The sequence below is a fragment of the Callospermophilus lateralis genome, chromosome 2 (assembly GCF_048772815.1).
Source record: "Callospermophilus lateralis isolate mCalLat2 chromosome 2, mCalLat2.hap1, whole genome shotgun sequence".
In the NCBI taxonomy this organism is placed as follows: domain Eukaryota; kingdom Metazoa; phylum Chordata; class Mammalia; order Rodentia; family Sciuridae; genus Callospermophilus; species Callospermophilus lateralis.
This window is the reverse complement of record NC_135306.1, coordinates 209,991,061-210,063,149: the sequence shown is the minus strand read 5'-3', so window position 1 is coordinate 210,063,149 and position 72,089 is coordinate 209,991,061.

Below are 72,089 nucleotides of genomic sequence, written 5' to 3'. Positions count from 1 at the left end.
TCCATATCAACCCCCAACCTGGAGCTTCCACCTAGATGTTGGTTGGTGCAATTCTGTCACAGACTGTATGAAGTTCCATGGAATCATGAATTGGGACTCAGCACTCACTTTGTACTCAGGCCGGGTCTGAATTCTTCCCTTGTTCATCTCATTTACACTTTCACACAGACATGGTGTTACGGGCAAAGCTATATGACCAATGACCAAACAGACTCCATTTTATCTGAGACTCCATGTCATGTAAGAAATGCTTCTCCCATGAGAAAATTTTGCCTCTGCCATCCTGATCCTGCTTAGCACACCCTGCTTAGAAATAATTTTTTTCCTCTTCTTATATAATGTAAAATGGTTTTGATTTCCATTTTTTTGGACAGTGTATTCTGTCAGAGAAATATTGTCTAGATGTTAGTAACCATTCTTTAACTGGTACTCAAAGGGGGTCATTTGACTTTCTTCCCCTTCTGCTTATGATTTTAGATATCATGTTTTTTGTTTACCTTGAATCATAGCAAGAGCCTCTTATGATTAAAGTGGTTTTGAACTATAAAGCTGTACTCTAACCCTTGGAGGGGGTCAAAGAGTATAAACTTGCAATCTTCCCCTTAGCCTAACAGCTGGTAAATCCAGACTACCAGCTGTTGAATAAATATTCCATCTCCTGCTTAAGACAGACTCAGTGATTTATTGCAATCTTGTCATAACAATGGTCAGAGCAATATTTTAAAACCCCATATTACACAAATAAAAAGGGATTCATGGTTTCCCCTATGCTTGCTGACCCCAAACAGAGACTAATTGGGTGCCTCCCTGGATCCTTTTTGGCTCCAACTCCTTTTGGAGGTTATTCAGGACCCTCAGATGTTGAACAAGCCTCTCTTCCACCTACGTGGGCCTCTTGGTTGAAGTCAGATGGGATATCACCGAAGAACCTGGGACCTACCTGTTTGGTCAGGTGGTGCTCCATGTTCCCTATTCCTGGATCCTTCTCCTCATAGGTTCTGTTGTGCTTCAGGGTGGCGCTCTGAGATGTCAGGTGAGTCATTCCTTCCTCAGTCAGAGTTGCCTCTGTGGTGTGCTAAGGGGAAGCAATGTCCTCCAAGATCCCAAACTCCAGAGACAAGAGAGGCAACTTCACCATTTCCATCCCATGTGGATTGCCAAATGATGCAGGACAGATGAGGCTGCACACCTGAGGAATTAGCAGAAGAAAGGTTTATTGGCAACAGCTGTTCAGAGTGTGGCTATATCCTAAAATTTCCTCCACTGAACCATGAGTCTAGAAACTCTTTGAACTTTATACCCACTGGGAGGAGGGGCTTGGATTTCCACTTTTGATGAAGTCTACCTAACAGGATCTTATTTCTTTGAGTTCTTTTTTCTAACTTCTTCTTCTTCTTCTTTTTTTAGAGTAATCACAGGTTATATGGTTTACCACAAAAGCAGAAGTAACATTACAATTTTTTTTGTTTTTTTTTTTTTGTTTTGTTTTTTGCCAAACTTAGCTTTTACAAAACAGAGTAACAGGAAATAGAAAATCTAACCACATTTGGGCTTTTTTTGGCAGAAATTTATTCTGGTATTCTGTTAATAAGAACATATTTGTTGAAGGTACCTGGAGAAGCTTAATTAAGCTTCATTGGTGGAGTAGGGGGCATCACTACACTCAGGGACTTCACAGGGTTTCAATAGGTCATATTGATTTTTCCTGGGGACCATGCAGCTTCAGAGCCATTCTCAGAGTCCCCTTTGTCTTCAGGATCTTTTACATGTTCTCCATGAGGCTCAGTGCTATTCTCAGAGTGGCAGTTTTGCTCCGTGCTTTTTCCAACCTCAGTGCAAGACTCTGAAACTTCCTAAAGGAATCACTGGGTTCAGGCTCTTTTGGGCTTTTTTAATAAATCCCAGGGCCTTGCCCAGGGCCTCTGTGGAGCTAAGTGCCATTGCCAGCATCACAGTGGTGCTCGGCATCTTCCCCATAGGTTGACTGTGTGTCAGGGCCTTCCCAAGAGTCTTAGTGAGGCCTAGGGCCTACCCTACTGTTTCAGTGGCTTAAAGAACTCTGCACACTCTCTAGGGGTACTTAGATTCTTCCACAGTATCCTGGGTAAAGAATGGCCTTCACCAGTGTCTCAGTGGGGAATAATTTCTTGCCCATAGTGTCATTGAAACTCAGAAAGATTTCTATTGTCACTATGGTGCTCCAGGTCTTCTGAATTGTCAGTGGATTTCAGGGTCATCACATGATTCTTAGTGTAAGCTCAGGGCTTTCTTTAGGGTCTCAGTGTGGCTCAGTGCTTACCCCCAATGGGTTACAGGGGCTCAGGAAATCTTTCAGTTTTTTTTTTTTTCTTTTTTCTTTTTTTGTCCCTGGGTCTTCCGTGAGGCTAAAGGCCTTCAACAGCTTCTCAGTGGGGTTTAGGGACTTCTTTAGCATCTAAGTTGAGTTGTTTTAGTCATCTTTTTTGCTGGTTTAATGTAAGGACCTGAATAAAACAACTGTGTAGGAGGAAAAGATTATTTGAAGGTGCACAGTTTTAGAGGTCTCAGTGCAGAGAAGACTGGCTCCACTCCTCAGGGCTTGAGGTGAAGCAGAAAATCATGATAGAAGAGTGAAGCAGCTTACAGGATAAATAGGAAGGGGAGAGCAGAAAATCTACTCACAAGATATAAAATATATTCCATAGGCTGGGCCTGTAGCTCAGTGGCAGAGTGCTTGCCTTGCACACATGAGGTACTGAGTTCGACCCTTAGCACCACATAAAAATAATTAAAATAAAGACATGCTGTCAATCTACATCTACAAAAATAAAATATATCCCCCAAAGAAATGCCCCCAATGTCCTACCTCTCCAGTCACACCCTACCAGCCTTCAGTTATCACTCAGTTAATTCCTTATTGAATTAATGCTCTTAGGACCCAATCATTTCTTCTCTGAAACTTTTTGCATTGTCTCCCATGTGAGATTTTGGGAGACACCACATATCCTAAACATAACATTCCACACCTGGCCCCCAAAAGCTCACAACCATCTCAAAATGCAAAGTACATTTTGTCCATTCCCAAGAGTCTCCATGGTCTCAACAGTTTCCAAGACTGCTCAGAGTTCATGTCCAAAGTCTTCTCTGAGGCTCAATGCAATCTTTCATTGTGAGCTTCTATAAAATTAAAAGCAATTTACTATTATCCAATATAAATGGGTACAAAGTAAACATTTCATTCACAAAATAAGGGGCATAGAAAGAAGGGATAGGATCAGAGCAAGACTAAAATCCAGCTGGTCCAACAGGTTCTCTAGTTCTGTGTCCACATCTGAAACACATGGCATCATGATGTTCTTCCCAAAGGTCTTGTGTATCCCTGCCCTCCCTGTGGCCTTGTTGCTTGTAGCCCAAGTGGTTGTCCTGTTGGCTTGATTCTGCTCAATTCCTGCAGCTTTCCAAGAATGATGTCCATATTACTGGCATTTCTTAATGAGGAAGGTTTGTTTCCACTGCAGCTTCAGTTTCCTCCTCATATCTGCAGACTTTGATTTCTCAGATGCCCACAGGGACTCCAGTCCTGTTGCACTTTGTCTGGTTTCCCAGGCCTTCCTTTGAAATCATGGAAGAACCCTCCATAAATCCCTAACTCAAGCATCCTGCATTCATGCAGAACAAGAACCTCATGATTGGTCCCAAGGCCTGCCAAAATGTTGAGCAATAACCAAGCCTCTAGGGACCCTGGCTTCAGCAGCCTCTGAGTGTTTGGGTAGGGAAGCCTGTAGAAAACACTTTCTAGGCCCCCTTGGGTGAGAACATTTCCCCTCTAGTCTCTTGTTAAGAAAATTCTCACCTTTACTCCCAGGTGCTTGAGATAAGTGTAGACTGCCAGATTTTGAGAAGCCCTTAAGCCACCTTTCTTATTATCTCTGTTCAAAGTCTTTAGCATGTTTGTAGTGGTGGTAATGACTTTAACAACTGCAACATCCTTAGGCTTAGTTTTATGAACTTTCAAGTTGACTTTTTCCAAATATTTCTGCTCTGCTTTCTGGTTCTGAATATTAAAATAAATTGTGCTAAAAGGTGCCAGCAATATCTCTGTCATGATCTGAATGCTATGCTGCCTAGACATTTCTTCCACCACATAAGGAAGTCACTTCTGGGGCTAGGGTTGTAGCTCAGTGGCAGAGCATTCACCTAGCAGGTGTGAGGCTCTGGATTCAATCCTCAGCACCACATCAATAATAAATAAATAAATAAATAAATAAATAAATAAATAAATAAATAAATAAATAGTATTGTGTTCATCTACAACTAAAAAAAAAAAAAAAAGACCATCACTTCTAAAATCAGCCCCATTGAAAGTCTCAGGGCCTGGACAAAATGCAGACACTTCTCAGCCAGAACATAACAAGAATGGCTTCAACTCCAAATTCCAATAAAGTCCTCTATTTCTAAACCCTCTTGAGCCTGGTCTTCACTGATTGTGTCCTGTTGCCATTCTGGTCTTCTGAGCTCCCACCACAATCAGCCATTAATCTCTGCTTACAACAATCTAAAGCATTTTTATCTGCACTGCTACACATCTCAAAATTCCTCCCACCAATTCCAAAAAGCTCAAAATGCTTATTAAACATGAGTTTAACAAGTACTTAGTCACAGAAATTACTCCACTTCTTGGTACAATATCTGTTTTAGTCAGCTCTTTCCACTCCTGTGACTAAAATAACCCACCAGAACAATAACAGAGGAGGAAAAGTTTATTTGAGAGCTCATGGTTTCAGAAGTCTTAGTCCATAGAAGGCTGGCTCCAGACCTCAGAACTTAAGGCAAGGCAGTACATTATGGTTGTTAGGATGGCCTTAGGCCTGAGCCTAAGCAACACCATTTTAAAAATTTCTGTCTGAAACCTGCAGTTTCACCAGACACACCCACTGAGCCCTTCAGTGTGGCCACAAACAAGTTACATCCCCTCACCATGATAAACAGACTGAAGCCCCTGGCAGGCTGTCTTCATCTGATAAGAGAAAAAGTGGAGAAGATCAGGGTCACATGTTTCTGACCCAGGGTAAATGATGTCACTGAGAAATCTGGTTGCTGCTGATAAGGATTGAAAGAGGGTCAAAAGCCCCATAATTTAGTATAAATAATAGAGCAAATGAACAGGAATTCAGCCAGATGAAACAAAGATGCACTCAAGCTGGAGAGCCTGATGAGGACCTGACATCCCATCACTTGTCATCATTTCCTGAGCCTCTGCATAATCCTCACCTCTCTCAAACTCTCCCACCTCATCTGGACCTTGGTGAGAGCCACAACTTCTCCCTATGACCCCTCTCCTCACTGATCATCCACTCCATGCCAGGAAAACCCTGCCTTGGTTCCAGACCTGATCACCGTGGTCTGAGTGAGAGTACATCTGCTGGAGTTAAAGCCTAAGGCTTGAAGATAAAATGTCTGTCATTAGACTATCATGATTAAGTGTGTTTTGCAGTACTTAGAGTTAATCTAGAATTTTTTGCTGTGAATTAATTATTCTAGAATTGTTTACTGGGAATTGATTATGTCCATTGCAGTGCCTAGCATTAAGGATTGTCTTTTTCTGGATTAAAAACTTATAAAATGAAATTGTATTGAGTATTTTGAGTGAATAAAGCATTGAAAGGGGCAGAAGAGTGTGGACATTCTTATTCCTCCCCTCGACTGCATACATCACAATTTTGCCCCCTGTGACAATGGTGAAAGAGTGTGGCAGAGGGAAGAAACTCACATGGCCAATGTAAAGCAGAAGATAACTCCATTCACCAGATACAAAATATATATCAGAATGACATGACCCAAAAGTCCCAACTCCTCCAGCCACACCTCAACAGCCTTCAGTGACCATTCAGTTAATTCAAATGAGGGGACTGAATTACTGAGTATATTAAAGCTCTTAAGACACAATCATTTCTCCTCTGAACCTTCTTGTGTTGTCTCATGTGTAAAGGTTTGGAGTACACCTTACATTAAAACTATAACAAGAGTTGTGGACCTTTTCCATGGTCTCTTTGTGTCTCAGAGCTTTTTGAGATCAACAATGAAGCTCATGGCTTCCTCACATTCATTAGTGGTCTTCAGGGCCTTCCACAGAATATCCATAGTACTAAGGATACACCGAAATTCAGTGTGACTCAGAGCAATGTGTCCTGGCATTCAGGGTCTTCACAGGTATCTAATTTGGGTACAAGACTCTTCCCAGTGTATCATTGGAATTGAAAGAATTTGCAGATCTCTAAAGAGCCTCACAGCATTTCATACTGATTCAGTGGACTGTGGCACCTTGCCCAGGGCATCAGTGTGTTTCATGGTCTCCTCCATTTTCACAGTCATGCTCAGGGTGGTTTCCCCAGAGTCTTAATGTCATCTTTCTTTTCCTTGGGTATTCAGAGGTAATCTTAGACATTCCCAGCATCTCATGTGGTTCAGAATGTTCCCCCAGATTTTTAAAGAGCCAAAAGCCCTGCTTAGGGCCTCTGGGGATCTCATGGCATTACCAGGCTCTCAGTGTTTGTCAGGGCCTTTTACAGTGTCTGAGTCATATTGAGTGCTATTCCCAGGGTGTCATCTGGAATTAGGTAGTTCCTCAAACGTACTATGTTCAGGGTTTCTGCCAGGGTCTCAGAAAATCTCGGCACCTTTACTGGGTTCTCAGTAGAGTTCAGTGTTATTCCCAGGGTCACAGGGTTGCTCAGGCCAGTTCAGAATCTTTTTGAGTCTCAGGGCATTTCCCAGGGTCACAGTGGTGCACAGAAACTTCTCCAGAGTGTGAGGGGTGTCATTTTCTTTCCAGGCTCTCAGTGAAGCTATAGACTTTCTAGGTTACAATGATGCTAAGGGCCTTCCCTGGAGTCTTAGTGATCTTGAGCACTGTCTTCAGGGTATCAGAGGAGTTCAGGGTCTTTCCCAGTGCCAGTGGAACCCAGGGCCTACCCTAGAGTTTCAGGAGGACTCAATGTGTTCTCCAGAACTTTAATCTTGTTTGAGAGGTTCACATGGATTTCATGGTGCTCAGATTATTTCCCAGTGTTTAGAAAGTCTAAGGTCTCAACAAGATTCACAGAGTTGTCAAACTCATTCATGGTTGTCTCAATGGTGCTCAAAATTTTCCTCAATGTCTTTGAAAGGCTAAGAGCCATTCTTAAGTTGACAGATGTATTCACAACCTTCTCAAGATTCTTAGTGGTCTCATTGCCTTCCCGGGCTCTCATTGCAGCTCAGCACCTTCCGATGGTCACCACGTGCTCAGGGCCTTACTGAGGGTCTCAATAGTTCTCATCACATTTTCCAGGGCTCACTGAGTTTCAGAGCCATCCCCAGAGTCTCCTTTTCTTTCCTGTGTTTACAGGTTCTCTATGAGGCTCAGTGCTAGTCTCAGAGTCTCAGTGATGTTCAGTGCTTCTTCCAACCTCAGAATGAGGTTCTAGGTGTTCTCCAAGGTAACGGGTTTAGAACCATTCAGGGTTTCTCAACAAAGCCCAGAGCACTACCCAAGGTCTCTGTGAAGCTGAGTGTCATTCCCAGCACCACAGTGGTGCTCACCATCTTCCCAAGAGTTTGATTAATTGTGTCAGGGCATTCCTAAGTGTCATGGTGAGGCCTAGGGTCTACCCTCCTCTTTCAGCAGATTTAGAAACTGCACAATATATAATGGTGCTTAGACTCTTCCCCAGTATTCTGGAAACATAGTGGCTCTTACTATTGTCTCCAAGGGGAATAGTGCCTTGCCCACTGTGTTATTGTAACAGAGAAATATTTCCATTGTCACGGTTGTGCTCAGTTCCCTCCCCACTGTGTCAGTGGCATTTGGGCCACTCCATTTTTCTGAGTGTAAGCTCAGGGCTTTCTTCAAAGTTTAACTCTCACTCAGTGCTTTCCTCAATGACTTAATAGGTGCAGAGAATTCTCTAGGGGTGTTTTGTTTGTTTGTTTTGATTTCTCAGGTATAATTGGTTTTCAGATTTTCCCCAAAAACTTCTGTGTACCTAAAGCCCTGAAATAGCTTCTTAGTGGGGTTTGTGGCTTGCACAGGGCCTAAGTGCATTTGTGGACCTTTCCCAGAATATCCTTGTGTCTCAGTGCTTTTCGTACTCAACAAGGGAGCTCATGGCTCTCTTCTGTTCTTTACTGAGCCTCTGTGCCTTCCACAGTATATCAGTAGTTCTTTTAATTCTCTCCAGGATCTCAGTGAGACAGAAGGCTGTCCATAGTATTTCAAGGTGATCACATGTTTTAACAAGTGTCTAATTTAAAGGCCTTCAAAAGTGTGTCTTAGAATTCAGCCATTCACTGGTGTCTAACTGGGATTTAGGGATTTTCCCAGTGAATCACTGGAATTTAGAACTTCTCCAGGTCAGTATGAATCCCATGGCCTTTCATATGCCTTCAATGGAGTGTGATTCTTTCCTTGACCAGAATCTCAATGAGTTTTATGGTCTCCTCTATTCTCATAGTCATGTTCAGGGTGGTCTCCCAGAGTCTCAGTGTTCTCCTTCCATTCCTCAGGCATTCAGTGGATCTCTTGAACATTTCCAGAATGTCAATGTGGTCCAATATGTTCCCCAAATTTTCACAGAGCCAAAAGCATTGCCCAAATCCTCAGTGGTACTCATTACCATTACCGGACCCTTAGTTTTTCTCAGAATATTTTGCAGTGTCTCAGTCATGTTCAGTGCTATTCCCAGAGTCTCACCTCAGCTTAAGTATTTCCCCAAAGGTAGACTGGGTTCAGTGTCACTAAATCTCAGCCCCTTTTCCAGGCCCTCAGTGGAGTTCATTGCCATTCCCAGGGTCATAGTTGTTCCCAGGGCCTTCTTCACAGTCATATTGATGGCATTGCCTTTCCAAACAGTCAGTAAAGCTATAGTTTTCCTAGGTTACACTGATGACCAGGGTTTACCTCATTGTCTACCTGACACTCAGGGCCTTCTTCATGATATCAGAGAAGTTCAGGGGCTTTTGTTTTTATTTCTTTTGTTTTGTTTTGTTTTTGTCAGTGTGTCCATGACCTATTATATGGTCCAAGGAGGGCTCAAGGCCTTCCTCAGAATTTCAGTCATGTTTAGAAAACTCCACATGTTCTTCATGGTTCCCAGATTATTGCCCACTTCTTAGAAGAGGCTGATAGCCTCAATAAATGTCTCAGTGTTTTAATCACTGTTTGCTCAGTGGTGTTAAAATTTCTTCAGAGTCTTAAGAATGCTAAAGGCCTTCCTTAGGTTGACAGATGTATTCACAGCCTTCCTAGGAGTCTTTGTGGTCTCATGACTTTCATAGGGTGTAAGTGCAGATGAACACCATTCCCATGATCACCTTGTGCTCAGGTTCCTTCCTGGGGTCTTAATAGACCTCATTGCCTTTTCTATACCTCCCTGGACTTCAGAACCATCTGCAGTGTCTCCTTTTTTTCTTGATTTTATTGACTTTCCCCATAGGCTCAGTGCTATTTTCAGAATATCAGTTGATGTTCAGTGTTTCTTCCAGAATCAGAGTGACACTGAATCTTCCCAATTGAAACATTGGGTTCAGGGCCTTTCAACATTTTTTCCTGAATCCCAGGGACTTTTCCTGTGTCTCTGTGGAGCTCAGTGCCTTTCCAGCATCACTGTGGTGCTCAGGATATTTTTGGTGTTTAATTGAGTGTTAGAGCCTTCCCAAGTATCATAGTGAGGCCTGGGGCCTACCCTGATCTTTCAGTGGGTTTTAGAATGCTTCACAATATCTAGTAATGCTTAGATTTTTTCCCAGATTTCTTGGAAAATATTGGCTGTCACTAATGTCTCAATGGGGATTAGTACCTTGCCTGGTGTGTCATTGAAATTCAGGGATATTCACATTGTCATAGTGTTGCTCAGGGCCTACCCACTCTGTCAGTGGTACTCAGGGCTACTCCATGTTTCTTAGTGTAAGCTCAGGGCTTTCTCCAGAATTTCAGTCTGGCTCAGTATTCACTTCAATGGCTTATCAGACCTCAGAGTATTTTCTAGGTTTTTGTTGTTGTTGTTGTTGTTGTTGTTGTTGTTTTGAGGTCTCAGTTATGATTTGGTCTTAGATTTCCCCCCAGTTCTTCTGTGAGAGTAAAAGCCCTTAGTAGCTTGTCAGTGGGTTTTTGGGATTCCACCAACTCTAAATGTGTTTGTGAACCTTTCCCTGATCCACCCCCCTCCCTTTTTTTTTTTTTTTGCTGTTCAACAATGAAACTCAAGGCTTTTCCATATTCTTTATTGGGACTCATTACCTTCCACAGTGTATTGGTAGTTCTCAGGACTATCACCAGGATTTGGTTATGATTCAGTGTTGTCCATAGTATTTCAGGGATACTCAAATGCTTTTCATAATTTTGTGTGATTTAAAGGCCTTCAAAAATGTCTCTTGGCATTCAGGCCTTCACTGGTGTCTAATTGATGTTCAGAGCTCTTCCCAGTGTATCACCGAAATTCAGGGCTTTCCCAGGTCACTAATGAGGCTCATGGCCTCTGGTAGTGATTTAGTGAATAGTGGAGCCTTGTGCTATGGCATGTTCTAGATATATCACTGGATGAGGCTTGAAGGAAGACATGGACATTTATTCACTGGCTGGCCAAGGGCCACTGACTACATTGCCTCTGCATATCTCAACCCCTTGCAGAAAGTAGGATATCTCTTTTGTAGCCAACACCTGCAAATTTCCAATAATTCAAAACCATAGCTATATAGTAGGTGGGTCAGAATGACCCAGTTCAGTGTACAGTACACTTCCCATGAGAAATATCAACTGAAAGAGAGCATCTTACAACTGTATTTCTTGATAATACATTGTATAAGAATAAGAAAAACATCTTTTAACCACCATGGTTTGCCAAACAATGTGTGGTTCACAGGATGTGGTAGAGGCAGAAGTTTCTCATGGAGCAAATCTTTCTTATATGAATTGGAGTCTAAAGGTAGAATGGAGTTTGTTCAATGAAGACACATGTAGTTAGGTCCACAATATTCCAATTATATTTAGAAACAATCAAACCCTTGACTTACCTTTTGAATCCGGTAAGAGGTTGTAATTGCCAAACATATATAATAATTTGACTGACAAAGTAACTTATTGTAATAGCTAGGGCTTTATAAAACAGTCTGAGTAATAGACAAAACATGAGAAACATGTTTTATTCTTATATTTAGAGGGTGGCTGTGGCCTCTGAGGGCGATTTGCTCTTTTCTCTTTTTTTCTATCTTTCTTCTTCTCCTTCTTCTTCTATTTATCATTTAATTTATTTATTAGGAGACACCTTTTTGCTGTCGATATAGTCTCCTGTCTGGAATGGGTGTTGGAAACCAGTGGTCTCTTGGGGTTTGTTCTCTCCAAGGAACTTATAAGCTTCAGGTTGAACCTGTTAAGAGACTTAAGAACAGGTTGAAACAGGAATATGCTATCTTAAATAGAATGGAGGAAGGGCTCTGGAGTTCGAACATTTTAATCCTCCAGAGGTGGTCTCCAACTTTTTGGACCCAAACTGGTCTCCATTTTTTTGTGATCTGAACCAATTACCTCTCTACACTAATTGAAATTTTTATTTCATTCTCCCATATAATTCTAGGGACTCCTTGCTGCTGTGAGAAAAAGGGGGAGGATCACTCTTGTTGCCATATATATATATATGTTATAGGGGGCCTCATGGCAGTGGAAAAAGCAGTTGGAGTCCCCTATTAGAGATAGGGTGGGTCAAGGGGTCCATGGTAAAAGTCTGATTTGTGAAGAACAGGTTGTAAAGTCATCTTGAGGTGGATGTGGGAAGCCACTCCTGAGCTATTTAGTGTCTTCACTTGGCCTTGAGCCAGGGAGATTTTGGTTTGGCATTGCAAGTCATTTTGTGGCTTCTCCCACTTCATGAATTATGCAATGCAAGTGACTTCGTTCTTACCTTGGCTGAAGGAGCTACTCTTATAGCTTCAGAATTAGGTATGACCCACTGGGCCCGGACAGCCCACCTTCTACCTTAATTGGCAGAAGAACATTGTATGGAAAATCTTTGATGTTTCTCCATATATAATAAAGCAAATTTGGGCCTTCTCTTCCCAGTGTGGAAGCTTGATCTGTAAGGCCAAAGAGCCGTCCCACCCCTGCTTCTCAAAATTACTTTCTGTGTAGTGTGGTTTTTCTGCTTCCTTCTTTTCTTGGCTGTATTTCAAAGCTAAATTGCTTTATGCAAAAGAAACCCCAAATTCCACCACCTGTGCAGGATGTTGTGGGGAGCCACTCCAAATGCATGCACCTTTAAGTCCTGATACACCACAGGGATCTAAAAGATTACTGTAGTCTGGCATGGTAGTGCCATGGCTCATGACTGGGTCTTATTGTGGGCTGAATTGTAGAAAATAAGTGAATTAGAAGAAAAATCTGTGACATTATACTTTTAATATTTGGGAATATTTTGCCTTTAGAAAGAGAAAAAAATAATTTTTACAATTCTAGAGACTCTAAATACATGTAAAGAATTATTAAGACAACTAATGGGATATGTTGTTAAGTTCAGTCCTCTTCCATGGGAAAAGTGCTTCTGTGGACTTTTTTGAATTGTTTTTATGAATCTTTATATTGTAAAATATTAGATAAAGTTTTTTTGGGGGGGGTTATGAACTAGAAGTCTGTGCTTGAAGAGTGAGAAAAAGGAAAGAAGGAATTTGTGATGAGACTTGATACAAGGATTCTTTACCTGTAGAGAAGTGAATTTTATTTTTCTATTGTTTTTGTGAATACTCAGTTTATGCTGAACCTCTTTGCTACATTCTTGACCTACCACATCAGAATCAAAAGACTTTAGCCACTGTTCTATAATGGGGTCTGTAACTAGACCCACCAGCAGCAGTGCTTTTACCCCTTAAACAACCTGACCTAGGTGCCAAATGCAGACTGCCTTAAGATCTGATGGTAACACTGACATCTGCTGTTAAAATGCACATTTTAAAGTCCCATGTGTTTCAAGGAAAAATAGAAAACACAGAAGAACACCAGCTGCAGCAGAGACAAGGCAAGCTGCCTCCCACCCTAGGATCCTCCCCAGCTACAGAAAATACAAACAAATCAAAAGGAATGCAAGTGGCTAGGGAAGCTCAGGGAGCCTTTGCCCCAGACAATGAGCAGCTGGTCCCTGCTGTTTCCATCACCAAGGTAACAACAGGAAGCCTGGAAGGCCCAAACTGATTTCCTGGTCCTGCCTCCTGTATTTTCCCAGCTTCCCATTGGTCCTTTCACTGTCACTCAGACACGACTTCTGATCCCACTTTCCAGTCACTAACCTGTACTTCCTGTTTTATCCCTGCTACCAGGAGCTGCACAGAGACTGCATTTTTTAAAAATATCCAATTATAAATACTAACAAAAGACATTTTTCAGGCAAAATTTAATTCCACAGGCTTCTACATTGCATCACTGAGCCTAACTTTTTCAAAGTTTCTAAGGTAACTTACCAATTTTTTTCTTTATAGCTGTATTTTAAGAAAAATTGCAGAGATGATGTAACAATTATAAGAAATACATAAGCTTCTTTATATTTTGCTTTTAATTTTGAAGCTTATGAAGAAGCATTTGCTTGTCTTAGGAACTAAAGCTGGCAATGTCCCTGTGATAATCAAAGAATCCTTATTCTCATTCCTGAGTGTATAATTACAAGACATAAGTAAATGTATACAGAAGGATCTTAATATGTTACAGCAGAAATATAAAACAATGCACTACTAATCCAAGAAAAATTAAAATGTATCCAGATATCATAAGAACCACATAGTTGCATAAAATTAATACAATTATAAGTTATGCCCTTATTTTAAATACATATTTTTCTAGGGATTTGGATAACCTTTAGTTGTTAATTCAATAAATAATTAGCATATATTTCTAATTGATTAATTAGTATATATTTATTTGTTTTTCTTCAACAGAAACACATAATTTATATATTACTTATACATGCATTTCTCTGATGCTCTGCTTTTTAGTTACAGGTATTTGAGATAAATGTATTTTACTATAAGTTTGCTTTCAGAAAATAATACAACCATCAAGTAATCTCTCTCAAATATTTGTACAAACTCTATAAGGTAATAAACAAATATAATTAATTCTGTCTACAGAAATATCCAATGGCTCTAACTATATTTTCATTTGTGATGTTCTTCTTATCAAGGTACAATAATTTGTTAGATTCTAAGGTTTTCAAATATTGTTCCAAGGAAAAACCAGGAAGAATTCTAAAAGGAAAAGAAGATACTTCCAGAGAGAGGAAGTACACATTGGAGGTCCTAAGAGGAAGAAATGAATCATCTTTGGGTAAAACAAGGTCTTTGTATTCTGGATTTTAATGATAAAAGTATTTTCCTAAAAAGAAAAATCTGTATATTATTATGTAGATAGATGATATAGAAAGTTAAAACAATTGAAAAAAAGAGATTTATATGAACTGGACTGACTATAAAAATTTTAACTAACTCAAGAGTATTTTAGGCTATTTTTTTGATTTTACAATGCTGATGTGAGCTAAGATTTTGTCCATATTTTGACACAACAAAGACATACTAAAATGTTAAGTGTATTTTCTTTAAGGAAGGTTTTTATTGCCTAATGATTCTTATTGTTATGGCAAGGATTAATTTTAGTAAATAAATTCACATCCTTGATTAAATACTAAATATTAAACTACTGACTTAGATTCCAAATTTGACAATTATCCTTTGAGACTAAATTTGATTGATTCAAAGATACTGCTGAAATTTACAAATTAGTTTTGTTCTTTTTGCTAGATAGCTGTGAGATTTGAGAGAACATTGTTCTTCTCCAAATTAAAATCATACATTGCTTTTGAGCAATAAAAGTTGCAAACTTTGTTGGAACTCATTGGTATTATATAAGTTCTTTGATTGGACCTGTTATTTATTTTTAAAAAATGGTAAAATTTACATACCACTCCCTACACTGGGAAGTAAGTTTAATCATATTTTCTCAAAGACAATTCAGAGACACCTCTTTAAGGATAATATTCTGAGATATAGAGATATTTTGGAAACTTCTCTCAAGAAGATATTGAGAGCTCCCTATAATTTAAATTACTGATATTATGATTTATAACAGCCTTTTAAATAAAGAAAAGGGGAAAAACAGGACCCCACAAGCACACACTAGATCTTACAAATATTTTTTAAGTTTTTTCTTAAATTGTAATATTGAGAGTTTTATTGTTACTCAACATTATTCAGTAAATTAAATCAGATTTCAAAGGGGAGTTGAAATCTCTCATCATGAAAATGACTGAAAATCCTGAAATAGTAAGGTAAATCTCCCAACTGCAGAATTTAGAGACATGCAGTTTCATGAGCTTATCAGGCAAGTAAAAATTATGAAGAGATTGCTATGGACCCATTTCTCAGGTACCCCTTATTGTGCCTTGAAGTGTGGACTGGAGAGTCCACCCATGAACTAGATTAATTGTACTGACTGTAATGTTCAATTATTCCTATATGTTCATCTTATGGTAAAAAGACTGTCTGGGAGTATCTTTTGAGAAAAAGACAGCATGTAAGAAACCTAAACCAGCCAATCATGCTGGTCCTTAAAAGTTAAAACTATATTTACTTTTCTGGACAATTGTCAGAAAGATTGTTAAAATATATATATTTTTTTCTATACAGGCCAGTTATTTACATAAGATATCCACCAACATATTATTCTCCTACTCATTCTACAATGGGAGTTGACACCTTTTCTAAGTGGATAGATTGTGCAAATGTGTTGTCAGTGTGACAGAAGATATCTAAAATAGTAGTGGATATATTTTAGACTGGTCTCCCAGAACTGACAAAGCTGATTATGCAAGGATGCCATAACCCTTGGAGATTTATTGGTAATAATCTAACCCTCAGTGAGTTGGCACCCAAAAGGATGTTTTGATGTTTGACTTTTACCTTCAAAATATTTACATTACTGATAGACCTAAAAAACTCATTAAATGTGAGAATTAACTAAAAGGATGATGAATATCCTGTAGCCTGTAAGAATACAACTATTATTATTGTATCACTAGTTATTGCCAGCTAATATTTCAGAGGTATAATATGCTGAAGTTAACATTCAGGCTTTGAAACAGGTGTATGTCAATTATTCAGACCTAGCCAAGCTCCTGATCTCATGATCCTTGAACTGACAATATTAAATATTATTCCTTTCTTCTATAATTATAGTCTTTATGGCTATGTTTTAAACTTACAACATTTGAATTTTCTTAAAAATTGACTTAAATTACTTCCAAGATCCTTCATAGTCAGATAAGTTCTAATGGAAGAATTGGAACTAAGTGCTCTAACTTAGTTAATAACTAACTAAATGCTAATTTAATAACTAACTAAATGCTCTAGAAGACAATATACTGAATAATGCAAATGAGCCTTCTGCTCTATGGTTTGTGGATATGCTTAAATGCCATGCCAATTAAATACATCTGTGTTACTATGGCTAATGTAATGCTTCCCAATAGAATTGAGCAAAGATGAAAAATCTTCAGATGAGTGTTTGTCAGAGTAATAGTAATAACCTGGATCTTGCAAGTTGACTATATTATTGAAATGATATGTTTTCTACTAATTCCTTTTGTGTTTCAATAGTAGATTATGATGACCTCAAACCAAGAATCCAGCGACTAAAAATGTAATACCCCAATTGCCTTAAATATTAAGAAAGAGGGAATTTGTGGGTAGCCACTCCAAATTTAGGCATCTTTATGTATGGTGCATCTGATGCACCATGGGGGTCTGAAACATTGCTGTAGTCTGGTGCAGCAGTGCCATGACTGGTGCTCCATCTTTTCTCATAGTTGGATAATAAGGTGTGGTCCTGGGAGTAGCCCTAGGAGTAGGTGGAACCCAGAAGAGTTGAGTGTGGGGAGCCACTCTGAATGATCTGCTCCTTCCATCCTGGAGGGGGGATGCTTTGACTAGCACTACATATCATAGTGACCTGGACATTGTCCTGGTCCTGGAAGTTTGAGGGCATGTCTTAAGACATAGGCATGTCACCCCATGGCCTTTTGGGTTGAATTACACTCGCATGTCCTTTGTAACTCTGCCACCTCTAAACTTTTTTTGATGAAACTTTCTAAGAATGAGGGTCCCCCAATAAAGCCCACTCCTGAATATGCCCATTCTCTCTCACCAGCCTCTCTTGACTTTCACTTGCTCTCCCATTTGGGGAGCCTGAGGCAGATAGCAGAGAAACCATCCTGAAACTTGATTAAAGGTAAAGTGTGTGTCTGTGTTTTCTTTGGTGTCCCTGGAAATTCACATGAGTGACCTTAGGTTCAGCTGCCCACATGGGCACCAGTTGAGTTACACTAACCTGTTTCCTTGTAATCCTACCCCTTGCCTAATTTAAATGGCTTCTTCCCAATGAAAAGGTTCAGGAAGTGCTCCTCTCTCTCTTTCCACAGATGCCAAGATTGCAGGAGCCATCTTAGAATCCAAAGAAAAAGGTATTTCTCTGCCTCTGTGTGGTTATTTTGTGCAGCCCATTTCACCTGGAGTGACCTTGCATGTTTAGTTGTGTAACTCCACAGGACATAGGTGTATCTATGAAAGAAACATAAAGACATGAGTGCTGAAATGAGATTAATACAAAATAAATGTTTCATCATCTGGAACATGTCAATGAATATCATGAAGATGATAGAAATCAATAATCTCTCATGAGCTGGTGTCAGAGCTGAGAAGTTGTCCTCATAATAAGGCCTAAAAGGACAGAGAGGACAAAGCTAAATTTGGGAAAGTAAATCTTTAACCAGGTCAGAGTTATCAAGAATGTAAACACAACATTTAGTTAAGCTACTTAATGCCACCTGATTTTTGTAAAATATCTTTTTATTGGAATGATCTGTGTTTTCATTTTAAGTGTATTTGTTAGGTATTCAAGATCAAGCTGGTCAAAGTGAACTTGTTCTTATCTATCATTAAGAGTCAATTGAGTTCTCTTGGGGTCTCTGTTGGGTAACTAATGAGCAGCTGTTTAGCTCTGCTAATGCCATCCACCTAGATAAGTCAAGGACTCACTGAACATGTGGCTTCCCTTGGAAACACCAAAAATATCTCTCTCTTTCAATGACTCTCCTTTTTCACAGTATGTATACTGTTTGGATTGCTTTTTTTAAGGTCCCAGTAATCCCCCTGATTGTAGGTCATGTGATCCAGAGTTGCAAAGCTCTTAGAGAAGTTCCCTTGTTCCCTGGGTTCAAGCTGACTCAGAGGGCAAGAGCTAAATATTGGGTTTCTTGACCCCCACCCAACCTTTTTAACCTTAGTCTTTAAGCCTTGATCTTAAATATTCAGCAATCCAGTCTTAAATTAAGAGTACTGGGCTTTAACTTTAATGTTTATAACTTTACAGTCATCTTTACCCCTTTTATTTAATTGAGGCCTCTATTAGTACTGGAAGTTAGCATTATATACTATCTCTCTATAGATGATGGCCTTATATTTCAAATAAATTTAGGTTGTTATATTTGAAATTGTACTTTTGTAAAGCAGTAACATATAGCAGTTAAAGTTAAAAAGAAAAATTTAAAAATAAAATTAACAAGTTTAAAAACTCTTGAAATTAACAAGAGTAAAAAAATTAATTTGTACATAATCTTAAACCTTAGCTGAGTTATACATTATATCCTATGTTTGAGATCACAGTAATCTTTAAAATAAAATATCGATCTTTTGAATAAAATTTGAAGTGTGATGAATCTGGCCTGATTGTGTTATTTAACACAATATGACATTATCTGAAACAAGAATTAAAGAAAGGCTAAGAGAGGTTTAACCTCCTTTTTTGGAAAAAAGTGGCAAAACATTTATGTGTTTTACAAGATTAATCTTTAAGTAGATCAGTCCCTCATTATCTTTTAGAAATACATTTACATTTTTATCCCAGTGTAACAAGTAACATAAGGTTTAGATTCAGTTACAGAACATTAAATGATATAAATAAATTTGTTATCCTTATAAGTCTAAAATTACCATTAGAGTAACTTTAGTTTGGAGACCACTAGCTTGATAAAATGTTCTTTCAAAACTTTTTCTGTCAGGGTTGTGGCTGAGCAGAAGAGCACACACCCAGCATGTGTGATGGAAGCCCTGGGTTCAACTCAGCACCACATATAAATAAAATAAACATATAAAAAATAAAATAAAAATTTCACTTTAAAGTCTTCTATACCTGAAATATATGATCACATTTAATATACAAAGACGTATAACAGTGCCATAATTACATTGATGTTTACATATTAATAAAGTTTAGCTTTTCAAGAAAAATCTAGACTCTGTAATTTAGTACAATACTCTAAAATAACAATATAAACCCTGATTTTTATCACTAACTACTCTAGACAGTAAAACTTAACAGACTCAATGTTAAGAGTAAATTAATATTTGAAGAAATCCTTGTCATTTCAACATATGTAGTAAACTTTGATTTATATCAGTACATTGATAATTGACTTTATTGAAAAACCTTGAGTAGATTTAACTGATTGTGTTACTTATGTATAACTGACTTAACTGCACACAAACCCTTTAAAATTTACCCTTCATTTATATAGATATTTTATCACTTAATTATATTCATTCATTCTCTCTCTCTCTCTCGCTCTTTCTCTTATTTAGATGTATTACAACATTACTACATAAAGACTCTCTTACCCAGTGGAAGGTTTTTGCTTAGCATCTGGATGACCATCTTAAGCATCAGCTGCCATCTTAAGAAAAAGGTTTGCTTTCCTGCCCAATGGTAACTGATCATTCTTTTGTTATTCAGCCAACATCATCCTTTATAATCTAATAATGTCAAAATTAATGAAGAACATAAACACCTAATACTTTGTAATACTTTGTTTTATAGCCAGTTTATTAGCTTCCAACAACAGAAGGGCCATGGCTGCAAGGGCCCATAAGCAAGGTGGCCAGCCTTGGGTACATACGGAGTCCAGCTGATTAGATAGATAGGCTACTGGATGTTCCATGTTCCCAGCATTTGAGTCAGGCCTCCTACAGCTATTTTATACCATTCATGGACACACAGGAAGAAAGGCTTTGTGAGGTCAGGGAGTCCTAGTCCAGGTGCATTGGTGAGTGCTTCTTTAGTGTCCTCAAAGTCCTCTTGTTTTGTTGGTCCCTCCAAAGAGCAGATCCTGTTCTCCCCCTTTTGGGGCCTTCATAGAGGAGTTTTTCATAACTGAATACTTGGGTATCTATACACAGCAGAATTAAGTGGCACAAAAGATCTCTGATTTGACAGCAGGTTGAAGGAACTGGAATTGAGCAGGTAACCTGTTCCTCTTGTAGCCCAGTTGCCACTGATTTTGAGTCATACAGAAACCAAGGTTCTTTAATTTTCTTGACAGATCTGGGCTTTCTTTTTTGAAACTTTGTAACCAGCCTTACATAGGAGAGTAAGAAGCAGCTGTGTTCCTCTTTTGCTGTCTTCTCTAGTTGCTCCAGCCAGCTATGGATCATCTACATATTGGAACAATGTGCATCCACATTGTTTTTCAGGAAAGGCTTTTAAGTCAGAATCCAGCACCATCCCAAAGATGGTTGGTGACTTTTTGAAAGCTTGTGGTAACCTAGTCCAGGTCAATTGGACTTTGTTCCCATTGGATTCTCCTTATTGGAAGGCAAAGGGTGGCTGAGTCTGTGGTACAAGTTGCGTGCAGAAGAAGGCATCTTTAAGGTCCAGACATGAGAAATAGCCTGCCTCAGCTGGGGGCAGACTTAGGAGATTATGTGGATTGGGGACCACAGGATGTAAGGTGACTGTGGCTTGATTTTCTGCATGTAAATCTAGGGCTGGCCAGTAATCATCAGTTCCTGGTTCTGGACAGGCAAAAGAGGTGTAGTTCATGGTGATGGGTGAGTTCTGACAATTCCACATTGTGAAAGTGTGTTCAAATGTTTTTGAATTCCAAGTTTTGCCTTATAAGGAATGTGATGTTGTCTTAGGTAACCCATAAGGCTTCATGTTCAAATTTCATCACCACTGGGAGAAAGTTTTGTGCTAGCCCAGGTGGGTTGGCCTCTGTCCATATTCCTTATAGTTGGAAAGGGATTTGTGGTTCCTGTTGTGATGTTTCTACTAGGCTGAAGAGGTGCCATTCCTCTTACCAGGGAATTGTGAGGGTTAAAATATTTGCTTCAGGTTTTCTCAATGATACCAGTGACTGGCCTTTTGCATCAACAGTTGTCTGGGCTTGGAGCTTTCCTACCAGGTCTCAACCTATCAATTGAACTGGGCAATCTGGCATGTATAGAAATTTGTTGTCTACTTTATAACCTGCTGAATTTCAATGCTGTTGTAACAGGAAAGGATGATCTGTTTTGCTTCCTGGGGTCCCTACAATTGTGGTCTCCTTCTTTGAAAGCTGGCCCACAGGTTGGGTCACAACCAAATGGTGAACCCCAGCATCCACCATACAGTCCATAGGTTTGTCCCCTATAAGCATTTGAAGCATAGGTTTCTGGGGGCCCAAAATGATGGAGCCCAGTCAGTCTTCATCCTCATCATAATTTTCCATGGCTTCCAGTTCCACAAAAAATTTTTCATGGGATTATAGTAGTATCTGTGGCATTGAGCATCATGGGAGACACATTCTTAGGACTGCTATCAACCTTGAATGACTTGGCTTCTCTTATCCTGGTAGGGAGTAGTAAGAACCCAGTTGGCTTTCTTCAGTGTGGGGCATTCATTTTTCCAGTGTCCCTCTAGATGGCAGTGGGTGAATTGATTTAGTCTCAGCCTAGTCTCTGGGTGAGGAGGTTGGTCCAGACCATCCTTCAGCCCTGCATCTGGTTCTTATTCTAATATTTGTTTTGGCTTTGTCCTGGTGGGAATCCCTTTGGGTGACTTCTGAGTCTGTAGTAAGGGTAGCTGCAAGGAGAAATATCTTCTTCATCTTTTAGTCTGCTTCTTGCTGGGTCTCTTGGTCTTAATTGACAAACACTGTGGTGGCCACTTCAAACAGCTCACTGGCATTCTTCCTAGCAAAACCCTCTAGTGTTTTGTAATTTGGGTGACTGTTACTCTGTGCCTGTCCCACAAAGCTTGCATTGACCACCTGCTGGTTGTCTGGTGCCTCTGGATCAAAGGGAGTGATGAGTCAGAAGCTTCACAAAGTTGTTCATAGAACTGGCTGGGGCTTTCATCAGGATTTTGGAATACTTTTGATATCTTGTTCATGTTTAGGGCTCATCTTCTCCTTCTTTTAGCCTCCTGTGAGGAGTTCCTTTGATATCTCTTTTTTCTTTTGAAGGTCTTCATCTTTGCTAGGCTCCCACCCTGAGACTATGTTGGGAAACTGGGCCTGGGCATGGGCTTGGATGTTGCCTTGTGCATCTGGGGCATGTTCTTCTAGCCATTTTAAAGTGCTCAAATCACCCATTTGCTCTCCTTTGTATTGATAGAGTAAGACATAGCTGGCAGCAGTTCCCCCAGTGTTTTAGTCAAGTATTTTGCTGCTTGACTAAAGGATCTGACCCAAACAATTTTAAGGGAGAAAAGGTTTATTTGAAGGCTCACAGTTTCAGATGTCTTAGTCCATAGAAGGTGACTCTGTTGCTTGGGGCTCCAGTTGAGGCAGGATGTCATGGGGAAGAATGTGGTAGAGGAAAACAGCTCACATGTTCATCCAGAAGGAGAGAGAGAGAGAGAGAGAGAGAGAGAGAGAGAGAGAGAGAGAGACTGACTCCACTTTCCTGATACAAATATATATCTAAAGCCACCTCAATTTCTACCTTCTCCAGCCACATCCTACCACTTTAGTTATAACTCAGTTATTCATATTAGGGGATTAAATAATTAATTATGTCAAGGCTCTTAAAACCCAATTATTTCTCCTCTGAACCTTCTTGCATTATCTAACATGTGAGCTTTTGGGGGATACCTCACTTCCAAACCTTAACAAGCAGGTAGGTTAGTGGGTCTGGATAATAGATTGTATCATATGAATCATGGTCTGAGATTTCTGTGTGTAGGAGGTAGTATGATTTTTCCAATTTCAGAGATCTTTGGAGGCAAAAGCCTGATACTTGAAAATGTATTGGACCCCTCAGATAATTTCTTTCTGGTCAACATAGGCAGGTCCTCAAGTCTCAACAGGGGCATTTGGAGAGTTCTCAGCTGGGTTGTGGCTCTGGTCTTAGGATGGGGTTCCATCTTGATCTTGTTGGAGGAGGAATCTTTGGCCCTTGCGAAGTCTCTGGTCTTGAGGACCTCATAGGGGAAGGAGTAACTGGTTTTGAAGAGCCTCAATCAGCTGTTTCTGGGGATTTGGAGGCTGAGGTGACTGCCCATTGTTTCAGTGGTCTTGAAAATGTTGTATAGATTGGACATAAGGTGGTGGGTTTTCTTCTGGTTCACTGGATAAAACTGATTCTTTTTCTGTCTTTTCTTTGTCACGTTTTCTCTGCTTAGTTGCCTTTTTTGGGTCTTAGAGGATGCTACAATCTGAGCTAAACTCAATTTTGATTGTCCACCTAGACAGGCTCAACCCCTGGGGTGTTTCTAGATTATCTCTTGTGAGCAGGGTGTCCAGGGGTTTCAGCAACTATTAAAGAGACCTCAGCAATGATACTTTCAATTAAAGATCCTTCTGGTGGTCAGACCACTCCAAAGCTTGGCCATTCTAATTCACAGAGAGAACACAATTTTGCTGAGTGAATTTCTGGGGGGTAAACTTGCAGTCTTCCCCTTAGCCCATCAGCTGATAAATCTGGAGTGCCAGGTGGTGAATAAATGTTTCACCTCCTGCTTAAGATACACCCAGTGATTTATTGCAATCTTGCTATAACAATGGTCAGAGCAAAATTTCAAAACCCCCAAATTACACAAACAAAAAGGGAGTCACAGATTTCTTATGCTTGCTGACCCCAAGCAGAGACTAATTAGGTGACTCCTTGAATCCTTTTTGCTTCATCTCCTTTTGGAGGTTATTCAGGACTATCAGATGTTGAACAATCCTCTGTCCCCCCTACTTAGTCCTCTTGGGGGAGGTCAGATTGGCTACCACTGAGGGACCAGGACCTACCTTTTTGGTCGGGTGATGCTTCTCATTTCCTACTTCTGGTTCCTGTACCTCATGGGTTCTGTTGAGCTTCAGGGTGGAAGTTCTGAAATATCAGGTGAGTTGTTCCTCCTTCAGCCAAAGAGCTGCCTCTGTGGTATGCTAAGGGGAAACAATGTCCTCCAACATCTCAAGAAGCCAGACTCCAGAGATAAGAGAGGCAACTTCACCATTACCATCCCATTTTGATTGCCAAATGTTGCAGGACAGATGAGGCTGAACACCTGCAGAATTAGCATAAAGCAGGTTTATTGGCTACAGCTGGTTCAGAGTGTGGCTATATCCTAAAATTTCCTCCTCTGAACCATGAGTCTAGAAATTCTTTGAACTTTATACTCACTGGGAGGAGGGACTTAGATTTTCACTTTTGGTGGAGTCTACCTAAAAGTTTCTTTTTTGTTTGAATTCATAGAGTGCTTTTGTTTTACTTTTTTTTTTTTACTTTTGGTTTTAGATTAGTCAGAGGTTGGTTATATGGTTTACCACAGAAGCAGAAGTAACATCATAAAGTCTGTTGCCAAACTTAGCTTCTACAAGACATAGTAATCAGAAATAGGAAGTCTAATTACACTTGGGCTTTTTTTGCAGGAATTTTTTCTGATATTCTCTTAATAAGAACACATATGTTGAAGGTACCTGGAGAAGTTTAATTAAGATTCATTGGTGGAGGAGGGGGCACCACTACACTCTGGGACTTCACAGGGTTTCAATAGGTCTTATTGATTTTTCCTGGGGCCCATGGAATTTCAGAGCCATCCTCAGAGTCTTCTTTGTCTTTAGGACCTTTTACATGTTCTCCATGAGGCTCAGTGCTATTCTCAGAGTGGCAGTTTAGCCCAGCGCTTCTTCCACCCTCAGAGCAAGAATCTGAATATTCCCAAAAGAATCACTGGGTTCAGGATCTTTGGGCTTTTTCAATAAATCCCAGGGCCTTGCCCAGGGCCTCGGTGGAGCTAAGTTTCATTCCTGGCATCACAGTGGTGCTCAGCATCTTCCCCAGAGTTTGACTGTGTGTCAGGGCCTTCTCAAGAGTCTTAGTGAAGCCTAGGGCCTACCCTACTGATTCAGTAGCTTAAAGAACTCTGCACACTCTCTAGTGGTACTTAGATTCTTCCACAGTATCCTGGGTAAAGAATGGCCTTCACCAGTGTCTCAGTGGGGAATAATTTTTTGCCCAGTGTGTCATTGAAACTCAGGGAGATTTCCATCATCATTGTGGTGGTCAGGGCCTTTTGCAGTGTCAGTGGATCTCAGGGTCACCACATGTTTCTTAGTATAAGCACAAGGCTTTCTCTAGGGCCTCAGTGTGGCTCAGTGCTTACCCCAATGGCTTACAGGGGCTCAGGGAATCATTCAGGTTTGTTTTCTTTCCCCCTAGAGCTTCAGTGGAGGCTAAAGTTTTCCAACAGCTTTCAGTGGGGTTTGAGGCCTTCTCTAGGGTCTAAGTGGGGTGGTTTTAGTCAGGGTTTTTGCTGGTTTATTGTAAGAACTTAAATAGAATAACTGTGGAGAAGGAAAAGTTTATTTGAGGTCTCACAGTTTGAGAGGTCTAAGTGCATAGAAGACTGGCTCCATTTCTCAGGGCTTGAGGTGAAGCAGGAAATCATGGTGGAAGAGTGTGGCAGAGTGAAGCAGCTCACATGATGAATAGGGAGGAGAGGAAACTCCACTCACAAGATATAAAATATATACCCCAAAGCCATGCCCCCAATGTCTCACCTTTTTCAGTCACATCCTACCAGCCTTCAGTTACCACTCAGATAATCCCTATCAGGGAATGTATTTACTAGGCACTTAGGACACAATCATTTCTCCTCTGAGCCTTCTTGCATTGTCTCACACATGATCTTTTGAAGGATAGCCTACATCCTAACCATAACATTCCACACCTGGCTCCAGAAGCTCACAATCATCTCACAATGCAAAGTACATTTTGTCCATTCTCAAGAGTCTCCCTAGTCTCAACTGTTCCAAGATTGCTCAAAGTTCAAGTCCAAAGTCTTCTGTGAGGTACAATGCAATCTTTCATTGGGAATTTCTCTAAAATTAAAAGCAATTTGCAATTACCCAATATATAATGGGTACAGAGTAAGCATTTTTATTCACAAAATTTGGTGCATAGAAAAAAGGCATAGGACCAAAGCAAGACTAAAATCCAGCAGGTCAAACAGGTCCTAGAATTATGTGTCAGCATCTGGAACACATGATGTTCTCTCCAAAGGTCTTGTGTATCTTTACCCCTATTGCCTTGTTGCTTGTAACCCAAGGGGCCATTTTGTTGACTGGTCTCTGCTCAATTCCTGCAGCTTTCCAAGAACAATGTCTCATGTTACTGACATTTCTTAATGGGGGAGGGGAAGGTGTCTCCATTGGAACTTCAGTTTTCTCCTCACATCTCCAGACTTTGACTTCTCAGGTGCCTGCAGGGACTCTAATCCTGTTTTACTTTGTCTGGCTTCCTAGGCCTTCTTTTGAAATCTTGGTGGAACCATTCATAAGTTCCTCACTCCAGTATCCTACATTTATACCGAACCAGAACCACATGATTGGCACCAAGGTCTGCCACCAGGTTGAGCCAAGCCTCCAGGATCCTGGCTGCTGCAGCCTCTTAGTGTTTGAGCAGCTGAGCCTGTTTTTTAATTAATTCCCTGTCAGGGATTAACTGAGTGGTAATTGAAGGCTTGTAGGGTGTGACTGGAAGAGGTGAGACATTGGGGGCAAGGCTTTGGGGTATATGTTTTATATCTTCTGAGTGGAGTTCCCTCTCCTCCTTGTTAATCCTTGAGCTGCTTCACTCTGCCACACTCTTCCACCATGATTTCCTAAACTTTCTAGGCTCCATTGTGTAAGAAAGATGCCTCACTGGTCTCTTCTTAAGAAAATTCTCACCTTTACTCCCAGGAACTTGAGATAGGTGCAGTCTTGCCATATTTTGAGATGCCTTCAAGCCATCTTTCTTATTGTCTCTGGTCAAATCTTTAGCATATTTGTATGGTAGTAATGACTTTAACAACTGAAACTTCATTAACCTTAATTCTGTGGCCTGTCAAGTTCACTTTTTTCAAATCTTATGCTCTGTGTTCTGTTTCTGAATATTACAATAAATTTGGTTAAAAGGTGCCAGCTGTATCTATGCCACTGCCTGAATGCTATGCCACCTAGAGATTTCCTCCACCACATAAAGAAGCCAATCACTTCTGGGGCAAGGATTGTGGCTCAGTGGTTGAATGCTCACCTAGCATGTGTGAGGCACTTGGTTTGATCCTCAGCACCACATAACAAATAAATAAATAAAAGTAAAGGTACTGTGTCCATCTCCAACTAAGAGAGAGAAAAAAATAAACTGACGTCCCTTCTAAAATCAGCCCCACTGAATGTCTCAGAACCTAGGCAAAATGCAGACACCTCAGCCGGAACATAACCCCTAATTCAAATTCCAATAGAACCCTTTATTTCTGAACCTTCTTGAGCCTGATCTTCACTGACAATTGTCCTATTGCCATTCTGGTCTTCTTAGCTCCAATCAGAATCAGCCATCAATCTCTGCTTACAACAATCTAAAGCATTTTCATCTAGCATTGCTACACATCTCAAAATTCTCCCAAAAAACTCAACATTCTTATTAAATATGTGGTCACTTAGTCACCAAAATCACCCCACTTTTTGGTATCAATATCTGTTTTATTCAGCTTTTTCACTACTTTGACTAAAATAACCCTACCAGAACAGTTGTAGGGGAGGAAAAGTTTATTTGAGGGCTCATAGTTTCAGAGGTCTTGGTTCATAGAAGGCTGGCTCCATATCTCAGGGCTTGAGGCAAGGAAGGACATCATGGTGAAAGAGTGTGGCAGAAGAAAGAAACTCACCTGACCAACATAAAGCAGAAGATAACCCTCCATTCAAGAGGGTTCAGAAATAAGCCATACCCCAAAATTCCTAACTCCTCCAGCAACACCTTAATGACCTTCAGTGACCACTAGTTAATCCAATTCAGAGGTCTGAATCACTGATTATGTTAAGGGTCTTAAGACACAAAAATTTCTCTTTTGAACTTTCTAGCATAGTCTCATATGTGAAGATTTGGAGTACAATTCACATCAAAACTATAACAAGGGTTGTCGAACTTTCCCAGGGTCTCCCTGTGTCTCAGAGCTTGTTGAGATAAACAATGAAGCTCATGGCTTTTGCATGTTCATTAGTTGTCCTCAGTGCCTTCCACAGCATATCCATAGTACTCAGTGCCATTTGAAGAATGGTGTGACTCAGAGCTATCCACAGTATTTCAGCAATGTTCATAGCTTTCCATTAGCATGATTCAAAGGCCTCCAAATGTGTTTTTTGGCATTTAGGGTCTTAACTGGATCTAATTTGGATTCATGACTTTCCCCAGTGTGTCACTGGAATTCAAAGATTTTGCAGGTCTAAAGAGGCCCACAACATTTCATATTGTTCAATGGAGTGTGGCACCTTGCCCAGGTATCACTGTGTTTTATGGTCTCCTCCAGTCTCACCATCATGCTCAGGGTGTTTTTCTCAGAGTCTTAGTGTTCTTTTTCCTTCCCTTGGGCATTCAGGAGTGATCATAAACAATCCCAGCATCTCATTGTGTTTCAGGGTGTTCTCATTTGTGTTTTACAGGTTCTCCATGAGGCTCAGTACTATTCTCAGAGTCTCGGTGATGTTCACTGCTTCTTCCAGCCTCAGAGTTTTCAAAGAGCTAAAAGCCCTGCTTAGGGCATCTGAGGATCTCATGGTAATAACCAGACTCTCAGTGATTCTCAGGGCCTTTTGCAGTATCTCAGTAATATGAAGTGCTATTCCCAGAGTGTCAGCTGGAATTAGGTAGTTCCTCAAGGACACCGGGCTCAGAGTCTCTGCCAGGGTCTCAGAAAATCTCAGCACTTTCCCAGGTTCTCAGTGGAGTTCAGTGACATTCCCAGGGCCACAGTGTTGCTCAGGGCCAGTCCAGAATCTTACTGAGTCTCAGGGCATTCCTCAGGGTCACAGTGGTGCACAGGCTCTTCACCAGAGTCTAAGTGGTGTCATTTTCTTTCCAAGTTCTCATTGAAACTATAGTCTTCACAGATTACAGTGATGCTAAGGGCCTTCTCCAGGGTCTTTGTAATATTGTGGGCCATTTTCAGGGTATCAGAGGGCCTCAGGGTCTTCCCCAGTGCCAATGGGACACAAGCCTACCCTAGAGTCTCAAGATGTTTCCCAGAATTTCAATCTTGTTTAGAAAGATCCACATGGACTTTGTGGTGCTCAGATTATTGCTCAGTGTTTAAAGTCTATGGTGTCAACAAGTTTCATAGAGTTGTCAAGTTTATTCATTGTTGTCTCAATGGAATTTAAAATCTTCTTCAAAGTCTTTGAAAGGCTAGGGGCCATCCTTAGGTTAACAGATGTATTTACAACCTTCTCAAGAAACATAATGGCCTCATTGCACTCCCAGGCTCTCAATGCATCTCAACCACATTCCCAAGATCACCATGTGCTCACAGTTCTTCTGAGGGTTTCAATAGGTCTCATCATCCTTTCCAGGTCTCATTGAGTTTCAGATCCATCCCCAGAGTCTCCTTTTCTATTTTGTCTCTTTACAAGTTTCCATGAGGCTCAGTGCTATTCTCAGAGTCTCAGTGATGTTCAGTGCTTCTTCCACCCTCAGCATGAGGCTCTGGAGGTTCTCAAAGGAAACACTGGGTTTAGGGCCATTCAGGTTTCTCTATAAAACTCAGAGCATTATCCAAGGTCTCTGTGAAGCTAAGTGCCATTTCCAACATCACAGTGGTGCTAAGCTCTTCCCAAGAGTTTGATTAATTGTGTTAGGGCATTTCTAAGTGTCAGAGTGAGGGCTAGAGCCTACACTAATTTTTCAGTGGGTTTACAAACTGTGCACAATATATAGTGGTCCTTAGACTCTTCCCCAGTATTCTGGGAATATAATGGCTTTCAATAGTGTCTCCAAGGAAAATAGTGCTGTGCCTAGTTTGTTATTTTAACAGAGATATTTCTATTATTACAGTTGTGCTCAGTACCCCCCCCCCCGACTTCCTGTGTCAGTGGCATTGGGGCCACCCCATATTTCAAGACTTTCTTCAAGGTTTAACTCTGACTCAGTGCTTTCTTCAATGACTTACTAGGTTCAGAGAATTTTCCAGGGGCTTTTTGTTTGTTTTGAGTTCTCAGATATGATTGGTTATTAGGTTTTCCCTAAGATCTTCTGTATGCCCTAAAGCCCTGAAATAGCTTCTCAGTGGGGTTTGTTGTTTCCACTAGGGTCTAAGTGGGTTTGTGGACCTTTCCCAGGATATAGGACCTTTTGTCTCAGTGCTTTTCACACTCAACAGAGAAGCTCATGGCTCTCTTCTGTTCTTTACTGGGCCTCCATGCCTTTCACAGTATATCAGTCATTCTTATAATCATCTCTAGGATCTCATGATCCTTACCCACCAATCAGACTAGCCCTACTGGCTCACATGATCCTTACACACCAATCAGACTAGCCCTGCTGACTCACATGATCCTTACCCACCAATCAAAAGTACCCCATGCTAACTGTCAAACCCTTCAACCATTAAACTGTCATAACTGTCAAACCACCCCCAGCTCTATAAATATGCAGAGCTGTTCCTCAATAAACAGGCATTTTCTCAGCCTGTCCATTGTATTTCAGGGGAGTTCACATGCTTTTAACAATGTGTGATTTAAAGGCCTTAAAAAGTGTCTCAGAATTCAGCCATTCACTGGTGTCTAAATGAGATTCAGGGATTTTCCCAGTGTGTTACTGGAATTTAGGGGTTCTCCAGGTCAGTATGAGATTCATGGCCTTTCATACTCATTCAATGGAATTTGATTTTGGACTTGCTCAGAATCTCAAATAGTTTTATGGTCTCCTCTATTCACATCATCATGTTCAGGTGAGAATTTCTGGTGTCTTAGTGTTTTTCTTCCCTTCCTCAGGCATTATTTCCAGTGTCTTAGTTTTCTCCTTCCCTTTCTCAGGCTTTTACTCATCTCTTGGATATTCCCAGAATATCCATGTGGCTCAGAATGTTCCCCAAATTTTACAGAGCCAAAAGCATTGTGCAAGTTATCAGTGGAACTATGGCCATTACCAGGCTCTCACTTTTTCTCAGAGTATTTTGCAGTGTCTCAGTCATGTTACTCTGCTATTCCCAGGGTCTCACCTTGGCTTAGATATTTCCCCAAAGATACACTGGGTTCAGGATACCAGCCAGTGTCAGGAAATCTTATCCCTTTTCCTAGGCCCTCAGTGTAGTTCATTGCCATTCCCAGGGTCCCAGTGCTGCCCAGGGCCTCTTCCAGAGTGTTGTTGATATCATTGCCTTTCCAGGCACTCAGTGAAATATAGTCTTCCCAGGTTTCACTGATGATCAGGCCCTACCTCAGAGTCTTCATGACACTCAGAGCCTTCTTTGTGATATCAGACAGGCCAAGGAGGGCTCAAGGCCTTCCTCAGTATTTTAGTCATGTTTAGAAACTTTCACATGTTCTTCCTTGTGCTCAGATTATTGTGCTTAAAAAGTGCTTGAAAGAGTGCTTAAAAGAGGCTGACGGCCTCAATAAATGTCTCAGTGTTTTAACTTAATCACTATTTGCTCAGTGGTGTTCAAAGTTTCTTCAGAGTCTTAAGAATGCTAAAGGCCTTCCTTAGGTTGACAGATGTATTCACAGTCTTCCTAGGAGTCTTTGTGGTGGCCCTGACCTTCACAGGGTGTAAGTGCAGATGAGCACCATTCCCATGATCACCTTGTGTTCAGGTTCTTTCCAGGGGTCTTAACAGGTCTCATTGCCATTTCTAGACCTCCCTGGACTTCAGAGCCTCCAGAGTGTCTCCTTTTTTCTTGGTTTTATAGAGTTTCTCCATATGCTCAGTGCTATTCTCAGAGTGTCAGTCAATGTTCAGAACTTCTTCCAGCATCAGAGTGACAATTAACCTTCCCAAAGAAAACACTGGGTTCAGGGCCTTTAAGGATTTTTTGTTTGTTTTTCCAGTGTCTCTGTGGAGCTCAGTACCATTCCTAGCATCACAGTGGTGCTCAGGATATTCTTGGTGTTTAATTGAGTGTCAGAGCCTTCCCAATATCATAGTGAGCCTGGGGCCTGTGCTAATCTATCAGTGGGTTTTAAGATGCTTCACAATATCTAGTGATGCTTAGATTGTTTTCCCAGAATTCTTGGAAAACATTGGCCTCCACTAGTGTCTCAATGGGGATTAGTTCCTTGCCTAGTGTGTCATTGAAACTCAGGAATATTCACATTGTCATAGTATTTCTCAGGGCCTCCTCTCTCTTTCCATGGACACCTAAGATCACAGGAACCTTAACAGGACCCAAACAAAAAGGTATTTCTCTGTCTCTGTGTGGTTATTTCATGCAGCCCAGTTCACCTGGAGGACCTTGAGTGTTTTAGTTTTGAGACAGGACAATTGGTGACCTGACAATTGGTGACCCCTACAAGGATTCCAGGGTGAATTTTAGAAATTTAGTAGATTTGTAATTTCTGTTGAAAAGTTAGTACACTTAGGATTTCAGAGTACTGTCAGCTGAATTGTAGAAATTAAGTGAATTAAACAGAAGAGAAATCTGTGATGTTAAACTTTTTAATATTTGGGAATGCTTTGACCTTAGAAAGAGAAAAAAAAATATTTTTACAATTTTAGAGTCTCTAAATAAATGTAAAGAATTATTAAGATGATTAATGGGATATATTATTAAGTTTAGTCCTCTCCCATGGGAAAAGTGCTTTTGTGGACTTTTTTGGATAGTGTTTATGCATATTTATATTTTGAAATATTAGGTAAAATATATTTGGATTTATCTACTAGAGTCTGTGCTTGGATAGTGAGAAAAAGGAAAGAAGGAATTTGGGATGAGACTAGATACAAGGATTCTTTACCTGTAGAGAAGTGAATTTTATTTTTCTATTGTTTTTGTGAATACTCAGAAAGTTTATACTGAATCTCTTCGCTACATTTTTGTCTTACAGATTTTTTGGGTATTGGCTTACTTCACTTTGCATGATGCTCAGTCCTTCTTCCAGCCTCCAAGAGAGGCTCTCAATATTCCCTCAAAGAGTCACTGAGTTCTGAGCACTGAAGGGTTTTTAAATGAATCCCAGGGCTTTGCCCAGGGTCTCTGTGGTGCTAAGGGCCATTTTCATTATCAAAGTGGTGCTCACCATCTCCTTCAGAATTTCTCAGGGCCTTCCCAGGGCCTCAATAGTTCTCATTGCCTTTTTGAAAGGATCACTGAGTTTTAGAACCAATCTCAGAATCTCCTATTATTTCAGGGTATTTTACAGTTTGTCCTTAAAGCTCAGTGCTATTCTCAAGAGTCTCAGTGATGCTCAGTGCTTCTTCCAAACTCAGTTTTAGCATGTGAATTTTACCAAATAAACACTGTGTTCAGGGCCATTAAGGGTTTATTAATGATTCCCAGGGTTTTCCCAGGTCTTTGTTGAGCTAAGTGTCATTCTTAGAATCACAGTTATGCTCAGCATCTTCCCAAGTGTTTGATTGTGTGTCAAGACTTTCCCAAGAATTGTTGTGAGGCCTAGGGCCTACCCTAATATCTCAGTGGATTAACAGTCCTTGACAATATCTAGTGGTGCTCAGGTTCTTCCACAGTATTCTTGGAAAATAATGTCCTTCCCTAGTGTCTCATTGCAGAACAGAGCCATGGCCAGTGTGTGATTGTGACAGAGATATATTTCCACTGTCACAGTGGTGTTCAGGGCCTTCCCACTGTGTCAGGGGCACTCGGGGCTACCCCATATTATGGACTGAAAGTGCAGGCCTTTCTCCAGGATCTGAGTCTGGCTCAGTGCTTTCCCCAATGACATACAGGTGTTCAGGGAATTCTCTTGGGTCTTTTTTGAGTGGCCAGTTAATATTAGGTGTCAGAGTTTTTTCCACAGCTTTTGTGAGACTAAAGTTCTTCAATAAACAGTTTTACAGCTGGGTTCAGGGCCTCTACCAGGGTCAAGGTGGGGTTGTGGCTCTGTCCCAGGGTCTCCTTTTGACAGTTCTTTTGCAACTCAACAGGAAGCTCCTGGCTTTCCTATGTTCTATACTGGATCTCAATGTTTTCCTTAGTGTATTTGTCATTCTCAGCACAATCTCCAGAATTTCAGTGTGGCTCAGGGCTGTCCATAGTGTTTCTGGGTGTTCTGACTTTTTCCCATGAGCTTAAGTGATTCAAAGGCCTTCACAATTGCCTCTTGGCATTCAGGACCTTCACTTGATTTTTATTGATGTTCAGGCCTTTCCCGTATGTCAGTGGAATTCAGGTTTTGCAGCTCACTAATGAGGCTCATGGACTCTGCTACAGATTCAATGTACTGTGGGTCCTTGCCAAGGTTCTCAGTGAACTTCATGATCTTCTTCAGTCTCAATATCATGCTCACGTATTTCCCCAGAGACTTAGTGTTCTCCTTCCCTTCATCATGCATTTCATTGAGCCCATGTACATTCACACCAACTCAGTGTAGTTCAGGATGTATCCAAGATTTTGAAGAAGCCAAGAATGTGGCCCAGGGCCTCAGTGGAACTCATGTCATTTTTTCTCAGAACATTTGGTGGAGTTTCAGTCATATTCAGTGCTTTTCTCAGAGTCTCACCAGGGCTTTGATAATTTTCTGGTTCAGAGTGTTTGCAAAGGTCTTCTTAAATCTCAGAATCTATCCCAGGTTGTCACTGTAATTTATTGTCATTCCCAAGGTCAGTGTTATGAAGGGCCAGCCCAGAGTCTTACTGAGTCTCAAGGAATTCCCCAGAGTCACAGTGGTGCCAGGGCCATTAGTAGAGTCTATTGGCGTCAATGCAGTCCTAGACACTCAGTGAAGCTACAGTTTTCCAAGGAGCACTGATGATCAGAGACTACCACAAAGTCTTAGTGACACTCAGGATATCAGAGGGGCTGAAGGACTATCTCAGTATAAGTGAACATCAGGGCATACCCTAGATTCTCAGGAGAGGTAAAGGCCATCCCCAGAATTTCAATCTTGTATAGAAAGATCCATATGGTTTTCATGGTGCTTGGAATGTTGCCCAGGGCATAGAATAGGCTATAACCTTCAGCAAAGTCTCAGATTTATTAATTTTATTTATTGTTGTCTCGGTGTTGTTCAGAATAATCTTCAAATTCTTAAGAATGCAAAGTGCCCTTCCTCAGGTTTACTGATATGTGCACAAACTTCCCAGGGTTATTAGTGATCTCAATGACTTCCCAGGCTCTTAGTGCCCATCAGCACCATTTACAATTACATCATGTGCTCAGAGTCTTCCCAAGAGTCTCAATAGTTCTCATGGGCTTTTTCAGGGGAACACTGAGATTGTGAGCCAACCTCAGAGTATCTTTTTTTTTAACATTTGAATCAGATGGGATATAATTTCTCATTATTCTGAGTGTACAGGTTGCAGAATCACATTGGCCATGCAGTCATGTATATAAACACAGCAATAATAATGTCTATTTCATTCTACACTCCTTCCTTTCCCCCTACCCCTCCCCTCCCCTAGAGTATCCTTTTATATCAGAGAATATGACAGATTGTTCATGAAGTTCAGTGCATTTCACAGAGTATCAGTAAATTCTCCATGTTTCCTCCAGCCTCAGAGTGTGTCTTTGAATCTTCTGAAAGGTAATACTGTGTTCCGTGTTGTTTAAGTTTTCTCAATAAATCCCAGGACTTTCCACAGGGTCTCTGTGGATGTAATTGTCATTCTCAACATCACAGTAGTGCTTGCCATCTTTCTCAGTGTGTTTCAGTGTCAGGGGCTTCCTAAATATTGTAGTGAAGCTTCAGGTTTTTGAAACTATTTCAGTTACTATGAGACTGTGCATAACATCCAGTGGTGCTCAGGTCTTCCATGGTATTCTAGAAATATAATGGCTTTCCCTAGTGTCTCATTGGGGAATAGAGCCTTGCCCAATGTGTTAATGTAACATGGAGATACTCTCAGTGTCATAGTGGTGCTTAGGGCCTTCCCCTAATTTTTGGCATTCAAGGTAGTGCATGTTTCTTGGTATAAGCTGGTGGCTTTCTCCAAGGTTACAGTCTGGCTCAGTGCTTTTCCCAATGACTTAAAGTGGTGAAAGAACTTTGTAGGGTCTTTTTTCAGATTTTTAGATATGAATGGGTCTCAGATTTAACCCACAGCATCTGTGAATCAAAAGGACTTAGGTAGATTTTCAATGAGCTTTAGTGCCGCCACCAAAGTCAAGGTGGTATTTCCCTCAGTTTCCATGTGTCTGGGTACTTTTCCCAGTTTTCAATGAAGCTCATGGCTTTTCCTTATTCCTTAGTGGGCCTCAGTTGCTCCACAGTGTTCTCCCGGGTTACAGTTGACTCAGGACTGTACTTAACATTCCATGTGTGTTCAGATGATTTTCATGGGTTTGTATGATTCAAAGGCCTTCAAAAGTGTCTCTTGGCATTCTGGGCCTCACTGGTTTCTAAGTGGTGTTGAGGCTTTTCCCACTGTATCACTGGTATTCAGGTCTTTGGCATCTCACTAAGCTGGGTCATGGACTCTGGTGTGCATTCAGTGCATGTGGGTCATGGCACAGATCCTAGTCTTCTCCAGTCTTACAGTCATGCTCAGGTTGTTCCCACAGATTTTTAGTGTTCTTTTTCACTCCATTTGTTCATTCCATTGAGCTCTTGTACATTCCCACCATCTCAGTGTGCTTCAGGATGTTCCCAGGTTTTCAAAGAGCCAAAGACCTTGCCCAGACCCTAGTAGAACTCATGGCCATTACCAGGCTTTCTGTTATTCTCAGTGCCTTTGGCAGAGTCTCAGTCATGTTCACTGATTTTCCTAGAGTGTCACCAGGGCTTAGATAGTTCCCCAAAGACATGATGGGTTTAGAGTTTTTTCCAGGATCTCAGTAATATCACCACATTTCCCAGGTTCCAGGTAGAGTTGATTGGCATTCCAAGGGTCAAAGTGTTGCTCAGAACCAGCCCAGAGTCTACTGAGTCTCAGGGCATTCCATGGTGCCCAGGGCCTCCAACAGTGTCTTTGTGGTATAATTGCCTTTCCAGCACTCAGTGAAGCTACAATCTTCCCTGGTTACACTGATGATCATTATCATTAAGAGAGTCTTAATGACACTCGTGGTATCACTGGAGTTCACTGTCTTTGCTAGTGTCAGTATGCATCAAGGTATACTCTAGAGTCTCAGGTGGGCTCAAGAACTTTCCCAGAATTTTAATCTTGTTTAAAAAATCCATATGGGTTTCATATGCTTGTAATATTACCCAGTGCTTAGAAGAGGCTAAAGATTTTAACAAGAGTCACAGATTTGTTAATTTAATTTACTGTTGCCTCAATAGGGTTCAAAATAATCTTTAGATTCCTAGGAGGGTGAAGGCCCCTTTCTTAGTTTGACAGGTGTGTGCAGAACCTCCCCAAGATTCTTAGACCCTCATTTTCTTCCTAGGCTTTCAGTGCAGATCAGCGTGATTCACAGGGAATCACTGAGTTTCAAAGCCAACCTCAAAGTATTTTTCAATTTCTGAATTTATTACAGATTGTTTGTGAGGTTCAATGTAATTCTCAGAGTCTTAATGATGCTCAGTGTTTCTTTCAATCTGGAAGTGAAGCACTGGACCTTCTGAAAGGTCAACACTGTGTCCAGGGTCACTCAAACTTTCTCAGTGAATCCATGGACCTTGCCCAGTGTCTCTTTGAAGCTAAGTACCATTCCCAGCATCATGGTGGTTCTTGCCATCTTTCTCAGTGTTTGATTGTGAGTCAGGGCCTTCCAAATAGTGCAGTGGGGCCTAGGACCTACAGTACTATTTAAGTGAATATAAAACTCTGTCCAATATCTAGTTATGCTCAGATAATACACCATATTCTGGGGAAGTAATGACCTTCCCCAGTGTGTCATTGGGGAATAGAGCCTTGCCCACTGTGTTAGTGTAACATGGAGATTCTCTCAGTGTCATAGTGGTGCTCATGGCCTTTCCCCCTCATTGTAGTCATTCAGGGTAGCCCATTTTTCTTGGTGAAAGCTTGTGGCTTTCTCCAAGGTCTCAGTCTGGCTCAGTGGTCTCCCCAAGGACTTACAGGGTTCAGAGAATTCTCTATGGTTCTTTTTGAGATCTCAGGGTCTCAGACTTTTCCCATAGCTAAAGCCCTTTAATAATTTGCAGTGGACATCATGGTCTCTACCAGTATGTAAGTTGGATTGTGGATATTTCCTAATGTCTGCTGTGTCTCAGTGCTTTTCTAGATGAACAATGAAATTCCTGGATTCCTGTGTTTTTTAGAAGGATTCAGTGCCTTCCATTCTGTCTCTGTAGTTTTTCAGACAATTTCCTGGATTTCCATGTGAATCATGGCTGTTCATTTAATTTCTGGGGTTTTCATACACTTTCCATGAATTTGTGAGACTCAAAGGCCTTCAAAGGTGTCTCTTGGCACTCAGGTCCCTCATTGGTTTTCAATTGGTGTTCAGTGGTTTCCCAGTGTATCAGAGGACTTCAGGGCTTTTGCAGCTCACTAAGTAGTCTAATGGACTCTGGTAAAGATTCAGTGAGTTGTGGGTCCTGGCCTAGGTCCTCAGAGGATTTCATGGTCTTCCCATTTCACAGTCATGCTTAGCCTGCTCCTCGAGAGTCTCAGTGTTCTGCTTCTTTTCCACCTGCATTCAGTTGTGCTTTTGGACATTCCCCACATCTAAGTTGGGTTTGGATGTTCCCCAGTTCATCAAACTGACCAAGGCCTTTTGCAGTGTCTCAGTCATGTTCAGTGCTATTTCCAGAGTCTTACCATGGTGATATAGCTCCCCAAAGACACACTGGTTTAGAGTTTTTCCCTTGCCTCAGTAAATCTCAGCACTTTTCCAGCTTGTCAGTGGAGTTCATTGCCATTCCCAGAGCCACAGTGTTGCTCAGGGTCAGACCAGATTATTACTGGGTCAAAGGCATTCCCCAGGGTACAATTGTGCCCAGGGCCTTCTGAATTGTCTTATTCTTATCCTGCCTTCTCAGGCACTCAGTGAAGCTGTAGTCTTCCCAGGTTACACTGATTATCAGGGCATATGTTACAGCCTTAGTGACACTCAGGGTATTAGAGTGGCTCAGGTTTTTGTTTTTGTTTTTTCCCAGAGTCAGTGAGCCTCAGAACCTACCCTAGAGTATCAGGAGGGCTCAAGGCCTTTTACAGAATTTCCTCTTGTTTCAACAGGTCTACATGGTCTTCATGGTCCTTGGAATATTGCCCTTCACAAGAGTCTTAGATTCATTAATTTCAATCACTATTTTCTCAATATTGTTCAATATATTCCTCAGATTTTTAGGGAGTCAGAAGACTCTTCCTTAGGTTGATAGATGTGTGCACTGCCTTCCCAAGATATTTAGTGTTCTCATTGCCTTTCCAGGTTCTCAATGAAGATCAGCAACATTTACATTTTCACCATTTTCTCAGGGCCCTTCCAAGTATCTCAATAGATCTCATTGTTTTTTGAGGGGAACACTGAATTTCAGGAACTACCTCAGGGTCTCCTACTGTTGTGGTGTTTTCTACAGGTTGTCCATAAAGCTCAGTTATATTCTCAGAGTGTCAGTATTTCTTTCAGCCTCAGATTGTTGCTCTGAATAATCCTAAAGAAATCACTGTGTTCAGGGCCATTCAGGGTTTCTCAATGAATCCCAGGGCCCTTCCCAAGGTCTCTATTGAGCTAAGTGTCATTTTCAGCATCACAGTGGTGCTCTGCATCTTTCTCAGAGTTTTATTATGTGTCAGGTTTTTCCTGAAATTCATAGTGAGGCCTAGATTTTACCCTATTATTTAAGTGTTTTCAAGAACTCTGCATAATTTCTAGTCGTGCACAGATTCTTCCACAGTATTCTGGAAATATAATGGCCTTCCACAGGGTCTCAATGAGGAATAGAGGTTTGTTTACTCTGTCACTGTAACAGAGATATATTCTCATTGTCATACTGGTTCTCAGGGCTTTCCCCCATAGCAGTTGAACTCTGGGATACCCCACATTTCTTGATGTAAGCTCATCATTTTCTGCAGAGTCTCAGTATCACTCAGTGCTTTTCTCCATGTCTTTCATGGTCTCATGGTGTTCTCTAGTATTTTCACTCAGATTATAGTTATGATTTGGTCTCAGATTTCTCTGAGAGCTTCTGTGAGGTTAAAGGTTTTCAATAAGTAGTTTATAGTGGGATCAGGGCCTCCATAAAGGTCAATGTGGTGTTGTGGATCTTTTTCAGATTTTTCTTGTGTCTCAGTCATTTTCCAGCTCAGTTATGATGTTCATACCTTTCCTATGATCTTTGGTATGACTCAATGCCTTCCATGTTGTATCTGTAGTTCTCAGGACAATATCCAGGATCTCAATGTGACTCAGGACTGTCCATAGTATTTCAGGTGTCTTCAGATGCTTTCCGTGAATTTGTGAGATTCAAAGGCCTTCGGAAGTGTCTCTTGCCATTCAAGGCCTTTACTTTTTTTTCTAATTTGGGTTCACAGCTATTCTTGGGACATTACTGGAATTCAGAGTATAAGGATTCTGGCTGTGGAGATGAACAGGACAGCATTCCTCTGGTGAGCAAGTGTTCAGCTGGTAACAGGCACCCTGTTTTCCCCACTTGGAATATTCTGCAGTTTCCCACAGTAACTCATATGGTAAACAATACATGTGCAATGCCTAGGTGCTGTGGCCATGCCCTGCATGAGGAGGCTCTGTGCTAAAGTCTTATCAGCCTTGACCTTGATCTTAGGTGCTCAGTTCCTGGGAATAAAGGAATTCTCTTATTAGACAACCACAATGTTTCACCAACCTAAACTGAGCCTGAACCTGTCCACATCACAGTAACTTTAAACAATGGACTTCTTGAGAGCTACATGAAACTCTTAACCTTGCACATTACAACTAATGTATGTAACTGAGAAATAAGCTGCATAATGTTGCTGACTCTGTAACTGCCTAATGACACAATGAACAGTAATGTAACTATGATGCCAGTGATCTAATATGGCCTATTGATATCAATAAAGCTTCCAGCTTGACAAGGGACCTTTTCTGCCTTTCTGTTACTCTGCCATCCTGCTATTTTGCCACTTTGCCTCTGTACCTTGCTTCTGTCTCCTTTTGTTTTCTTTATATCAGAACTTTTGCAGGTCACTAAGGAGACTCATGGACTCTGGCTTATTCAGTGCCTTGTGGGTCATTGCTCAGTCTCAATAGGATTCCTGGTCTTCTCCATTCTGTTCAGAGCCTTCCCACAGATTCTTCATGTTTTCATTCCCTGTATTATGCTTTCCATTGACCTTCTGTACATTCCCCCCAATCTCAGTGTTTCTGGATATTCCCTAGGTTTTCAAAGAGCTGTGACCTCACCCAAGCCATCAGCAAAAGTCATGGCAATTAGCAGGCTCTCTGTTTTACTCAGGGCTTTCTGCAGTGTCTCAGTACTTTTCAGTGCTATTCCCAGAGTCTCTTCAGTTACACAAGGTGGTCAGCACCCCACCAGGGTAATTCATCTGTGCAGGAGGGGATAAGCCATCCGAAAAGTTAAAGTCTGAAGTAATTACTGAAGAAAGAAAAGAAAATCAGAATTAGTTTTGAAAAGCAAAGAGCACCTGATAGGTCCAGTTCACACAGGAGCTGGAGCTCTACTTTTTAATAAATGGCTCTTTTTGTTTATTTAGGAGGATAAATCAAAGGCAGGAATAAGGTTTGTGTGGGTGGAGGTTTGCTTCATAGTGTCTTGCAGTCAACAAGTTCATTTGAATCTTAGGAAGCCACACTCCTCTCTGGGAGTCTGTATGGCTAGGTGGCTTCAGCAGGTCTCCCCATGTCCAGTGGTGTGTGGAACCTGGCAGAGCTGAATAGAGCTCAAATACATCTGAGCAGTCTTTCCCATCAATATGGCCATTGGAAGGTCCCAGATACCAATTTTTTTTTTTATTCACTGGCTATGATGCCAGTTTGCTCCATACACGGTCCATGAATGAGCCTTAACATCTCACCCATGTTTAATTTTTAAATGCAAATTAGGGGTAATTACTTTGAGTCCTTGTTCTAAGGGTAAGACAACATATTATCATGATATAAAAAATTAGTAACAAACATATCATTTCAGTAATATACCATGTAGAATGTTTCAACATGTTTCAAGGATGGAAAGCCAATTAATTTCATTAGCTAGAGATGCAGGGTACATGAGATTGGTTCTGATTTTCTGAATATCCTGAATGCTCTGATGTAGATCCATAAGGCTCAAGCCATTATTATTAGTATGTCAAACATCCAACAGATGATGTTTGACATACTAATAAAATTTTTCCAAATTTTATTGGGAAGTATGATATTTGGCTATAGTAACACAGACATAGTTATCATGGTGTTTAAGCCTTTGTTCAAATTCTGAGAGCAGAAAACTCATTATCAATATTTATAACACTAGTTTTAAAAGCATTTGATTTAGTTTTAATCTCTTCCTCAATACTTCATTGTATAGGGCTTTGGAAATACTTTGAGCCAAATTATTAAGAAAATGAGCTTAGTTAGATTACATTTCTTACAATTTACAGGACATCCATCATCCATTTTGGCTTAATTTTACATTTCTAACAATTAGAACATAAGAGGATTGAATATAGGCTTGCAGGCCACATCAGGAACCCTCCTTGTAGTTCTTTGTAGTTCTTGTAGTTCCTGTAGTTCCTTGGATTTTCTGTTCTGTTATGCAGAGTGGATTATGTCCATAGAAACAGTGAATATGGGAACAGATAAAATCCTAAAAGAGTAAATTAAGATATACAGGACCCAAATTATCATCAAATAAGGAATAACTGCTATAAACCCAAATACAAATTATTGATCTTTCTAGTGTAACACCAATCAGTTTGCCAGGCCTTAATTTGGCCTTCATTACATGGTGGCAAAGCAATACCTAAACAATAGGGAGTAATCCAAATCATATGGATTTTTAAAGAATCAGAACAATTGTATATCTAATCGTATTTTTGTACTCTGAAAATTGTTCTAGATAACTATTTTCCTAATGTCTTAGATATTTTGTTATATTAAAAATCAAATTAAACATGATTGCCTGCAAATTTTTTTTAAGAAGTAAAAGCAAAACACATTCAGTGGTGATTCTTCCATGTAACCCTCCTGGCTTTGGCTTTTGGTAGGAAGTGGCACCTTCACAAGCCTGTTTTTTTAATCAATTTTTGAAGATCAATCCAAAACATATCCATCAGTTCTAGAGATTTTATGTTGTGCTGCCAAAGCATTTGTACATTTCATTCATTTAGGAAAGATGCCAAATTCTATTGCAGAATAATTAGGGCTGTCAAATATTAGTGGAGATTTTGTGGAAATGAATGGCTAGTTATGGGAAAGTTCCATTCCAATAATTTTCCCATTTCAATAACTATATTCTACATAATCTACATTCCAAGGCCCAGTATGATTGGCTGGCTTAGGTCCTTCTAAGTTGTCTTTTCCTCAAAATTGCCTTTAAATAGCCAGAATGTTAATCATGGGACCATCATATAGGTAGGTTTCCAGTGTAGTTCATATATAATTAAATCTAGGAGCATGAATCAGTGTAATATTTTCTGTAAAATCTCCCATTAACTATGTATCACTAGAAAATAATGAAATGGATACCTAGTCCACATGGTTAGGTGCATTAAAGGAGGATCTGTGAATTAGGTACAATGAGTCTCTCCATGGATACTACTTACCTGACAGATAAAAAAAATCAGCATGATTATAAACTAAGTGTGGTTGGAGTCTTATTACCTCGCTGTTGAACACTTCCATTCAACTAGAAGTGTCAGATTTTTCAGTTGTTTCCATGGTGAAATGTTGGTTTTTTCTGGAAATAGACAAACAGAACCTCTGTCTTATGGAAGCTGGTTCTATTGCTGCATGTGTTGCTCAACAGCAGGAAGGCTTTTAATATCACAATTTAAAGAAAAAATTTAAAAATAATTTTGTGAGATTTAGTGGGGTTATGTAGAACTCTCACACACTTTTTTTTTTTCATATTTAAAAATTGAAGGGCTGGGATTGTGGCTCAGTGGTACAATACTTGCTTCTCATGCATGAGGCCCTGGGTTCAATCCTCATCCGCACATTAAAAAAATAATAAAGATATTGTGTTCATCTACAACTGAAAAATAATTTTTCAAAAATTGAAGAAAACCATTGATATAAATTGGAGGATAATTAGCCTTATATTGTAGACAATGGCCTGGCATTGTACAAGTATTTAAATAATAAGATGTGACTGAATAAATATTTTTGTGTGGGCAAGAAAGTTGGCAAAAGTTACTTATTAGGCATGTGAAAATCATTAAAGTTAATATTATTGAACTGAAAAAGGCATTATAGTACAAGAAAGTCTAACTAAACAAGAGATTTGATTTTGTCTCTAATAATAGGCTGAGCAAGAGAATTATAAAATGGAGTCAGTATAGATGCTGCAGTGAGTTTTAGAGCCTGTTTGTTCTATAGGTAATACACTTACTATTTTAAATTAACTCATTATATTAGAATTGATAGCTGTGTATTGTTTGTGTATTAACAACAAATACTTGTAAGTTTGTAGGAAAAATACAATACAAAATTAAAAAGAGTAAGAATATATTTAATTATTATAATAGCTATGAGTTAAGAAATATAGTTTTATATAACTAATCCCCGCATATAGTAGTTTTTGTTAAAGAATATATGGAATCATATAATAAAAGTTTATTTTTTGAACTTAACTTTAAATGAATTTGATTATTTTTATTTGGAAGGTGGTGAGAGGCAGACTTTTTAACTTAGGAGTGGTGACCTCTATAAAGTGCCCCGGAAGATATGAATAGACACATTTAAAAAATACTTAGTATATGTTTAGTTAGTATAAAAAAATTTATTATTACTACTAATAAAAATGAAATTGAAGAACAAATAGTTTTTCACCTACCAATTTTGGAAATATTTCCATTATCATCAAATCTAGTGTTAAGGTATGGATGAGGAATTTTTACTTATAAATATTGTTGGGTAGAACTGTTGGGTAGTGTTCAAAATATTCTTCCTAATCTTTGGAAGACAAGGGCCCTTCCTTAAGTGGACACATGCGCGTACAAACTTCCGACAAGTCTCCGTGTTCTCCTAGCCTTCCCAGGCCCTCAGTGTATATCAGCAATATTCACAGTTTTCCCATGTGCTTGGGGCCTTCCCAAGGTTCTGGAAGCTCTTGGTATATTTGGCACAAGAACACTGTGTTTGAGAGCCACCCTGAGAGTCTCCTTTTTTTTTTTAGAATCTATTTGAGGTTGTCCCTGAGGGCTAGATGTTTTCTCAGAATCTCCATTTACTCTGTGTTTCTTCCAGACTCAGGGTGAGTCTCTGAATCCTCTCCCAGGAAACTCTGGGCCCAGGGAACTTGAGCCTTGCTCTATGAATCCCAGGCTTTCTCAGGGTCTCTGTGAAGTCTCATGCCTTTTGCAGAAGCACAGGATGGCTCAGCATCTTCCCCTGAAATGACTGTGTTTGAATGTGTGTCACAGCCTTCCCCCAAATCCTAGTCACCCCTAGGGCACACTCTACTGTATCAGTGGATTGAAGAGCTTTGCACACCATCTAGTGGTGCTCAGGTTCTTCCACAGCATTCTGAGCAAACAAGGGTTATCACAAGACTTCAAATAGGAAATAGAGCCTTGCCCAGGGTGTCATTGTAACTGAGAGACATTCCCATTGTCCTTGTGGGGCTCAGGGCCTTTCCCACTGCATGGGGGTCACTCTTTCTCCCTCAGGCTTTCAAGTGTAAGCTCAGGGCTTTGTCCAGGGTCTCAGTCTGGCTCAGTGTATTGAGAAATGACATCCAGGGGCTCAGGGATTTCTCTGGGGCCTTTAATGGGAACTCAGGTATGATTGATTCTCAGATTTTTCTCCTGAGCTTCTGAGAGGCTAAAGACTTTCAATAAATAGATTGACAGTAGGTTTCAAAGCTTCCACTTGGATCAGAGTGGGGTTGTGGATCTTTCCCAGGGTGTCCTGTGTTTTAGTGCTTTTCCAGCACAAATAAAGCTCCTGGGTTTCCTTGTCCTTTAGTGGGCCACAGTGCCCTGCACAGTGTATCTGTAGTTCTCAGAACTGTGTGCAGGATTTCAGTGTGACTCAGGTTGTACACTAATTTGAGATGAGATCAACAGCTTTCCAGGAGTTTGGGTGACTCACATGCCTTCAGAAATGTCTATGGGAATTCAGGGTCTTCACTTGTTTCTAATAGTTTTTCAGGCCTTTTTTAACTCTTTCACTGGGATTCAGAGCTTTTGCAGGTCAGTAAGAAAGCCATGTTCCCACTGGTACAGATTCTTTGGATTGTGGGGTTTTGCCCAGTGTCTCAGTGGGTTGCATGGTATCCTCCAGTCTCACAGTCATACTCTGCAAGCTCCCCCAGAGTCTCAGTGTTCTCCTTCTATTAACCGTGCATGCAATTGTACTCTTGGACATTCCTTGCATCTCAGTGTGCTTCAGGATGCTCCTTGGGTTTTCAAAGAGCCAAAGGACTTGTCCAAGGCCTTAGTGGAACTTATGGTTATTAGAGGCTCTCTGATGTTTTTTAGGGCATCTTAGTGTCTTAGTCATTTTCAGTGCTATTCCCAGAGTGTCACCATGGCTGAGATAGCTTCCCAAAGTCAGACTGGTTTCAGAGGTTTGCCAGAGTTTCAGTCAAACTCAGCACCTTTCTAAGGTTCTCAGTGGACTTCATTTCTCACCCAAGGTCACAGTGTATCTTTGGTCCAGATCAGAGTCTTAGTGAGCCTCAGGGGATTTCCCAGGGTCACTGTGATATTCAGTTTCTTTGCAGAATCTTAGTGGTGCCTTTGCCTTCCCAGGCACTCAAGAAGCTGTAGTCTTCCTGTTGAGAGCCACAGCTGAGTTGGGATGATGCCTGGCATTGCCAGAAGAATGGTTGAGAAGTGACACCAGGGAGCCATTAAGATGATGATAATTGAGTTAAGCTGTGTATAATTGCTGTGACTGGATGTTGCTGGATTGAAACAGCCTGTATATTGAGTTGTATATGGACCCCTGCTGTCCAGCAATAGGGCGGCTCCTGCTGCCTCGGGTACCAGCTACTTTGGAGTTCCCGTTGAGTTCTCATGGGGTTCCCCAATTGAGTTTCTGCGAGCCGTGGAGGTGAGGGAGTTCCCAGGAAGCGCGCGTTGAGTTTTGGTGGAGTTTGGGCAATAAAGGAGTTCCTGTTTGAACCTACAAGTGCCTCATGGCAGCTCGGTTATTTTGTGCCCAGCCAGACTGCAGCATCTTTCCAGGTTACTCACATGATCAGGACCTACCACAGGGTCTTGGGGACACTGAGGGGATCAGAGGAGCTCAGGGTCTTTTGCATTGTCATGTGCCCCAGGGCCCACCCGAGATCCTCTGGAGGGCTCAAGGCCTTCCTGAAGATTTCTCTCCTGTTTACAATGTCTTGTTTACAAAGGTCCACATGGTCTTCATGGTACTGATTGACTTATTGCCCAGGTTTCCAAAGATACTCAGGTCTTCCCAAAGCATCTCACATTCATGAGTTTTATTCACTGTGGTCTCATTGGGGTTCAAAATATTGTTCTTATTTGTAGAAAGGTGAAAGGTACTTTCTTTAGTATGTGCACAGCCTTCCCCAAAGTCTGACTGTTCTCCTGGCCTTCCAGGCTCTCAGTGAAGATCAGCACAAATCACTATTCCATCATGTGCTCAGGGCCTTGCCACAGGTCGCAAGAGGTCTCATGGCATTTAGCAGAGTAACACTGAGTTCAGCCCCCACATCAGTGGCTCCTATGATTTCAGGGTCTGTGACAGGTTATCCATGAGGTTCAGTGCTGTTGTCATGGTCTCCTAGATGCTCAGTGCTTCTTTAAGCCTGGGCACAAGGATTCAATGCAGTTCTGGGTTCCTCAGTGAATCCCAGGACATTCCCAGGGATTTGCTTCCCTCTGGGAAGCAAAGTGCCATTTTGAACTTTACAGTAATGCTCAGCATCTTCCCTGCACTCTGATTTTCTGTCAAGAACTTTTACAAACCATAGAGAGGCCTAGGGCCTATGCTTGACTTTCAGGGGGCTTTAGACTCTACACACTATAGAGTGGAGCTCTGATTTTTCCACACTGTTCTGGGAAATGAAGACCATTCACCAGTGTCTCTGAGTGGAATGGAGCCTTTTCTTGTGACCTCATGACATGGACAGCTTCCCATTGTTCTTGTGGTGCTCAGGGCCTTGCCCAGTGTGTCACTGGCCCTTAGGGTTACCCCAAATTTCTTAAAATAAGCTCAGGGTTTTCTCCAGCATCTGAGTGTGGCTCAGTGCTTTCCACAAAGACTTACAGGCACTCAGAGAATTCCCTAGGCTCTTTTGGAAATCTCAGGTGGGATTGGGCATCAAATTGTTCCTCAGAGCTTCTGTGAGGCCAAAGGCCTTCAAGAGATTGACAGTGGGTTCAGAGCCCCTGTAAAAACCTAGAGGGTCTCTTTGTGTCTCAAAGCTTTTCCCACTCCAGAATGGCAAACATGACTTTCCCAAGTTCTTTCCAGGGCCTCCATGACTTCCACTGTGTGTCTTTTCTTCTCAGCATCATCACCTGGATTTCATTGTGACTCAGAGCTCTTTGTAGAATTACCGTGGTGTTCAGATTCCTTCTGTGAGTTGGTTTGCTTCAAAGGCCCCAAACTGTCTCTTGGCATTTGGAGCCTTCACTGGGTTCTGATTGTTGTTTGGGGATCTTCACTCTGTTGCACTGGAATTCAGGATGCTGGCAGGTCACTAAGGAGGCTGCTGGACTCTGAGAAGTGATTCAGTGAACTGTGTCTCCTTTCCCAGGGTCTTGGTGGCTTTCATGGTCACCTCCAATCTCACACTCATGGTCTGGGTGTCTCTCCAGAGACTGAAGGTTCTCCTGAACTGCCTCGTGCATTCTGTTGAGCTTTGGGACACAACCACATCTCAGTCCCCTTCCAGAAGTTCCTCAGCTTTGGAAGAAGCCAAAGGCCTTGCTCTGGGCCACTGTGAAAGTCATGGACATTTCAGGATGTCAGTTGATTTCAGGGACTTTCCAGAGTCGCAGTCATCTTCCATGCCATTGCCAGAGTTCCATTACTGCTGAGATAGTTCCCCAGGGATGCACTGTCTTCAGAATTTCCACCAGGGTCTCGGTCCATCTCAGCAATTCTCCCAGGTTTGTAGAGGAGTTTCTTGCAATTCCCATGGTCATGGTGTTCCTCAGGGCCATTTCAGAGTTGAAGTGAGTGTCAGGGCATTCTCCAGGGTCACTGGGGTACCCAGGGGTGTGGGCAGAGTCTCAGTGTTGTCATTGCCTTTCCAGGCACTCATTAAAACTCTAGTCTTTCTAGGTCACATGGATGATTGGGACCTACCCTACTCTAAGTATTCAAGTGGCTCCTAGTTTTTCTTGGTGTCAGTAGATCTCTGGGCCTACCCTCGAATCCAGGAAATGCTCAAGGCCTTCCCCAGAACTTCTGTTTTGTTTAGAAAGGTCTATGTGATCTTCATGGGACCTTGAATAGACCCAGTGTGCAGAAGATATCATCAAAAGTCTCAGATGGATCAGATTTATTCACTGTGGTCACAGTAGTGTTCAAAACATTCTTACAAATCTTCAGAAGTCGAGGTCCCTTCGTTAAGATGACAGATGTGTGTACACACTTCCCATGACTCTCAGTGTTCTAGCCTTCCCATGCCCTCCTGCATATCAGCACCATTCACAGTTTCCCCATGTGCTTGGGGCCTTCCCAAGGTTCTGGAAGCTCTTAATGTATTTAGCACAAGAACACTGTATTTGAGAGCCATCCTGAGAGTCTCCTCTTCTTTCAGAATTTATTCAAGGTTGTCCCTGAGAGCTAGATATATCCTGAAAATCCCATTCACTCTGAGTTTCTTTCAGACTCAGAGTGAGTCTCTGAATCCTCTCCCAGGAAACACTGGGCCCAGGGAACGTGAGCCTTGCTCTATGAATCCCAGGCTTTCTCAGGGTCTCTGTGAAATCTCATGCCTTTTGCAGAAGCACAGGATGGCTCAGCATCTTCCCTAGAGATGACTGTGTTTGAATGTGTGTCACAGCCTTCCCCCAAATCCTAGTCACCCCTAGGGCACACTCTACTATATCAGTGGATTGAAGAGCTTTGCACGCCATCTAGTGGTGCTCAGGATCTTCCACAGCATTCTGAGAAAACAAGGGGTGATGTGAGGGTTTCAATAAGAAATAGAGCCTTGCCCAGGGTGTCATTGTAACTGAGAGATACTCCCATTGTCCTTGTGGGGCTCAGGGCCTTTCCCACTGCATGGGGGTCACTCAGGCTCCCTCAGGCTTTCAAGTGTAAGCTCAGCGCTTTGTCCAGGGTCTCAGTCTGGCTCAGTGTATTGAGAAATGACATCCAGGGGCTCAGGGATTTCTCTGGGGCCTTTAATGGGAACTTGGGTATGATTGATTCTCAGATTTTTCTCCTGAGCTTCTGAGAGGCTAAAGACTTTCAATAAATAGATTGACAGTAGGTTTCAAATTTTCCACCAGGATCAAAGTGGGATTGTGGGTCTTTCCCGTGATCTCTTGTGTTTTAGTGCTTTTCCAACACAACAATAAAGCTTCTGGGGTTTCCTTGTCCTTTAGTGGGCCTCAGTCCCCTGCACGGTATATCTGTAGTGCTCAGAACAGTGTCCAGGATTTCAGTGTGACTCTGGGTTGTACATTAATTTGAGGTGAGATCACCAGCTTTTCATGAGTTTGAGTGACTTAAATGCCTTCAGAAATGTCTCTGTGCATTCAGGGCCTTCTCTGGCTTCTAATTGGTGTTTAGGCCTTTCCCAACTATTTCATTGAAATTTGGACTTTTACAGATGAGTAAGGAAGCTTTTGGTTAGTGGTACAGATTCACTGGATTGTGGGGTTTTGCCTAGCATCTCAGTGGGTTGCATGGTCTCCTCCAGTCTCACAGTTATACTCTGTGAGCTCCCCCAGAGTCTGAGTGTTCTTCTTTCATTGACTGTGCATGCAGTTTTACTCTTGGTGATTCCCCACATCTCAGTGTGGTTTAGGACATTGCTCTTCAGGTTTTCAAAGAGCCAAAGGACTTTCCCAGGGCCTTAGTGGAACTCGTGGCCATTACAAGACTCTCAGATATTTTTTAGGGCCTCTTGTAGTGTCTCAGTCATTTTCAGTGCTATTCCCAGTGTGTCACCATGGTTTCTCAAAGACCCCTTGGTTTTAGAGGTTTTGCCAGAGTATCAGTCAATCTCAGCACCTTCCTAATGTGTTCAGTGGACTTCATTGTTAGCTCAAGGTCACAGTCTATCTCTGGTCCAGATAAGAGTCTTAATGAGTGTCATGGCACATAAAATGCTGCCCAGTGTTTAAAAGACACTCAAGGCTTCTACAAATGTCTGATTGGTTAGTTCCATTCACTGTGGTCTCAATGGTGTTCAAAATAGTCTTCATATTCTCAGGAAGGTGAAGGGCCCTTCCTTAGGTTGACAGATGTGTGCACAACATTCCCAAAGTCTTAGTAATCTCAGTACCTTCCCAGGTTCTCAGTACAGATCAGCCCAATTCACAATTTCACCATGTGCTCAGGGTCTTTTTAAGATTCTTAACTGGTGTCACTGCATTTTGCAGAAGAACATAATGTTTCAGAGCCAACCTCAGAGTGTCTATTATTTCATGTTTTTTTACAATTTGTGTATGAGGCTCGGAGCTACTCTCAAAATCTCCAGGATGCTCAGTGTTTTTTTCAGTCTCAAGTAAGTCTCTGAATCTTCCCAAGGAAACACTGGATTCAGGGGAATTCAAGGATTCTCAATGAATCCCAGTACCTTGCCCAGTGTCTCTGTGGAGGTGTGTGCCATTTATAGCTTCACAGCTGCAAATGAAGATGCTTAGCATCCTCCTCAGTGTTTGACTATCTCAGCCTTCCCAAGAATCTTAGTGAGGCCTAAGACCTACCCTAGATATTTCACTGGATTAAGAACTCTTCACAATATTTAGTTTTACTTCAATTCTTCCACCGCATTTGGGAGGGGAACATGGTTTTGCTAATATCTCACTGAGGAATACAGTCTGACCTAGTGTGGTGTGGTAACACAGAGATATTCCCACTTTCCCAATGGTGCTCAGGGCATTCCCTACATGTCACTGGCACTCAGGGATACCCATATTTCTTATTGTAATTTCAGGGCTTTCTCCAGGGTCTCATTCTGGCTCAGTGCTCTCCCCAATAACTTACATGGGATCAGGGTATATTCTAGAGTCTTTTTTGATATTTCAGATATTATTGAGTCTCAAATTATTTCCCCAATCTTCTGTGATGCTAAAGGTCTTCAGTATATTACAGTGGAGTTGAGGACTTCTACCAGGGTCTAAGTGGGATTGTGGAAGTTTAGAGTGTCCTTGTGTCTCAGTGATTTTCAAGATCAACAATGAAGTTCATGGCTTTCCCATGTTCTTTAGTGGACTTCAAGGCCTTCCACAGTGTATCTGGATTGTGGGTCCCAGCTCAGGATGTCAGTGGGTTTCATGGTCTCCTCCTGTCTGACAGTCATGCTCATGTTGTTCCCCCAGATTCTCCATGTTCTCATTTCCTTCCTCCTGCATCCAGTTGAGATTTTTTGCCCCCATTCTCTCCAAGGCTCAAGGCCTTCCCCAGAATTTCAGTCATGTTTGGAATGTTCCACACGGTGTTCATGATGTGTGAAATATTACCCAGTGTTTAGAGGAGGATTCACCAAGAGTGTCAGAGTTGTTAATTTCACTCATTGTTGTCTCAGTGGTGTTGAAACTATTCTTCAGATTTTAAAAAGGTGAAGGACCACACCTTAGGTTGACAGGTTTCAGATTCCTCCCCAGAACTTCTGTGAGGCAAAAGGCCTTCAATAGGGTTACTGTGGTGTTCAAGCCCTCACCAGAGTCTAAGTGAGATTGTGGATATTTCCCAGGATATCCTCATGTCTCAGTGCTTTTCAATATCAACAATGAAGTTCATGGCTTTCCTGTGTTCTTTAGAGGGTATCAATGCCTTCCACCATGTATCTGTAGTTCTCAGGACAATCTCCAGGATTTTGGTGGGACTCAGGTCTGCCCACAGTATTTTATTGGAGTTCAGATGCTTTTCATGGGTTTATGTGATTCAAAGACCTTCAGAAGTATCTTTTGGCACTCTGGACCTTCTCTGGTTTTTAATTAGTGTTCATGGTTTTTCCCAGAGTATCACTGGAATTCAGGGCTTTTGCAGGACAGTGTGGAGGCTCATAAACACTGGTACTTTTCAGTGGACTGTGGGTCCCAACCTAGCATCTCAGTGGGTTCTATGGTCTTCTCCAGTCTGAGAGTCAGGCCCAAGGTGTTCACTCAGAGCTTTAGACTTCTCCTTTCCTTTCCTGTGTATTCATTTGAGCTCTTAGAAATTACCAGCATCTCAGTGTGGTTCAGGATGTTCTTCAAGTTTTCAAAGAGCCAATGGACTTGCTTAGGGCTTTAGTGGAACTTATGTCCATTATCAGTCTCTCAGTTTTTCTCATGGCCTTTTGCAATGTCTCAGTCATGTTCAGGGCTATTCCCAGTGTCTCACCAGGGCTTAGGTAGTTCCCCAAAGATTCATTTATGTCTGAGTTTTTGCCTGGGTCTCAGTGATTCTCAGCACCTTTCCAAGGTTATCATGAAGTTCATTGCCATTCCTTGGGTCACATAATTGCTCATGGTCAGCCCAGAAACTGGGTTATTCTAAGAGCATTCCCAGGGTCACAGTGGTACCCAGGGTTTTCTCCAGAGTCTTAGTGGTGTCATTGGCTACCCAGGCTCTCAGGGAATCTAAAGTCTTTCCAGGTTACACTGATGATCAGGGCCTATCCCAGAGTTACTAACAATCAGAGTATCAGAAGGGCTCAGAGTATTACCCAGTGTCCATGGGCCTCAGGATCTACCCTAGAGTCTCTGGAGGAGGGCTCAAGGCCTTCCCCAGAATTTCAGTTTGTTTAAAAATGTCCACATGGTCTTCATGGTTCTTGGAATTTTGCCAGTCTTTCAACGAGGCTCAAAACTTCAACAATTGACTCATTAATTCCATTGTTATCTCAATGGTGTTCGAAATATCTACAGATTTATAAGAAGGAGAAAGGTCTTTGTCCTTCTTAAAAATCTGTAAGAAAGATGTACAGGTGTGTGCATAACCTCCCTAAAAGTCTCAATGGTCTCCTTGCCTTTCCAAGCTCTCTACAGATCAGGAACATTCCGAGTTTACCCTGTGCTCAGGGCCTTTCCAAGGGTCTCAATAGGTCTTATGACCTTTTGCAGGGGAACACTTAGTTTCAGAGCCAACCACAGAGACTCTTATTTATTTGTTGGGTCTTTTTCAGTTTGTCCATGAGGCTCAGAGCTATTCTCATAATCTCAGTGATACTCAGTGCTTCTTCCAGCCTTGGAGTGTGGCTTGAATATTCCCCCCAAAATACACTGGGTTTAATCCATTAGGCATTTATTAATAAATCCCAGGGCTTTGCCTAAATTTTCTGTGGAGCTAAGTGCCATTCCCAGTATCAGACTTGCGTTCCACATCTCCCCCAAAGTTTGATTGTGTGTGAGGGCCTTTTCAAGTATTGCCTTGAGACCTACGCACCATTTCAGTGGATTCAGAACTCTGGGGTACATCTAGTAGTGTTCACATTCTTCCACAGCATTCTGGCCTCCTTTCATAGTGTCTCATTGAAATACAGCCTTCCCGAGTGTGTTGTTGGAACTCAGAGATATTCCCTTTGTCATAGTGGTGCTCAGGACCTTCTTCCCCATGTCAGCAGCATTCAGGGCTACCCCATGCTAGTGTAAGCTCAGGGTTTTCTCCAGAGTCTCAGTCTAGCTCTGTGCTTTCCCTGCTGATCTACATGGGCTCAAGGAATTCTCTAGTGTGCTTTTTGAGATATTGGCTATTATTGGGTCTCAGATTATTCCCCAGAGCTTCTATGAGGCTAAAGGCTGTCAATGAATAGGCTGAGAGTTGTGCACAGGGCACAAGAGGCTCCTAGCATGGTTGTGGATCTTTCCCAGGATCTTTTTGGGTTTCAGCCAGTTAAACAGTAAAGCCCATGGATTTTTCATGTTCTTTTGAGGGCCCCCATGCCTTCCACAGTGTATGTGTAGTGCTCAGAACCATCTCTAGCATGTTAGTGTGACTCAGGGCTGTCCATAGAGTTTCAGATCTGTTCAAAGACCTTCCATGAGTTTGTGTGATTCATGGGTCTTCAAAATAATCTCTGGTTATTCAGGGCCTTCACTGATTTTTAATTGGTGTTCAGCATTTTCCCAGCATATCAGTGACTTTCTGGGCTTTTGTAGGTCATAGATGAGACTCATAAACCCTGATATTGATTCAATGGATATGGGTCCTTGTCCAGGGGCTCATGGGGTTTCTTGGTCTCCTCCTGTATCACAGTCATTCTCAGGATGCTCCCTCAAAATCTTAGTGCTCTGCTTCCATACCTTGTGCATTCAGTTGAGCTCTTAGACATTCCCAGCATGGGAAAAGATGTTTCCCAGGTTTTTAAAGAGCCAAAGGTCTTTCCAAGGGCCTCAGTGAAACTTCTGGCCATTAGTAAGTTCTCAGTTTTCAGGGTCTTTTGCAGTGTCTCAGTCATGTTCAGTGCTTTTCCCAGAGTCTCACAAGGGCTTAGATTATTTCCCAAAGATACACTGATTTCAAAGGTTTTTTTCTGGGTGACAGTCAATCTCAGCATGTTTCCCATGTTCCCAGTGGAGTTCATTGCCATTCCTAAGGTCACAGTGCTGTTGAGGGTCAGCTCAGTGTCTTACTGAGATGTGTGCATAACCTTTCTAAGAGTGTTAGTGGTCTCATTGCTTTTCCAGACTTTTAGTGCAAATGAGCACCTTTCACAATTTCATCATGTACTCAGGGTCTGCAGAAGTTTCTCAATAGGCCTTATTGCCATTTGCAGTGGAACTCTGGGTTTCAGAACCAAGCTCAGAGTATTCAATTATTTCAGAGTCTTTTACAGGTTGTCCCTGAGGCTCAGTTTTATTCTCAGAATATTCCCCAGGATCACAGGGTGCCCAGAATTTTCTGCAGAGTCTCAGTGGTGTCATTGCCTTCCAAGGCACTCAGTAAAGCTATAGTCTTCCCAGGTTACACTGATGATCAGGGTCTATCCCACGGTCTTAGTGAAAATCAGGGGTTTTAGAGGATTTCAAGTCTTTCCCTGTATAAGTGGGCCTCAGGGTATACCGTAGACTCTCAGAAGGGCTCAGAGCCTTCTCCAGTACTTCAGTCTTCTTTAGATAGGTCCACATTGTCTTCCGGGTGCTTGGAATATTGCCCAATGTTTAGAAGAGACCCAACCATTCAATAAGAACCTCAGATTCATTAATTTGATTTATAATTGTCTTAATGCTGTTCCAAATATTCTTCAGATTCTTAGGAAGGCAAAGGGCCCTCCTTTTGTTGAGAGATGTCTACACAATGTTCCCTAGAGCTCACCGGTCTCATTGCTTTGCCAGGCTATCAGTGCAGATCAGAATCACTCACTATTTCACTACTTATTCAGGGTCTTTCCAAGGGTCTCAATAATCCTCTTTTTTTTTTTTTTTTGCAGGGAAACCAACCTCAGAGTCTTCTATTATTTCAGGGTGTTTTTCAGGTTGTACATGAGGCTCAGTGATATTCACAGAATATGCATGACGCTCAGAGCTTCTTTCTGCCTTGGAGAGAGCCTCTGAATCTCCAAAAGGAAACACTGGTTTCAGGGTTGTTCAGGGTTTCTCAATGAATCTCAGGGCCTTGTGCAGGGTCTCTGTTGAGCTATCTGATCTCCCCAGAATCACAGTTGTGTTCAGTCTCTTACCCAGAGTTTGACTGTGTGTCCAGGCCTCCCCAAGGATCATAGTGAGGCCTATAGCCTGCCCTATTATTTCAGTGGATTTATGAACTCTACACAATATCTTGATTCTTGAACAGAAGTCAGGAAAAATAATGGCCTTTCCTTGTGTCTCACTGTGGAATAAAGCCCTGTCCAGTGTGTCATTATAACATAGAGATATTTCCATTGTCACAGTAGTGATCAGGTCCTTCCTCACAGTGTCAGTGGCACTCAGGATCACCTCATTTTTCTTTCTGTCAGCACAGGGATTTCTCCAGGGTCTCAGTGTGATTCAGTGCTTTCCTCAATGACTTAGAGAGGCTCAGGGAATTCTCTAGGCTTTTTTTTTTTTTTTTGAGCTATCAGGTATGATTAGATCTCAGATTCTTCCTCACAGTTTCTGTGAGCCCAAAGGCCTTCAACAGATTCTCAGTGGTGTTGAAGTTTTCCACGAGGGTCTACATGGGGTTGAGGAACTTTCCCAGGGTCTCCTTGCATCTCAGTGCTTCTCCAGCTCAACAATGCCTCTCATGGAATTTTCATTTTCTTTAGTGAGTCTCAGTGATTTCACAGTCTATCTATAGTTCCCAGGACAATCTCCAGGATTCAGTGTGACTCAGAACTGTCCATAGAATTTTATGAGTGTTCAGATGCTTTCCATGAGTTTGTGTGATTCAAAGGCCTTCAAAAGTGTCTCTTGGGACTCAGGGCCTTCACTGGTTTCTAGCTGGTGTTCAGGGATTTTCCTGGTGTATCACTGGAGTTCAGGGCTTTTGCAGCTCACTAAGGAGCCTCGTGGACTCTGGTACTGATTCAGTAATTGTGAGTTCTTGCCCAGATTCTTAATGGGTTTCATGGTCTCTCCTCCAGTGTCACAGTCCTGCTCAGGGTGTTCCCCAGTCTTAGTGTTTTCCTTCCCTTCCTTGTGCATTCACATTGGACATTCCTAGCATAGAGTGTTTCAGGAAGTTTCCCACATTTTCAAGAAGCCAAAAGCCTTGCCCAGGACTTTTGTTGAACTCATGGCCATTATCAGGTTCTTAGTTTTTCTCATGGTGTTTTGCAGTATCTCTGTCATGTTCAGTGCTTTTCCCAGGATGTCAGGTGGGATGAGATAGTTTACCAATCTCATTCTGGATTCAGGGTTCCTGCCAGGGTCTCAGAAATATCTTAGCATCTTTCCCAGGTTCTCAGTGGAGTTCATTGCCATACCCAGGGTCACAGTATTTCTCAGAGCCAGTCCAGAACCTTACTGAGCCTCAGGCCTTTCCTAGGGTAATAATAGTTCCCAGGGCTTTCAGAAGTTTCTTAGTGATTTAACAGTCTTCCTAGGTACTCAGTGAAATTATAGTCTTACCAGGTTATACTGATATCAGAGCTTGCCCCAGACTCTTAGTGACACTGAGGGCCTTCATTGGGATATCAGAGGGGATCAGAAGCTATTCCAGTGTCAGCAGAGCTCAGGCCTACCCTAGAGTCTCAGTAGAACTCAAGTCTTCTTTTTCCAGAACTCCAAGCTTGTTTAGAAAGATCCACATGGTCTGTGTGATCATCAAAATATTTGCCAGTGTTTAAAAGTAGCAGTCTCAGAGTGGTTGAGTTCATTCACAGTTGTCTCAGTGATGTTCAAGATCTTCTTCAGAGTCTTAGGAAGGCTAAGGGCCTTCCTTAGGTTGAGAGATATATGCATGACCTTTCCAAGAGTCTTAGTGGTCTCATTTCCTTCCTAGGATCTCTGTGCATCTCCGTACCATTCCCAAGGTCCCCATGTCCTCAGGCTTTCCTGAGGCTCTCAACATGTCACATTATGTTTTCCAGGGGATCACTGAGTTTCAGATCCATTCTCAAAGTCTCCTTTTCTTTCACGGCCTTTTACAGTTTATCCATTAGGCTCAGTGATATTCTCAGAGCCTCAGGGATGAGCAGGGCTTCTCCCATCCTCAGAACTAGGCTCTGAATCTTTCCCAAGGAAACACTAGTTATGGCCTTTCAGGGTTTCTAACTGAATCTCAGGGCTTGCCTAGAGTTTGTGTGGAGCTCGGTGTGGTTCCCAGCATAACAGTCCTGCTCAGCATCTTCCCGAGAGTTGGATTGTGTGTCAGGGCCTTCCCAAGAGTTCTAGTCAGTCCTAGGGCCTACTTTTCTATTTCAGTGGGTTTAAGAACTCTGCTCTCTACATGTGGGGCTGAGATTCTTTTGCAATATTCTGGGAAAACAATGGCCTTCACTAGATTCTCAAAGGAGAATAAATAGTGCCTTGCACAGTTGTCATTGAAACTCGGGGTTATTCCCATTGTCATAATGGTGCTCAGGGACTCTTCCTCTGTCAGCAGCAGTCAAGGCCAACCCATGTTTCTGAGTGTAAGCTCAGGGCTTCCTCCAGGGTTGCAGTCTGGCTCAGAGCTCTCCCCAAAGGCTCAGAGAGTCTCAGGGAATTCTCTAGGTTATTTTTTGTGATCTCAGTTTTGATTGGGTCTCAGATTTCTCTGTAGAACTTTGGTGAGACTGAAGGCCTTTAAAAGCTTCTCAGTGTGTTTTGGGTCTTCCACCAGGGTCTAATGGGCTCGTGGACCCTTCCCTGAATACCCTTGTGTCTCGGTGCTTTTCCAGATCAACAATGACCTCAAGGCTTTCCCATGGGCTTTAGTGGGCCTCAATGCTTCCAGGGTGTATCTGTAGTTCTCAGGACCAGCTCCAGGGTTTCAGTGTGGCTGAGGGCTGCCCATAGTATTTCATTGGAGTTCAGATGCTTTCCAGGAGTTTGTGTGATTCAAAGGTCTTCAAAAGTGCCTGTTGGCATCCAGGGACTTCCCTGGTGTCTAACTGGTGTTCAGGACTTTCTCAGTGTGTAGCTGGATTTCAGGGGTTTGTAGGTCACTATGGAGGCTCAGGAACTGTGGTACGGATTCAGTGGATTGTGGGTCCTTGCCCGGGGTCTCACTGAGCTTCATGGTCTCCTCCTGTCTCACAGTTGTGCTCAGGGTCATCCCCCAGTGTCTCCGTGTTTTCCTTCCCTTCCTCGTGCGTTCAGTTGAGCTCTTGGACATCCCCAGCTCCTCAGTGAGGTTCAGCATATTCCCCAGGTTTTCAAAGAGCCAAAGGCCTTGCCAAGGGCCTCTGTGGAACTCATGGCCATGGTCAGGCTCTCCATTTATCTCAGGGCCTTTTCCAGTGTCTCAGTCATGTTCAGTGCTATTCCCAGAGGGTCAGCTTGGAGTAGATAGCTCCCCAAGGACACACTCGATTCAGGGTTCCTGCCAGGGTCTCAGAAATATCTTAGCACCTTTCCCATGTTGTCATCGGAGATCATTGTCATACCCAGGATCACAGTGTTGCTCAGGGCCAACCCAGACCCTTAATGTTAGAACAAAGAGACTATGCTGGAGGCAATCTTCCCAGATAATTTTCACCTTTATTCAGGAAAAGGACTTCACCAATAAAAATGCACCCACTTTACTGGTGGAACATGAGCTACAAAGGAGAAAAAATGGGCTTCTATAGGTCGTGGGTGATTTAGTGAGCATGTCAGTGTGGGCTCTCAGGGATTTGAATCCTTGTGCTGAAGTGTTGGTGGCCAGTACTGGGAGAGGAGTTGTATTAAAGGAAATCATTGTTTCCTAGAGACTATCACTTCTAGGTTTGCTGCGACTCTCTCTCTTCCTGTGATCAGTGTCTGGGAAGGATTTAACATGGGAGAAAAGAAAGTCATCAGTTTATGGCTTTCTTTGTTATTTCTTTTCCTAGGTCCCACTATTTGTGTCTTTCTTTTTCTACATTCAATAGTTACTGAGTCTCAGGGCATTCCCCAGGGTCCCAGTGATGCCAGGGCCTTCTCCAGTATCTTAGTGGCTTCACAACCTTCCTGGGACTCAGTGAAATTATATTCTTTCAGGTTCTACTGGTGATCAGGGCTTGCCTCAGAGTCTTAGTGATCCTGAAGGCCGTCTTCAGGGCATTAGAGGGTTTCAGGGGTTTTTCCCATTGTCAGTGGGGCTCAGTCCTACCTTAGAGTCTCAGAGGGCTAGAGGCTTTCTCCAGAATTTCAATCTTATTTAGAAAGTTTCACATGGTGTTTGTGGTGATCAAAATATTTCCCAGTGTTTAAAAGAGGCTAAAGTCCTCAGTAACAGTGTCAGAGTGGTTAATGATATTCAAAATCTTCTTCAGAGTCTTCAGAAATCCAAGGACCTTCCTTAGGTTGACAAACATATGCACAACATTCTCAAGAGTCTTAGTGTGCCAGGTTTTTGTTCTCGCGACTAAAAGGCTCAGGGGTCACTCTAGTTAAACTGGGCTGACTGGGCTGCACGAAATAACCACACAAGAGACACAAATACCTTTTTCTTTGGGGTTGCTGTGACGGCTCCTCTGACCTTAAGGGTCCGCAGAAAGAGAGAGAGCGAGAGCACTCGCTGACCCCTTTTATTGAGGGAAGCTATTCAAATGAGGCAAGGGGTCAGGTTTCAGGGGGCTGAGTCTATCTTCATGATGTCCACTGTCAGCAGGTTGACTGACACCTGGGTAGGCCACACCCAAGGGCACAGTAAGAAGAGGGGACACACACAAGGCACTTCCATGGAAGATTCTATCCTAAACAGGGCAAGGGGTTATATTACAAAGGAACAGGTGAGCATAGCTTCACCCATGGGGCTGTAGCAAGACACACCCATTTCTCTGACTGAGCGGCTCAGCACCCAGCTTGGGAGTGTAACTCAGTCACCAATAAGGTTGGCCTCCCACATTATTGGTCTCATTTTTTTTTCCCCTCAGGATCGCTGTGCATCTCCGCTCCATTCCCAATGTCACTATATACTTGGGGTTTCCTGAGGCTCTTAATAGGTCACATTATCTTGTCTAGAGGTACACTGTGTTTCATATCCATTCTCAGAGTCTTCTTCTCTTTCAGAGTCTTTTCCAGCTTCTCCATGAGGCTCAGTGCTATTCTTAGAGTCTCAGTAATGCTCACTGCTTCTCCTAGACTCAGAGTTAGACTCTAAATTGCTCCCAATAAAATAGTGGTTTCAGGGCCTTTCAGGGTTTCTCACTGAATCCCAGGCCTTGCCCAGGGTCTGTGTGGAGCTGAGTGCTCTTCCCCACATCACAGTGTTCTTCAACATCTTCCCAGAGTGTGATTTTGTGTCAGGGTCTTCCCAAGAGACTTTAATTGGCCGAGGGCCTAGCCTATTATTTCAGTGTGTTTAAGGACCCTGCAAAATACCCAGTGGTGCTTAGATTCTCCCACAGTATTCTTGGAAAATAATGGCCTTCCCTAGTGTCTCAAAGGAAAATAGTACCTTGGTCAGTGTGTCATTAAAACTCAGGGACATTCCCATTGTCACAGTGGAGCTCTGGGTCTTCCCTTCTGTGTCACCAGCCCTCAGGGCCAGCCCAAGTTTCTGAGTGTAAACTCAGGGCTTCCTCCAGGGTCTTAATCTGCTTCAGTGCTTTCCCAATTGGTGTATAGTGGCTCAGGGTATCTTCTAGGGTTTTTTTTTTTTTTTTGGTGGGGGGGTCTTAGGTATGATTGTGTCTCAGATTCTCACAGAGAGCTTCTGTAGGGGTAAAGGTCTTCAATATCTCCTCAGTGGGTTTTAGGGCCTCCACCAGAGCCTCTGTTAAATTGCAGGTATTTTCCAGTTTATGTTGTGTCTCAGTGCTTCCCAAATCAACAGTGTGTTTCATGGCTTTTCCATGTTTTCTTGGGGGGCCTCAGTACTTCCCTAAGATATCAGTAGATCTCAGAATCTTCCCCAGGATTTTACTATGGCTCAGGGTTTTCTGCCATATTTCAGGTGTGTTCAGTTCATTTTCATGAGTCTGTACCATCTGAAGGTCTTCAAAAGTGTCTCTTGGGTTTCAGGCCTTCCAAGGTTTCTAAGTTGTGTTCTGTTCTTTTTTCAGTGTACCTTTGGGTTTCAGAGATTTTCCAGGTCACTAATGAGGCTCTCTTGTATTGATTTCATGGATTGTGAGGTCTTGCCATGGGTCTCAGTAAGTTTCAGGGTCCTCTCTGGTCTCACAATCATGATTCAAGTGTTTCCCATGAGTTTAGTGTTTTCCTTTCTTTCCCTGGGCATTCATTGGAATTCTTGTACATTCCTAGCATCTCAGTGTGGTTCAGGATATTTCAGGTTTTTAAGAATCTGCTGGTTTTTCCCAGGGCCTCAGTGGGACTCGTGGCCTGTGGGAAGTCACTCTGAATGGACACACCTTCCAGTCCTGAGGCAGGGGGCTCTGACCAGTTACTACACTTCATAGTGAATTGGGTGTTGTCCTCCTCAGATAGCAAGGCAGAGCTCCAGGTGTAGTGGTACCCACTGGGGTTGAGGTACACTCACCTGTTTCCTTGTAGTCCTACCCCTTCTGCCTTTTTTTAGACAGAACTTCCTAAGAAAAGCATACCCCCAAATAAAAAATCCACTTCCACAACCTGCTTCCCTCTCTCTCATCAGCCTCTTGTAATTTTCAGCTCAGTAAATCTCAGCACTTTTCCCAGGTTCTCAGTTGAATTTAGTGTCATTCCCAGGGTCATGGTGTTGCTTGGGCTCTCCCCAGCATCTTAGTGATTCTCAGGCCATTTCCTTGAGACCTAGTGCCTCTGAAGATTCTTGCTGAGTCTCATGTAAGTGTTCTGACTGTAGAAACATGCAAGAAAGCAAATTTCTATGGTGAGTAAACTCCCAGAAAAATAATAGGTGTCTTATTTCCCATAGCTAGGAATATTTCTCCCAGAAACTATTAATAACTAATGCATGCTTTGCCAGAACTCCTATCTGAGGATTAACAAGAACATCTTATATTATAACCTAACATATCTGACTTAGTGATATAATGAACAATAATGTACTAATGGTGCCAGTGAGCTACTATAACCTAACGATATAAATAAAGATAACTGCTTAGACAACAGCCGTTTTGCCTCTGCATCTTGCTTCCATCTCCTTTTGGTTTTTTACAGCTGGTGCCCAATGTGGTACCTAGACATCTGAAACAGTTACCCTTCTGCACGTGTTAATGGGGGAAGGGAGTAGCTTATCACTTGGAGCAGGCTGATGCATGTCTTTCATCAGCTGCTACTGATCCCCATTGGTAAGTTATGGGAAATTACCTGTCTGACGCTCAACAATGTCACTGGGCTGAGCTCTCCTATTTATTTTACAAGGCTGGACATGCCATATGTAATGCTGACCTTGCTGCTTTGCTAGCAGAAGTAAGTTCTTGTTGCTCTTGGTACCCAGAAAGTGGTTATTTAAGTGGAGAAGATTGGGAAGATGTAGGTAAGAAGCTGCACAAGGAGCTGCAAGTGCCTGTTACATGCTTGTTATCTTTCCCTTGGTGCTATTTGTCTCTCAACAAACACCTCCTCCTCTGTCTGCTACCACCCAGCTGCCACTTGTTATCCAGAAATTTTTTATGGAGGTATTCCCTCTGCCTTTACTGCCTCCTCCTCCTCTGCTGCCACCACCACCATCACCGGTTAGATCTCATTTAGTGAATGTTTATCACAAGTGGAGCAGGAGGGAGAAACTCACATCTAAGCTATTTGTCCTATTAGGCTAAATCCCACTGGCCAGTCGGAGCAAAAGCAATTGTCTTTTGCTGCATAAATGCATTCTATTCTCATGTATAACTAATTAAAAATTTAAAAAAAGAACTGCTGGTGGAATGAGATGGACATCATTACCCTAGGTACATGTATGACTGCACATACGGTGAAATGCTACATCATGTACAATCATAGAAATGAAAAGTTGTGCTGCAATTGTGTATAATAAATCAAAATTCATTCTGCTTTCATATATACTTAATTAAAATATATACATAAATAAAAAATAAATAAATAAGAATTTCAACCAGCTCTTTTGGAAAGTGGGAAAAATGAGGAGAATGGAATTTTTCCAGCCCCCTCAAGATCCCATGACACAAATGCTCCCAGTCCAGACACAGCCAGTCTCTTCGGGTTCAAACACAGCATCTTTCCAGAAATTCTTTCATGCCCCTAGAGGGAGCACTAGCATAGATTTAATTACTACTGAAGAATCCAAGTGTGGCTTCCTGGAGAGGTGTATAAAATTTCCACTCAAATTCAGGAGACTTTACCAAAAAACGATTTGGGATTTTTTTCCCAATTCTCATAGTGTTAAAGAAGGAAAATTTGTTATTTCAAGGGTAATTGATTCTGATTATACCAGTATAATATATGTCCCAATGTGGTTCATGTGCCCTTAAGTCCCCCTAAATGATCCTCTATTGCTCAATTAATTGTGATTCCCTAGGTTACAGCTCAACAGCCTTTAAACAAAAGAGGAAATGCAAGGTTTGGTCTACTGTCATGGGAGCATGTTCACTGGTCACTGAAAGTAGACCTAAATTGGCTCTTTACTTAAATGAACAACCAATTATGGGATTATTGGACACAGGTGCTAATGTCACTGTCATACCTTTTTTAGTATGGCCTCAAACATGGCCCCTTAAAAGGGCAACTCTGGTTTGGGAAATAGGAGGCAATAATGAATGGGTGTCCAAGAGCTCCCTGGGGTCACAATGCTCTGCCCCTTCCAATCCAACACAAATCATCACTCATGTGCAGCCATATGTGATGGCAATACCTTTTCCTACATGGGGCAGAGACATGCTACATAAACTCCATATGTGTGCAGAATCACCTTTTCCATAGGGGTCTCTGGAGATGTGACTGCCTTGTCACTAAAGTGGAAATTCACCACCATTTGGCCATTGTCAAAGGAAAATGTGGAGCTGCAGAGGCCCTTATTCAAGAACTGCAACAATTGGGACATATTGAACCTTCTACTAGCCCTTGAAATATTACTATTTTTATTATAAAAATGAAATCAGGAAAATAGAGGTTATTACAAGATTTAAGAGCAATTAATAAATGTGTAAACCCCTTGGTCTTCTTCAATGTGGATCACCAAACAAATCTAATTCCTCAGGATTTTTATTTATATGTCATTGACTTAAAAGAATGTTTTAGAACTATTCCTCTTTCCTGATAATCAGAAAAAATTGTTTTTACTGTACCCATTTTTAACTATCATAAGCCTACTAATAGATTGCATTGGAAAGTTCTCCCACAAGGAATGATAAATAGCCCAACATTATGTCAATATGTTGTTAATAAAGCCTTGCTGTCTTGTGGTCAGAAATTTTCTCATTTACTTCTTTATCATTATATGGATGATATATTGCTTACAGGATGAAACATCACAGATGAAATACTACAAACAAAACAGGAAGTGTTATTACAATCAGGTCTCCATGTTGTTACAGAAAAAAAAATTAACATTAACACCCCGACAGCTACTTGGGACATACATTACTTCAAAAATATTCAATTCCTCACATCCCAAATTTGAGCCTTTCTTCTAAATTTTCCTTGGTTCATTTACAGCAATTTCTAGCACTATTAAATTGGACATGTTCTTATATTCCATTAACTATTTATATGCTCTCTCATTTTTTTCTAGTTGTTAAAGAAGCAACACTACACTGCCTTCTTCAAGCTCTACAAAAAATTAACAAAAATATTGTTGTCAGTAATGGTGAGTTGACCTCCTTTATCTAATGTGCCATTATCATTGGTAATTTTTGTTGCAAATCTTTATGCCTTTATAGCAGTAATTGCTATTCGTAATCAAGGATTGTGTATAGTAGAATGGTAATTCTCTCCTAATTTTTGAGGCTAGAATGTTCTGCCTTCTTCTGATACATATGCATAATTAACTGCTGATAGTTGCACTAAAATTTTATCTTTAACAGAAATGGACATTCATATTTTATATCTCACTTTGGAAAAGTTCTACACCTCCAATACTTACAATTTTTTCCTACTATCAAGTTGAATTAACAGATTTTTTTTAAGCACCTATTTCTTTTCACATGTCTCATGATGGATGAGTCTCTTTGTTATGTCAGGTTACACACTCCTCCTCTTCCTTGATCTCTACCATTCCTATTATAGATGGGTTGATGTTGTATACAGATGGAGGTAAGCAAAGAGGGCTAGTATCTGTTTTATTAATGATAAATTCCTGGACCTCTGATGGAAGGTAACGCACAGATGAAGCTGTGAGATCCCTTTATCCTTTATTTTCAGATGCTGTAGAATCTCATGAATATTTTCATCAAAACCCTTGCTCACTATTGAAGATGTTTTCCATGTTTTCCCAACAGGCTTGTGCCATTGTCAATAACTGTTCTCACTGTATGCCCTTCTGGGACCCCATGTGGGAATCTGTAAATCCATGGGGCCTACATTCTAATGCACTTTGGGAAAAAGACATTATTCATTTTCCTCCCTTTCATCATTTTTTCTTTCTCCATGTTTCCATTAAGACTCATTCTGGGTTCATTTGGGCTAGTGCTCATAGTTCTTGCATTTCTCATTATTACTCTGCTTGGCCACTATGGGCAAACCTACTCATTTAAAAATGTATCTGTGTTTTAAAAATATATGCCCCTTCATATATGTCCTATGCTTTTGAATAATTTTGTACTCATTGGATTGACTGTCAGGGCTTACAAACAAACTATGAAATTGGCCTGTGCTGTGGTGAAAATATCAATCATAACTCTATGAAAATCAATATGCTAAATGAAGAACAAGAAAAAAATCATCAAGTCATTCTTACAATTGGGATGCAATTGATTATTTATTATTATTACATCATAAAGGCTCTAATCATCTTAACAATATGTGTTGCTTTAATTTAAGTGACTATAGTAACTCCACTTCAAAAGAGTTAGATTACCCTAAAGACATCATTAAAAAGGTCCAACAGGATTCTGGAAGTTTAGATTCATTGAATTGGTTAACCTTGTGGTTATCCAATCTTAATTGGATTAAACAACTAGTCATAGGTGAATGTTTACTAATACTAGGGTTGTTGTTTTGTGTTTATTGTTGTCGAAGCCTACCCTATTTTTTACTTATACCAATATTAAAAAAAACAACATTAAACAAATAAACAAAAAAACCCAAAATGTTATCCATCCAAAAGGCCACACAAAACAAAAAAGAAGGAGCTGTAAGTGCTCTAACTGGAAATTTTCTAAACAAAAAGTGTATCTAATGAGCAAACTCCTGGAGAATAAGAGGTGTCTTATTTAACACAGCTGGAACATTCTGCAGTTTCTCCCAGACACTGTTAAGATAACTGATGCATGCTTGGCCAGAACTCCTATCTGATTATTAGCAAGAACATCATACATTATAACCCAATGTATCCGACTTAGTGATATAATGAACAGTAACGTACTAATGGTGCAGTGAACTACTGTAACCTAACTGTATAACTAAAGACAGCTGCTTAGACAACAGCCATTTTGCCTCTGCATCTTGCTTCCTTCTCCTTTTGTTCCCTTACAGTCTCAGGACCTTCCACAGTGTCATAGATGTGTGCACCAGGTTCTTCAATGTTTTACTGGGTTCTTTGCCTTCTCATGCAGTCATTGGAGCTTAGCAACATTGCCACGTTCACAGTCATGCATAGTGCCTGCCCCTGACCCTCCATGATGTTCAGATTTTTCTTTAGGGTGTCTAAGTAGCTTAGGTCTTTTCTCAGCATGAGTGAGTCTCATGGCCAACCCTAGCACTTAAGCAGGTCAGGGCTTACCCAAAAGCCTCAGGAGTACCCAAGGACTTCTCCAGAATTTCATTCATGTTTAGAAAGATCCACATGGTCTTCGTGGTGCTCAGATTATTGCCCAGGTTTTAGAATAGGCTAAAGTCTCAACAAAATTTCAGAGGAGTCAAGTTTATTCACTGTTGACTCAATAGTGTTCAAAGTCTTCTTCACAGTATTAGGGGGCTCAGGGCCTTCCTTAGGTTGACAGATGTATGCATGGCCTTCCCCAAAATCTCAGTGGTCTCATTGCTGTTCCTGGTTATCAGTAAATCACAGTGACATTCCCAAGGTCTGTAAGTACTCTGGGCTTTCCCAAAGATACTAAATAGATGTCATTGGTTTCTCTAGGGGCTCACTGAGTTTCAAAGCCATTCTCAGAGTTTTTTTCTCTAAGGGTCTTTAACATCTTCTCTATGAGACTCAGTGCTATTCTGCTTCTCCCAGCCTCAGTGTTAGTCTCTGAATCCTTCCCAAGCAAACAGTAGATTCAGGATCTTTCAGAGTTTCTCACTGAATCCCAGGGTCTTACCCAGAGTCTCTGTGGAGCTGAGTGCCATTTCTAGCATCACAGTTGTGCTCAGCATTTTCTCCAGGGTTTGATTTTATGTCAGGACCTTTCAAAGAGTCTTAGTGAGACCTCGGTCTTACCCTTCTATTTCAGCAGGTTTAAGGACTCTTCAAAATATCTGATGGTGCTTAGATTCTTCTACAGTATTCTGGATAACTAATGGCCTTCATTAATGGCTCATTGGAGATTAGTGTCTTGCCCAGTGTGTCTTTGAACTTCTGGGACATTCCCATTGTCACAGTGGTGGTGAGGGCCATTCACATTGTGTCCTTGGTCCTCAGAGCCACCACAGGTTTCTGAGTATAAGCTCAGGGCTTTCTCCAACTGCTTTCAACTCTGAAGTATTCTGCATCAGGGTTATTAGGCTCTTGTCTGTCAGGTCTGGTCTTCTGGAGAACACTTCACCCATGACATCAGTGCAGTTGTAATAGGGTGTCCTGCTCTGATAGGCAGCAGAATGGCTGGGTTTAGGGTCTATACAATTTCAACATGGCTATGTGGATTTTCACAGAACATGCCCTGGTATCTGACCATTCTTCCATTATTCAGCCAATATTATCCTTTGTACTCTAATAATGTCAAAATTAATGAGGAACATGGACACCTAATTCTTGTTTCATAGCCAGTTTATTAACATCCAACATCAGAAGGGCCATGGCTGCAAAGGCCCATAGCAAGGTGGCCAGCCTTGGGCTACATACAGAGTCCAGCTGTTTAGATAGATAGGCCACTGGATGTGCCATGTTCCCAGCATTTGAGTCAGGACCCCTACAGCTATTCCATACCATTCATGGACACACAGGAAGAAGGCTTTGTGAGGTCAGGGAGTCCTAGTCCAGGTGCATTGGTGAGTGCTTGTTTAGTGTCCTCAAAGGCCTTTTGTTTTGTTGGTCCCCCAAAGAGCAGGTCTATTCTCCCCTTTCGTGCCTTCATAGAGGGGTTTTGCCATAACTGAAAAGTTGGGGGTCCATACACAGCAGAATTAAGTGGCACCAAAGATCTCTGATTTGACAGCAGGTTGAAGAGACTGGAATGGAGCAGGTCATCTGTTTAGTCTTGTAGCCCAGTTGCCACTGACTCTGAGTCAGACAGAAACCAATGTACTTGACTTTTTCTTGACAGATCTGGACTTTCTTCTTTGAAACTTTGTAACCAGCCTTACATAGAAGGATGAGAAGCAGCTGTGTTCCTTTTATGCCATCTTCTCTGGTTGCTCCAGCCAGCTATGGATCATCTACATATTGGAACAATGTGCATTCACATTGTTTTGCAGGAAAGGCTTTTAAGTCAGAAGCCAGCACCATCCCAAAGATGGTTGGTGGGTTTTTGAAGCCCGTGATAACCTAGTCCAGGTCAACTGACCCTTGTTCCCATCGGAGTCTTCTTATTGGAAGGCAAAGGGTGGCTGACTCTGGGGTACAAGTTGCGTGCAGAAGAAGGCATCTTTAAGGTCCAGACATGTGAAGTAGCCCGCCTCAGCTGGGGACAGACTTAGGAGATTATGTGGATTGGGGACCACAGGATGTAAGGTGACTTTGGCTTGATTTTCTGCATGTAAATCTTGGTTTGGGCAATAATCTTCAGTTCCTGGTTTCTAAACAGGCAAAAGAGGTGTATTTTATGGTGATTGGCAAGGTCTGAGAATTCCATATTTTAAAAGTCTGTCCAAATGTTTTTAAATACCAAATTTTGCTTTATAATGAATATGATATTGTCTCAGGTGTACTGGTATGACTTCAGGTTTTAATTTCATCTCCACTGGGGGAAAGTTTTGGGCTAGTCCAGGTGGGTTGGCCTCTGTCCCTACCCCCCGCACTTGGAAAGAGATGTCTGGTTCCTGTTGTGATGTTTCTACTAGGCTGAAGAGGTGCCACTCCTCTTCCCTGGGAATTGTGAGGGTTAAAATCTTTGCTTCAGAGTTTCCCCATGAAACAACTGACTGGCCTTTTGCACCAACAGTTATCTGGGCTTGGAGCTTTCTCAACCCATCAATGGCACTGAACATTCTGGCTTGTACAGGAACTCATGGACTACTTAATGACCTGCTAAATTGCAATGCTAGGGTAATAGGAAAGGATGATGAGTTTTTTTTTTTTCCTGGGGCCCCCACAGTAGTGATCTCTTTTTGCATGGGCTCTCTCTCATTCATGGAACATGGTATGCAAAGTCACAATCAAGACCTCCAGAGTTTAAGCAAGAAGCAGGTCTGATTTTATTGTACAGTTACCATGTATATATACTCAGACAATAGCTAAGAAAATAACAAGCAGCAACCAATACAATTGCTGGCCAACTGTCCTGCAGAGACCAATCGAGGGGTGGGCCATGGAGCAAGCACAGGGACTGCAACGCACGGCCTCACACCCAGGGCTGTGCCTACGAGGTAAATGGTTCACCACTCACATGCCTAGCATGGTGGAGTGGTTTGCCACACAGACTCCCTTAACGTATGCCATGTATTCAGTACTCCATGCATTTGTCACACTTGTTGGGTACAGTGGCATGTAAGGTGGTTGGTTCTCTTCTGGCTTACCAAGCAAAACTGGTTCTTTTTCTGTCTTTGTCAGAATATCTCTGCTTTAGTTGCCTTTCTTAGGTCTTAGAGGCTGCTCCATCTGAGCTAACATCAATTTGGGTTGTCCATCTAGACAGGCTCTTAACCAAGGGGTGTGTTTCTAGCCTATCTCTTTCCAGCAGTCAAGGGAACTATTCTGAGTACCAGTGGCTCCAGCAACTATTAAAAAGATTTCAGCAATGAGAGTTTTAATTAAAGATCCTCCTGGTGGCCAGCCCACCCCTTGGCCATTC